The 72,089-nt window shown below is 46.1% G+C and overlaps 1 protein-coding gene across 1 annotated transcript; it reads right to left on the bottom strand.

The window, feature by feature from the left end:
- Positions 1-11,602: 11,602 nt before the first annotated feature.
- scarf2 (scavenger receptor class F, member 2) lies at positions 11,603-71,429 on the bottom strand. Its single transcript, XM_055655871.1, has 11 exons — positions 71,233-71,429; positions 70,411-70,469; positions 70,213-70,314; positions 65,642-66,158; positions 47,866-48,084; positions 46,090-46,218; positions 32,087-32,190; positions 28,230-28,347; positions 22,049-22,173; positions 15,352-15,504; positions 11,603-14,110 (listed from the first exon to the last, which is right to left on the bottom strand). Exons 1-11 carry the CDS (start codon positions 71,373-71,375, stop codon positions 12,861-12,863), a joined length of 2,919 nt encoding a protein of 972 aa, XP_055511846.1. The 5' UTR covers positions 71,376-71,429; the 3' UTR covers positions 11,603-12,860.
- Between the last annotated feature and the right edge of the window lie 660 nt (positions 71,430-72,089).

Raw genomic sequence — 72,089 nt, 5'->3', positions numbered from 1 at the left:
AAAGATAGATGGAAGCGTGGAGGGGCAGAACAGAGCATGGCCGGTAATAAGTGAACACAAGCAAGGGGTTTTTTTGAGAGGCAGATTCTTGGGCAAAAGCCAAATAGGAGCGTCTCCAAGAAGCCAATTACAGCTGTTTACGAACAGCTATTGCAATATCAAGCGCATCGTCCTTGATATTCAGAAGTTCATAACTTCATAAGTTACAGGAGCAGAATTAGGTCATTTGGCCCATCAAGTCTACTCCGCCATTCAATCATAGATAATCTATCTTTCTCTCTCAACTCCATTCTCCTGCCTACTCCCCATAAACCCTACACCCATGCTAATCAAGAATCTGTCAATCTCCAATTTAAAAATATCCATGGACTTGGCTTCCACAGCCTTCTGTGGCAACAAATTCCACAGATTCACCATCTTTTGACTAAAGAAGTACCTCCTCATCTCCTTTCTAAAGGTACTCATGCAAAGTTCAGAGAACCTGTGAAGAGAGACGGGGTAGGTTGGGAGGTGGAATTAGTAGTGGAGCAACGAGGGTTAGGAATGGTCCAGAATTGATCTGGTTTGCTATAGCATTATGACATTAACTTCCTGGATCCAGTGTGGAGGAAAATCACATCAGATGCTAGAAAACACTGAGCTATGTTTTCATTTTTAACACCCCTCTGCTTATCATACAGTAAAGGAGAGAGGTTGTCTGATATTGAACATTCGGGGTAATGAAGAGATGTCATGCTGTCTAGTTGATGAGGGGAGGGGGGTGCCCTGAGGATTGATGTGATTGGAGAGGCAGGTGGTCTAGTGATGAGCATCCATAACTGGTCCAATTGGCATTGGCTGTTCCACCAGGTGCATTTGCAATCCGAATAACCATGAGCTATTATTTTTCACAAATCTCGACTTTCATTACCTCTCCTTCTGCACCTGGGATCAATTCTCTAAATTAAAATGCTCCAATCTCCCATGGCAACATCCTTGGCAATGAAACACAGATTTTGTGTATAAAACTGATAAATAGTGTTCCTTGGACTAGGACGTACAGTGGCACAGCGGTAAAGTTGCTGCCTTCCAGCGTTGGAAACCTGGGTTTGCTCCTGACCACGGGTGCTGTCTGAGCGGGGTTTTGTACCTTCTGTCTGTGGCCGTGTGGGTTTCCTCCAGGTGCTCTGGTTTCCTCCCACACTCCAAAGACATTCAAGTTTGTAGATCAATTGGCTTCTGTAAATTGTCTCTAGTTAGTAGGATGTGAAAGTGGCATAGCATAGAAAAGGTGTACAGGTGATCATTGGTTGATATGGACTTGTGGTCTTAAGGTCCTGTTTCCATAATGTATCTATGAAACTAAATAACCAGGCATTTTTGTCTTGTCGTTTGGTTCAGACCTCACTTGTACTGGCTCAACTGAAAAGGGTTAAAATAAAACCCACAGTATTAGACCTAACTGCAGCTGACTTGACAAGTGCTACTTTAAGAAAAGTAAAACGAAAATCTTCATTGATTTCATCAATGAATCCAACGGCTTTCAAAGTGCTTCCAAGAGGCCTGTTGGTTGCGTTGGGGACTTTGCGACACCTTCCCCAATGAATCACTTAAACAACGCAAGAGCGATAAACAGAATCCTGGAGGAACTCAGCAGGTCAGGTAGTATCTGTAGTCGGAAATGGACCAGCAATGTTTCAGGTCAGGTCACTTCTTCAGACCAATAACATAGTTGAGTCTGTGTCTCTGTGTTGCTTCTATTGTGCATGTATCACCATCAATCACAGGAGGACTAGCAGGAGGACTGGGGACAAGTACAATGCTTGCAGTATAAGACTTTAATGTGTCAGGAATTCAAAGTCAAATATTTTGACAAAAGGATGTTGGGGAGGAGTGAAGTCTGAACTATAACGGAGATGAAACAAGATTTGTATCACATAAATCTATTCCGTGTACAGCACTTGGAGATTCAGTAAACATTACAGAGTCAAATGTTTAATGAAGTTTAGAAACAAAAGGCTCAAAGCTGGCTCCCACTGTCATGATAATTGTTATGTTATCAAAATATTTCATTTCCAATGCTGGCATTGTGTCTTTGTCTCAGCTTGCAATGTGCTGGCATATCCCACACTCTTTCTGTGCAGTTGCCAAAAGCAGGGATGGGTTTCAAAAGACACCGCCAGAGCTTGTAACTGTTGGGAACCCTGCCACAGTTCAGCCCTGCAGTGGACATCCGCTGAGCGTCAGTCAGCCTCTGTGTGTGGAGCCAGGTTAAGAGTTGATGAGTTGCTGGCTAGCCATGACCTGGAAGTCATTTTCATTCTGATTCACCACCCATAAGGCCAATTAATTTGATAATTGTCAATTTTACATCCTGCCCTGATATGATATCTGTATGTCAACATCCAGCGATCACAGAACAGGCTCAGCTGTGATTTCCCCTTGGTGTAAAGTCTACATATCTACAGTAGCTATTTCGACAAAACACCACGCTGTGCCCACCATCTGTGGAATGGTTTCTCCACGCGAGTCCCCCAACTCGGGCGAGGAAGTGGAAGATCTTTTGTTACAAACATTCCATGCTATATTGTGCACTCTGTATCTTCCCCTTTGCTCTACCTATTATGGAGTTGAGTTTGGCTTGATAGTGTTTATGTGTAGTATTATCTGCTTTAATAACATAAAACAAAGCTGTTCACTGTACCTCAGTACATTTGACAAGAATAAACCTAAACCTTCAGACTCAGATTTGACGGCACGACCCACAGATCCATCTCCTGACCGCTGTTAACTCCCTAGTGCTCTGTGGTCCTATGACTCCAACCCCATTCATCGCCCATATTCTTTGGCCATTCAGCAAAATTGGTCTTGGTTTATTATAGCCACGTGTGCAGAGGTACAGTGAGAAGCATTTGTTTTGTGTACTACCCAATTAAATCAGATAACACTACACATGAGCACACTCAAGCCATGCACAATTACAGCAGTGAAAAATACCACAGCGCAGTATAGTTACAGAGAGAGGTTCCTGTATCCGTATTGAGGTAGACTTCATATTTTGCTCGGGTAGCTTACAACCCAATGGTATGAACATTTAATTCTATAATTTTAAGTAATTCATCTTACACTTTCGTCCCCTCTCCCCTCCCTCCCTGCTGCTTGTCCCAGTTCCAGTTTTACCACATTGTTTCTCTTGAGATCACACCTTCCATAGTCAACAATGGACCTACCACGCACCGTCACCCATCAATTTTTGCTCCAGAGATGCTGCCTGAACCGTTGTGCCATTAGCAATTGGTGTCTATCTTTGGTCTGCACCCTAGCTTATGGGAGGACTGTTCAGTGGTCTGATAACAGTGGGGAAGAAGTTGCTCCTGAGTTGGGTGGTGCGCGCTTTAAATCTTCTGTACCTTCTGCCCAACAGGAGGGGGGAGAAGAGAGGATGTGGAGAAGAAGGGAGGATAATGTCAACCATGCAGGGGTGGGAGAAGATGGGAGCATAGTGTCGGCCGTGCAGGACCTGATGCTTGCAATTTAATATCCAGCTTTATTCTCTATCTTTAATTTCTCACTCAGTGCTCTCTACGCAACCTATCTTTGAAACTACATGTTAGGTTGGCTGTTCAATGGTGCGATGGTTCTTTATTGTCATGTTCGCACAACACAACCTGTATGTTTTTGGAGTGTGGGAGGAAACCGGAGCACCCGGAGTCAACAGGGAAAATGTATAAACTCCATACAGCACCGTTAGTCAGGATCGAACCCGGGTATCTAGCACCAACTCTACCGCTGCACCACAGTGCCTCCCCAAGGCAGTAGGACTGTTACAGGGAGGGGTACAGGCATCTCAGAGGGTGTTGCAGAGAAGCCTCTGAGTGTATCGGACAAAATCCCAAGGAAGAGAGGAATATCAGAGTGTTGCAGTGAGTGAGGTGGTACAGGGAGAGTGACAGAAGGATTATATTAAAAACAAGTTAGACAAAAGGGCGTCAGCAAGTTTCACAAGGAAGCTGGCAGACCACATTAAAGCGAGTGGCACTGCATGTATTCCAGTGTCATGGTGAGCACTTTAATCTTTATCCGGGAGTGCGGCAGGGAGGAGCGTATAGTTTATTAAACATTTGCTGAAAGGCATGTCCGGCCATCTGACGTTTCCAGGAAACGTTGTAAAGTTCAGCAGGGCCTGTAACGGCGTGGAGTGCTGCACCTTGAGTTGAGAGAGTCGGGGCTTGCTGGCTGTGGGCCCCACCGCCCTCTCCGTCAGTGCACTGTGGAGGGACAGTTCCACTTGAAGTGCTGTCTGCAACTTTCCCTGCACTATTCACCAACTTCCCCCTCCCTTACACGTTTCCTGTTTCTCAATAACTACCAGATGTGGCTGACTCGGGCTGTGCACGCTGAGAAGCTCATGATCCCGCGTTGCCATGGGTCCCACTTTGGCTCCGTGACAGGTTTGCCTGAGCAGAGTTTTTAGACCAGGTCTGGCACTGGGCTGGGAGCGAAGGCTTCTGAACTGTTTCTCTTGGCACGCCTGACTCAATGACTATTTCATCTTTTGTTTTGTTACTATTTGTACAAGAAGACTCAGTTGTCTGGATTTATTTTTAAATCTAACATTTTTTTAAAAAGGGCGTCAGAGGAAGTTCTGCTCCCTGTCTGAAAAAGAGTCCCGACCCGAAACGTCGTCTGTCCTTTCCCACCCCAGATGCTGCCTGAATCGCTGAGTTCCTCCAACACTTGTTTTTCTTAAAGTTCCAGTATCTAGTGGGAGCGTCTAGGACCAGAGGTCAGCCTCAGAATTAAAGGACGTTCCTTTAGGGGGGAGATGAGGAAGGATTTCATTAGTCAGAAGGTGGTGAATCTGCGGAACTCAATGCCACAGTCGGCCGTGGAGGCCAAGTCAATGGATATTTTTAAGGCAGAGATTGATGGATTCTTGATTAGTATGGGTGTCAGGGGTTATGGGGAGAAGGCAGGAGAATGGTGTTGAGAGGGAAAGATAGGTCAGCCATGATTGAATGGCGGTGTAGACTCGATGGGTTGAATGGCCTAATTCTGCTACTGTCACTTATTCCTGCTGCTCTCCTGTTCTGATCAATAGACTCACCATTGCAGCCTCACATATCTACCCTCAGCAATCACCTTCACCGTCATCTTGTACCACAGGGACTCCAATCAGTATGAAGAAAGTTCCCAACCCAAAACGTCATCTCCCTCCTCAGATGCTGCCTGACCTGCTGAGTTTCTCCAGCACTTTGTTTTTTTAAACTGTTAAATGTAGATGTACATCATCCGACTACACTATTCAACCAGGGGAAGAGTCTAGCTACTGTCAAATATTATAATCACCAAAAGAAAGACACAAAGTGCTGGAATAAGTCAGCTGGTCGGGCAGCATCTCTGGAGAACATGCCAATGAAACTAGCCACTCCCATCACCTGTATCCACCTATCACCAGCACCTCAAATTTTGCTTGGGCAGCTCACAACCCAGCAGTATGAATATTGACTTATCTAACTTCAAGTAACCCTTGTTTTCCCTCTCTCACCGCCACCCTAGTTTTCCAACTAGTTTCACTGTCCTGATTAATTTTACTGTTTGTATGTCCAGTTGTCACCTTCCTCTCAGCCAACAATGAACCGTTCTACATTTCCTTGATCATCGTCTGCTTTGATCTGTCGTCTTCACACTTTACCCTTCCATATCTCTAGTCTATCTGTCCTCTGACTCTCAGCCTGAAGAAGGGCCTTGACCTGAAACATCACCCATTTCTTCTCTCCAGAAACGCCCCCTGTCCCGCTGAGTTACTCCAGCATTTTGTGTCCATCACTTGCCAGGCTTTGTCCTACCCCCCATCTCTCCTTAGCTGTTCTCCCCCGTACCACAACCTGAAGTAGTTTCCCCTAGCTCAAAACACTGTCTGTCCATCTCCTTCCACAGATGCTGCCTGACCGGCCGGGTTCCTCCAGCACTTTGTGTTTTGCTCAAGATTCCAGCATCTGCAGTTCCTTATGTCCCAGACAAATCTCTCCCTGACTACAATCTCAGCCACAGTATACAAAAAAGAATAAAAGTACAAACTTATCCACCAATATGTAGCTAGTTTGTTAAAGAACCAGACATGACCAGGCTGTAATTGAAGGGTTCTTGGTCGGTTTCTACATAAAATAACAGAATTTCGAATGCAAGGCAGCGAGCTAATTGAGAAGTGGGGGTTTCAACGATAGAAGGAACTGGTTACTTGCCCGGTTTTTACATCTCCATCTTATCATTGTCACGAAAATAACCAAATTACTCACCTCCCACCAAATGGTTCATTTCAATGCTGGATTCATTATCTTCATGGCACTCAGTTTTCTTTCAAAATAATTGTGTTTTATAAATAAAACTTCTTGCAAAAGCTGTGCAGCTCTGCCAAGAAACACGCAGAGACGGCAAGCAACAAAATGTATGACATCACTGTGTTTGCCTGGCATAAACAAACTAAACTCGCCAGAGACAGTTCATTTTGGAATGATCATAAGACATAAGAGCAGATTTAGGTCATTCGGCCCATTGAATCTGCTCCACCATTGAATAATGGCTGATCTACCTTCCCCTCTCAACCCCATTCTCCTGCCTTCTCCCCGTAACCTTTGACACCCTTACTAATCAAGAACCTATTCATCTCAGCTTTTAAAATACTCAATGACATGGCCCCCACAGCCGTTTGTGGCAATGAATTCCACAGAGTCACCACCAGATTCTTTAGTCAGAGGGTGGTAAATCTGTGGAATTCACTGCCACACACGGCTGCGGAGGCCAGGTCAATGGTTATTTTTAAGGCGGAGATTGACAGATTCTTGATTGGTACGGATAACAGGGGTTATGGGGTGAAGGCAGGAGAATGGGGTTGAGAGGGAAAGATAGATCAGCCATGATTGAATGGCGGGGTAAACTTGATTGGCTGAATGGCCTAATTCTGCTGCTATAACTTATGAACACCCTCTGGCTGAAGAAATTCCTCCTCATCACCATTATAAAGGTAGGTCCTTTCATTCAGAGGCTGTACTCTCTGATCCTAGACTCTCGCACTACTGGAAACATCCTCTCCACATCTACTCTATCTGGCTCAGCATGATGTTTCTCTAACGATGAGTCTATCCAACTGAAAATTAGTTTTTGGTATGACATTGTTTTTTAATTGAGTTCATGGTTCTCAGAAATGTAAAAAATATTTTTTAAGTTATATATATATATATATGTTTTTTTAAATCCCCTTTGTTTCTCTCTCTTAAATCCAATCTTCACATTATTAGTTTTTTCTTCATCTACCTAACATAGCATTATTCACCCTCTCCAACTAATTATGGGGACAGCACAGTGGTGCCTTGCAGCGCCAGAGACCCGGGTTCAACCCGGGCTCTGGTGAGACCACATCTGGAGTATTGTGTACAGTTTTGGTCTCCTAATTTGAGGAAGGGCATCCTTGTGATTGAGGCAGTGCAGCGTAGGTTCATGAGATTGATCCCTGGGAAGGCGGGACTGTCATATGAGGAAAGATTGAAAAGACTAGGCTTGTATTCACTGGAGTTTAGAAGGATGAGGGGTGATCTTATAGAAACATATAACATTATAAAAGGACTGGACAAGCTAGATATAGGAAAAAAATTCCCAATGTTGGGCGAGTCCAGAACCAGGGGCCACAGTCTTAAATAAAGGGGAGGTCATTTAAGACTGAGGTGAGAAAAAACATTTTCACCCAGAGAGTTGTGAATTTATGGAATTCCCTGCCACAGAGGGCAGTGGAGGCCAAGACACTGGATGGATTTAAAAGAGAGTTAGATAGAGCTCTAGGGGCTAGTGGAGTCAAGGGATATGGGGAGAAGGCAGGCACGGGTTATTGATAGGGGATGATCAGCCATGATCACAATGAATGGCGGTGCTGGCTCGAAGGGCCGAATGGCCTCCTCCTGCACCTATTTTCTGTGTTTCTATGTTTCAATCCTGACTACGGGTGCTGTCTGTACTGAGTTTGTACGTTCTCCCTGTGACTGCGTGGGTTTTCTCCGAGGGCTCTGGTTTCCTCCCACACCCTAAAGACATGGGTTAATTGGCTTCAGTAAAAAAAATGTAAATTGTCACTAGTGTATAGGATAGTACTAGTGTCCAGGTGGTTGGCGCAGACTCGGTGGGCCGAAGGGCCTGTTTCTGCACAGTATCTCTAAAGTCAAAATCTAATCTCTACTATAAGAAAATGCTGAAAATCTGAGGAAAATGCTCATTTACATTTGGAAACACTCAGCAGGTCAGGCAGCATCTGTGAAAAAAGCTGAGTTGGCATTTCAGGTCAAAGACTGGGAAAGGGAGAGAAATAGTGTTATGCTGTAGAGAGGGTGAGGGGGAGATGGAAAGACCAAAGGGAATATGTGAATAGGATTGCTCTGGTGATCATGCTAGCCACGTCTGATCCTGATGCCCTGTGCTTGATTTTCACCTCAGGAGTCAACCTCAGAAAGCTGTCAGCCAAATGCAGGCAGCTCTGTCGTTGGTCTGACTCCAATGACTTCTACAAACTTCCACAGATGCACACTGTCAGGTTGCATCACAGCATGGTTTGGGAAGAGCTCTGCCCGAGTTGGGAGGCACAGTGACACAGCAGTAGAGTTGCTGCCCCGCAGCGCCAGAGGCTCAAGTTTGATCCTGACTGCGGATGCTGTCTGTATGGAGTTTGTGCGATCTCTCCGTGACCGCATGGATTTCCTCCGGATGCTCCGGTTACCTCTCACACTCCAAAGACGTGCAGGTTTGTAGGTTAATTGGCTTCTGTAAATTGTAAATTGTCCCTGGTGCGTTGGACAGCACCATTGTACGGGGTGAACACTGGTCTCTATTCATTGGTCCAAAGGGCCTGTTTCCATGCGGAATCTCCAAAATAAAGTCTATAGTGTAAAGCCCGCAAGAAATTGCAGAGTTGTAGATGCAGCCCAGTCCATCACACAGACCAGACTTCCCACCGCTGACTCCATCTACACTTCATGCTGCCACTTGAAAGCAGCCAACATTATCAACGGCTTGTCCCACCCCAGTCATTCCTTCTTCTCCTGTGGGTGTTCGGGGAGAAGAGGGAATAACTGGGGTCATTCTTGAGAGTGAGCACCACTAGACTCAGGAACAGCTTCTTTCCCTCTGTGATCAGGCTTCCGAACGGTCCTTCCATAAGCAAGAATACTGTCCGGTTCACCTCTACCCCATTGAGGACACGAGACTATGTCTCTGCAACTGATGCACTCCAATGCTGAGAACTATATTCTGCACTCTGTATCTTCCCCTTTGCTCTACCCATCGTACTTGAGATCGGCTTGATTGCAGAAATATAGGGTACATCCGATCTGTTCAGAAAGCATGCAAAACAAAGCTTTTCACTGCAGCTCAGTGCACGTTCCAATAATAAGGCTAAAGCTAATTGTTCGGTGCAGGCTCGAAGGGCCAAATGGCCTCCTCCTGCACCTATTTTCTATGAGTATCACATCGTGTTATTGTCTAGAGCTGCCCTGGTAAGCTGCAATTACCAGCTGGTGACTCTCACATAATCTGGACACTTTCCTAATTGCCGGCAGTTTAGAATGATCACTTTAACTTGCTAATACTGAGAGGGAGAGAGAGAGAAAACGAACAGCAGCCGTGAAAGCTGTCGAGACCCCTGTGTGTTTTTATACGTTCCAGAACAGTGCTGGGCATGTCACACAGGCCTTTATCCAAACACTGACTCTAACCCAGCAGAGAAATTGGAGTTTGAGATGCAGTGCTGCTGTCAGATGCAGACAAGAGGCTCATTCAAGGCCCAACAGTCAGGGCTCTGTGAGAGGGGCCTCAGGAAAATACATCAACCAAAAGAGGGGAAGCTGAGAATGGGGATCATGTGGTTTATAATTGATTCCATACGTGTTGAAAACAGTCCTGCTCTGCCCAGCTACTGCCGAGAGGCAGCACCAAAAACCCAATGCTGCTGCAACTGGGGCTGATCGATTGTCTTGGGAGGTGGGTACGCAGACTGACTCGCTCCCTGCCTCGCTCACACACACAGACGCACAATCACCAGACATATGCACAAGCATGTTCACAGACATATATACATACATACAGATAGATACACACACATGCACATTCATACACACACACACATGCATGTTCACACACACTAAGTCACTCACCAGGCATACATACATGCACTTTCACACAACGCACACACTAATTCACTCACCAGACATATATGCACATTCACGGGCATTCACGCACACAGATATACACGCATACACATACTATCTCCGTCACCAAACATATGCACATGCTTCATCGCAGACATACACACACAAACATACAAACACACACACAGATATACACACACATGAACACATCCACACTTTAGCAGCACACGCAAATGTTAAGAATTAGTTCCTCAGGTTAAGCATTATTCAATCCCAGGTCAAGGTCAAGTCCTGCAGTCCAACTCATCCCAACTCGTCCATGCCAACCAAGGTGCTCCATCTAAGCTAGTTTGATTTATCAGCATTTTATCCACATCCCTCTGAACTGTTCTCACTGTCCACAGACCTGTCCAAATGTGTTTTAACATGATTGTTCCTACTAAACATTCCCTCCCCCCACCACTTCCAAATCTCTTCAATGCTAAATGTATAAAAAATAAAATGAAATGGAATCAAAAGATGCTGGAAATAATTTGTTGGGGGAGCAAACAGGGTTAGTGCCTCAGGTCGGTGAAGTTTAATCATTGTGTTTAGCTCAGGTTTCCAACAGCCCTGGAATCGTATATTTCCCAGGTAAGAAGCTTTATCCTCCTGTAGCTGGGGGGACAGGGATGAAGCAGGCGATGTGCTTTCTGGAGGAGGTACATCTCAGTCGCCTCTCCGCCACATCTACCCTACCCCTGGCTCCAACCCATTCCTGGAGTCCAGCCCTTGATAATTCCACACTGAACAGGAAAGATCTGAGAGACCAAGCTGCAAGAGATTACAGATGCTGGAACCGTCAGCAGAACACACAGTGCTGGAGGAACTCCACGAGTCAGTCAGCAACTGTGGAGGGAAATTGATAGATCTATTGGGTAGGCCCAATCTAGATTCTTAGATTCTTAGGTTCTTAAGACAATGGAGCAGAATGAGGCCATTTGGCCCATCAAGTCTACTCCGCCATTCAATCATGGCTGACCTATCTTTCCCTCTCAATCCCATTCTCATGTCTTCTCCCCATAACCCCAGATACCCAAACTAATTAACAATCTGTCATTTAGAAAATACCCAATGACTTAGCCTCCACAGCGGACAGTGACAATGAATTGCACAGATTCACCACCCACTGACTAAAGAAATTCTTCCTCATTTCATTTCTAAAGGTAAGTCTTTTTATCCTGAGGCTGTGCCCTCTGTTCTTAGACTCTCCCACCAGTGGAAACATCTTCTCCACATCTACTCTATCCAGGTCTTACGCAGTTCGATAAGCTTCATCCTTCTATACTCCAGCGAGTGCAGGCCCAGTGCCGACAAAAGTCGATGTTATGTTGACCCAATCATTCCTGGGATTTCGAGAGGAAGTCAGGGTGTGAGGGGTGAAACACAACCAGGAGTTAGCGGAAGAAAACATTTTTATTCTTTTTGCTTGGCATTTTTAATAAAACTTGAAATAAAAAAAATATCTTACACAGAGAAATGATTGTATGCAGAGAGAAACTGGGACACAGTGTGTCAAGAGTGGAGAGTGAGAGTCCTGGCAGCAGCACAGTTCGCTGTAGCCAGTTCAAACCCTTCCCTCGCCATTACTGAACGGTGGCGAGTGTTACTGAATTTCACACGCACACAGTGTGCAAAATTGTACATTAGTTCAAAAGGTATTTTGACAGGCTATGTTTGCAAGTTGCTCCTGAAAGCTTATCCGGCAGCTGCTGAGAACCTCACTGCTGACTCCATCCTCTGCACTCCAGTGTTCTGCAATGAAATGCACTGTATAATGTGAACTGATCCCTCCTGTAACAGCCAGCACTGCTCCCAGGGCTCTCTGTTTCCCAGGATCATTTTCTCCCCATTCCAGAATGGTTTGAGGCATCACTTCCTGCCAACAGTGAGGCTGCCCTGCCAAGGTTAGGTTGTAGTCAGGCTCCTCGGCTTCTCCTCTTCTCCCTGCCACGTCGCACAGGCAAGGTGGCACACCAAGCAAGTCGCCAAGGCACAAAGGCAGCCTTGTAGACACAGGGAACTGCAGATGCTGGGAATCTTGAGTATAACACAAAGTGCTGGAGGGTCACCTGTCCCGTCCTCCAGAGATGCTGCCTGACCTGCCCAGTTACTCCAGCACTCTAGGTCCTAATGAGAAGCAGGTTTTTTTATCTCCCAGGCTTGGACCCTTAAACCATTAATTTTGTTTTGGTCACTGGAGAGCTGTAAAAGAGTAAAATACAAAAGCCGACACAGAATAAAATAACACAAGGAGTTGACATGCTCCTTTGGGGGACAAAGCTTCACTAATGCAAAATTGACAGACGATTATAATGTCACAAAAAGTCGTCCAGACGAAAGAAGATTCGCTCTAAAGAAAAAAGCATCTCACTGTATCATTGCTGATCAACAGTCTCCAATAAGGTCATGGGAAAGATTCTTTGGTCAGTGTCATTTCATTCACTTTGGCACCTTTGGTTAACGTTCGACCTTCAGGGTGTGGGGAAAACTAAGGGGAAGACACATTCAGGTACATATATTAGAAGTTAAGTCATTTAGCTTTCACTCCCGTTTGGACCGCCGCTGTTTCCTGCCACAGCCGCGCAGCTCCTTGGGTTAACGCTGAGAGGTGTAAGCCCTGCTTTTACACTTTGGCGAGACACGGTCGGTCAGTTATGTCTCCCTCACGGCCAGTTCTGGGGGGGACGGGGCGGGAGACTTTACGTGGGACTCCAACGTGGAGTCTTTGCCGCGTTTCCTGGGAGGTTTTTGAATGGGCGTCCGTTTGGGCGTCTGCTGCTCTCCCGCTTTCTCCTGCTTGGCTTGGGGGGAGCAGTTGACGCTGTGCCGCTCGGGCAAGCTGCAGCGATCCAGGGCAGACAGGCTGGCACTGCCACCCGCTGCCTGCTGCCGCTCCGGAGACGGGCTGATCATCTTCTGGAGGTTGGTGGTGGTGGGGATGACCGGCCGCGGGCTGTTGGCACCGAAGGAGCGCTTGGCTTTCTGCGGGGGTGTGGGTTTCTCCCGCTGCTGGTGCTGGTGCTGGTGAGCCGGGCTCAGCCCGTTCTGCCTGGCGCTGCCCTCCGTCTTGTTCAGGCTCTGGGTCTTCTCCTTGAGCTGAGCCGCCAACATGGTGACCGCCTCTGGGGAGAGGTGTGGGTGAACCACCTCCGGCCGTCCCTTGGCCCTTGGCGGGCTCCTCTGAGACTCTCTCCCCTCGCAGGGCTTCTTGTCGCCGGGGAGAGGAGGAGGAGGAGGTCCACCTCTCTTGGGCGGGCTCTGCACGCCACCGTTGAGATTGGGAAGCTGCTCTGGGCTGGTCCTGCTCCTCTGAGCCCTGCTGCTGGGCTCCTGTTCCCGGGGCCGCTCTTGCCCTCTGTCCTTCCGTCTCAGCTTGACCTCCGCCGACTCTCTCCTCTTATCCTCTGGCCGGCCGCAGACAACGGCCGAGGACTCGCTCAGGTTCCTCCTCCTGCCTTCAGGAGGGCCGTGGTGGACCTCGGCGTGAGGGACTGCCTTCTCCAGAGTCGGAGACCTCGGGTTGGGTTGGCCGGCGCTGAACTTGCCGTGGATCCAGGATAACTTGGGCTTGGTGGAAGGGTCGGGAGGGGGAGGCTTGGTCCGCTCGGGGGACGGCTGTTTGCCGCACGTGTTGGTGTTGTCCCGGCTGCTGCTGGTGTTGGTGCTGATGTCGCTGTCCTTGGACTGTTTGGACAACCGTGCCACCCTGGCGTAAACCGCCCCGCCGCTGGTGGATCCAGAGCCGTTGCTGGAGGCTTCGCTGTCGGACAGTTTCAGCAGCAGCATGTCGCCGGGATCGCCCTTCAAACACGTGTACTCTCCGGCATCCTCCTCGCTGATCGGGGCGGCCGCTCTCTCCATGGCGGTCACCTTCTCACGCACGCCGATCTCCACCATGCTCTCTGTAAAACGGGGACAAAGCTTCACGTCAGAGTGGCCACACCGACAACGGCACATGTTTTCATAAGATCATTAGTCACAGGAGCAGAATTAGGCCATTGGGCCCATCGAATGTGTAGGAAAGAACTGCAGATGCTGGTTTAAATCAAAGGTAGACACAACATGCTGGAGTAACTCAGCGGGACAGGAAGCATCTCCGGATAGAAGGGATGGGTTTGCCTGATCTGCTGAGTTACTCCAGCATTTTGTGTCTACCTTCGGCCCATCGAATGACCACTCCGCCATTCAACCATGACTGATGTATCTCTCCCTCTCAACCCCAGTCTCCCACCTACTCCCCATAGTCTCTGCACGGTGGCGCAGTGGTGGAGTTGCTGCCTTACAGCACCCCAGTTCGATCCTGACTATGGGTGCTGTCTGTACGGAGTTTGGAGTTCTCTCCGTGACCGTTTGGGTTTTCTCCGGGTGCTCTGTTTCCTCCCATACTCCAAAGTGTGGCTTCAATTTAAAAAAAACACATTGTCCAGATGCCTTTTAAATGCTGATATGTTACCTGTCTCAACTACTTCCTCCAGCATCTCGTTCCATATAAAGAAACAAAGTGCTGGAGGAACAGTGCTTCAAGGCAGCATCAGTGGAGGGAATGGACAGGCGATGTTTCAGGTCGGGACCCATCTTCAGTGATGGACTGGGGGGGGGGGGGGGGGGGGGGGGGGAGCTGGAAGGAGCCATGGGGTTGGGGCAAAGTCTGTCGAGTGATAGATGGATACAGGTGAGTGGGGGGTGAACGGCAGATAGGCGGAGTTTGTGACAAAGGCTGGAGGTGATAAGGAGACAAAAGGGTGTCAGAGTAAGAAGGGTAGTGAAATGTAAAGCCAGTGGAATGGGGAAAGAGGAGGTAAATCCCTGTTCTATGTGCTTAATAATAAAGATGCCCCTTCATTGAGCAGTTGACCACAAGAGCATAAATGGTTCGTCCAGAAGAGAAAGGCAACTTTAATCGGGTTTTGTAATCACACACAGCCACTTACTTTCACACACACTCACACGTACATACATATACACACACAAATGCACATGCACACACACTCACATATACAATCGGACATTCATTCACACCAGCACACACACATACGCACACTTGCACATACATTCGCACACTCATGCATACACACACACTACCATTTACACTCACACACACACAGACACATTCACGCACTTACACGCACATCGCTGTACTCACCCTCGTGAGGTACACAGTACACGGGGCCATCGTCTGCTGTGTCGAATGAAGAGAAGGAGCCGTGGGAAGACCAAGAGGGGGAAGGCTGATCCATCATGGAAGGCGGCTCAATGTAGCTACAGTTTAGGGTGTTTTCCATGTCGTGATGGGCCACTGTAAAGACATCACAAGACCAGCAATGAGAATGGTGAACCAACAAAGCGCATGGAGCCCACATCACCTGCTCAGCCGTCAATGACGTGACTCTGCCAGGACTGTTTTGGGCACAGAAGCACTCCAGTCCCTCATCCCCTTGCTTCCCCCACACCTGTCTCCATCAAATGCTATTTTGACTTGCAGCAGCATAACAGGCTCGTAAATGCAATACACCTTCTATCCCAATAGTGAAATGAGAGTGTGGCCTGGGTGGTGTGGGTCTCTGATGGTAATGGCTGGCATTTTAAGGCTGCAGTTGGTATAGATCCCTTCAATTGTGGGGAGGTCAGTACCTGTGTTGGACTGGGCAGTATGTACCACAGTCTTAGACTTCAGAGATACAGCATGCAAATAGGCCCTTCAGTCCACCGAGTCTGCACACACCAGCGATCACCCCCTTACACTAATACTATCCTACACACTACGGACAATTTACAATTTTACTGACGGCACTTAACCTATAGACCTGAATGTATTTGCAGCATGGGGGGAAACCAGAGCACCCGGAGAAAACCCATGCAGTCATTGGGAGAATGTATAAACTCCGTACAGGCAGCACCCGTAGTCAGGATTGAACCCGGGTCTCTGGCACTGTAAGGCAGCAATTCTACCGCAGCACCACCGTGCAGCCCCCTCCTTTGTTCCTGGGCACTCGTGTTGCAGAACCAGGCTATGATGAACCCAGACACAAACTGCCTTCGACACCGTGTTTACTGAGCTCTCCTGTTTCACGTAAAACAGCCGAAAACGCTCTATGTCTCTGTGGCACAGCTTCCTGCTTAGAATAAATCCCCCTTCGCCCCAACCTTGTCCCTACATTGCCCCATGCAGTCTATGCCATCGTCATGCTGAGAAACTGAAAGGCATTTTGCATTGTGAGGTCGGGGGATGCTAACTGAGCTGTTTACTAACATGGATGTGACACCATGGCGATGCCTCAGGAACATGTGAAGAATTCCTAACCTTTGGAGTTTGTGTGGCGCCCAGCTTTGATGTGGGCTCTTTCATTAGCTGCTGCGCCAGCTGCCGGTGATTATGGTGGATCTGCTAATCATTGCTTCCACATCTACCTCCCTATTATGTGCCAAGGGACGCAGGAAAAAAAATAATGTTTCAGGCAAGCTGCCAGGCAGCCGAGACAAAATCCAACCTTGTTTCTCTGTGAGCAGAGAGACTAACAGGAGCATTGGAGCTGCTAACAGGACATTGAACATAGAAAATTACATACATAAAGTTCTGGAGTAACTCAGCGGGTCAGACTGCATCTCTGGACGTGGGTAGGAGATGTTTTTGGTCGAGAGCCTTCAAGTCCCAACCCAAAATACCACATATCCCCGTTCTCCAAAGATGCTGTCTGACCCACTGAGTTACTCCAGCACTTTGTGTTTCTTTTTAAACCAGCATCTGCAGTTCCTTGTTTCTTCATAGAAATTAATAGCACACTAACAGCCCATAATGTCAGACTAAAACTAAAAGATGAATTTTAAAGTTCAGTGTTGAATGCAACCCACAAATATCAGTAAAGATTGGACATAGAATAGTACAGCACAGGGACAGGCCCACAATGTCCATGTTAATGTGAAGATAAACTAATCTCATCTGTCTGTAGGTGATCTAAGTATTCCTCCATTCCCTGCATATCCATGTGCCTATCTAAAAGCCTCTTAAATGCCTCCACCACCACCTCTGGCAGCGCGTTCCAGGCACTCACCCCCCTCTGTATAAAATAATCTTGCCTTAAGACTATGTCCTCTAGTCTTTGACATTTCCACCCTGGGAAAAATGTTTAGTTCAGTTTACTTTAGAGATACTGCATGGAAACTGCTCCTTCGGCCCACCGAGTCCACAATTGAAATTTATACCAAGTCAATTAACCTACACACCTGTACGTCTTTGGAGTGTGAGATGAAACCGAAGATCTCGGAGAAAATCCACGCAGGTCACGGGGAGAATGTACAAACTCCGTGCAGACCGCACCCGTAGTCAGGATTGAACCCGTGTCTCTGGCGCTGTAAGGCAGTAGCTCTACCCCTACGCCACCATGCCTCCCCTATGTTCTGAATGTCTACCCTATCTATGCCTGTCATAATTTGACATAGTTCTATCAGGTAACCAGCCCCTCAACCTCCAGCATTCTAGAGAAAGCAATCAATGATTGTCCAAACTCCCCGTGTAGCTAATTCACTAGAATCCAGAAAAAACAGTGGACCAGACACAGCAATAAAGTCATCACTGAGTTTAAGTGAGCCCAATGATTTGTATCTTGTTTGCTGATGACCAGTTACTGGGTTAATCATGTTTACTTTAGTGTATATAGTTTAGTTCATTATTGTCACGTGTTCCGAGGGGCAGTGAAAACTCACACCCACACAGGTGTGCGATCTCCAGTCAGCAAAAAGACCCCACATGATTACAATCAAGCCATCCACAATGTACAGATACAGGATGAAGGGAATAATGTTTAGTGCAAGATAAAGTCTGATTAAAGATAGTTCAAAGGTTTCCAATGAAGTAGATGGGAGGCAAGAACCACAGTCTAGCTACAGAGTTGTTTGTTGTCAGGAATCCACTGCCACGAGGGATGATAGAAACATAAATGTTCATGGTTTTTCGAAAGGGAATTGGATAAATAGTCAAGAAAGATTATTTGACATAATTATGGGGAGAAAGCAAGGGAATGGGACGGATGGAACTGCCCAACTAAAAACCGATACTAGCTTAATGGGCCGAATGGCCTTGAATTGGGCTATAACATTTCAATGTTCCAATATCTGTATACATCCCTAGAAGATTGAGGAGTTTGGGTATGTCAAAGAATACTCTATCGAGGTTCTAAAGGTATGCAGTGGTGAGATACTGACTGGTAGTATCAGTGCCTGGTTCAGCACACGAATGCCCAGGAATTAAGTAGATTACAGAGAATGGTGGACACTGCCCGGTCCATCATAGGTACTGACCTTCCCTCCATTGAAGGGATCTATAAGAGGCGCTGCCTCAATAATCCAGCCAACATCATCAGAGACCCACACCACGACCCACACCACCATGGCCTCGCTGCTGCCATCAGAAAGTAGGTACCGGGGCCTGAAAACCATGACCATTTGGGAACAGCTTCTTCCCAACCACCATCTTCAGTTTTATTTTTTATCAGTTTTTGAATACTGCACAGAAACAGGCCCTTTGGCCCACCGAGTCCACACTGACCAGCGATCCCCGCACATTAACACTATCCGACACACACTAGGGACAATTTTTTACACATACACCAAGCCAATTAACCTACATACCTGAACGTGTTGGAGGAAACCAAAGACCGCAGAGAAAACCCACGCAGGTCACAGGGAGAACGTACAAACTCCGTACAGACAGCACCTGTAGTCGGGATCGAACCCGGGTCTCCAGCGCTGTAAGGCAGCAACTCTACCGCTGCACCACAGTGGCCGCCCTAAACTCTTGAACACTGCACAACATTAACCACTACCTCAGCAACTATGACCTTCGATGGACAGTGCTGCTGGTTGTACCACGGACTTCAGTTTTGTACGGTTACCGAATATTACTTACTAATTTATTGTATTATTGGTTGTTATATATTTATCTGTGTGCTATTTCATTCATGGGCCTGCAATTCTTCTGCAAGTAAGAATTTCATTGTTTCAGTGTGTCAGTACATATACCATTAACAACTCTTGACTCTTAAAAATAGACCAATTGAATTGTTGATCACCAGTAATTGTTGATGGAACAGTGACAAATAATACACTATTGTGTTTTGCTTTCTGTAAGTTTCATGGAATGCAGCCCAGTTTATTTTAACACACAATCCACACATCATTCTCCAGCTCCAGTTTCTTAGGGATACAATTGCAAACATATTGTGGTTCTGCTTTCTATCCACAGAAATAAATATTTCAATTGATACTGTTTCCAACCTCATTTATAAAATGTGGAAAAAAATCTGAGTGCTTCTTGTTCTCAGCTGTGCGTGGCCAATGTGCAACTTTCAGAGTAATAAGCTGTCACATAAAAGATTAATAGGAAAATAAAAGCATCTATTAAATGTTTCAAAAGTCCCAAAATATTAGGTCATACATCGGCAAGAATCTCCTCCTGATTGTCCCTGCCAACCCTCTCTCAGATGACGAATCAGTGTTTCTCCACATTTAATCACACTTGGAAGTAGCATTGAAAGTAGGAAGACCATCAATGTTGCCGAGAGACACAAGAGAGGCTAAAATCTGGAGCAAAAAACAAACTGCTAGAGGAGACGAAATGTGTAGGAAGTAAATGCAGATGCTGGTTTACACTGAAGATAGACACAAAAAGCTGGAGTAACTCAGCGTGTCAGGCAGAATCTCTGGAGAAAAGGAATAGGTGACGTTTCGGGTCTAGACCCTCCTTCAGACTGAGAGTCAGGTGAGAGGGAAACTAGAGGTATGAAAAGGTACAGAGCAAATCAGAGGTGACTCAGGAAATGTGGAGCCCACAATGGTCCATTGTTGGCTGTGGAAGAGGTGATAATGAAAGGAAACCAACAGTGAAACTAGCAGGACGATGAGAATGGGGGAGGGATGGAGAGAGAAAGGGAACTGCTGGAGGAACTAGTTGGGTGAAACAGCATCTGTTGGCGGGGGAAAGGAATTCTTGATGATTCGGATCAAGCCTGCACTAGGACAAAAGAGAGACACAAAGTGTTGCAGTAACTCAGCGGCTCAGGCAGTATCTCTGGAGAACATGGATAAGTGAAACTTCAGGTTGGGGCCCTTCGTCAGACTTTCAATATTGGGATGTCCTGTTGAAGGGTCTTGACTCAAAGTCTCAATCGTTCCTTTCTCCCTCCATGGATGCTTGATTACTACAGGTGACAGAGGTTGTGGGAATATGGCAGCAGGAGAATGCGGTTAGGACGGAGAGATAGATCAGCCATGATTGAATGGCGGAGTGGACTTGATGGGCTGAATGGCCAAATTCTACTACTATTATGAACGTATGCTGCTTGACCCGCTGAGTTGCCCCAGCATTGGAGACTTAGCTCACCAACTTCTGTTCGGCCTAAGTGTCCAGGGGGTCAGATTGTGTCAGGGAGGAAAAGCTAGCGATAAATTCACTGGCTCAGCTCTATAAATAACAATACCACTAAGCTGCTGTGCTCTCTTCAATGCCCTGTTCCCCAGCCATAACCCAAGTGGACTTGACAGTGCATGTCTATCGGGCTGGCCACGGAAAGGTTCAAACATCACCTCGCTTGGGCTAGTTTGGAACAGCCACAGTCAGGAGGTTTCTAGATGGGAGCTTTAAACTTTATACCATGACTTGACATCTACCTCAAAGTTTTCCAAGGGTGAGTTTGATTTCCATAACGTGCAGCTTTGTATATTTAAACAAAACTGCAAGAATGTTTACTTTTCCATTTGGTTCCTTGGAGAGTTTAGATTAAAAAATATTTAACGCAGCAGTTTCCAATAAAATAACCCAGGGCTATGGAACTAAAAAAAGGCTGCTTTAAAATTGGAACCAATGGAAAGTGAACATGAAGTACATCTGATTTCTGGCATGTTCATTAATTGGCCCATTCCTAATCTCAATTCAGTGCCGTACATTAGCAAGATATTCACGTTGGAGTAAATTTTAACACAAAAACAATTTGTACTTATTCTGTCCTCCAAAACTGGTAGAATGTTCAAATTACTTCACCGGGTACGATCAAAAAATAGATATATGAGGGCAAATACAGTAGTCATACAGGACGGAAACAGGCCCTTCGGCCCCACTCATCCATACCATCCAAGATTGCCCCATCTAAGCTGGTCCCATTTGCCCGCATGTGGCCCGTGTCTCTCGAAACCTTAGTAGACTCAAAATGCTGGACTAACTCGGCGGGGCAGGGAGCATCTCTAGAGAAAATGGATAGATGATGTTTCAAGTCTGAAGAAGGGTCTTGACCCGAAAACGCACCTATATATTTTCTCCAGGCAGCACAGTGGCGCAGTGGTAGAGTTGCTTCCTCACAGCACCAGAGACCCGGGTTTGATCTTGCCTACAGGTGCTGTATGAACGGAGTTTGTACATTCTCTCTGTGACAACGTGAGCTTTCTCCGGGTGCTCCGGTTTCCTCCCACACTCCAAAGGCGTACAAATTTGTAGGTTAATTGGTTTCGATAGTAATATAAATTGTTGCTAGTGTGTAAGATAGTGCTGGCTTGATAGTCCAGGGTCATCCCTGGTCACTGATAACTCGGTGGGCCAAAGGGCCTGTTTCCTTGCTATATCTCTAAAGTCACGTCTAAAGTAAACTCCAGACATGTGTGACCAGCTGAGTTACTCCAGCATTTTCTGTCTCTCCTTCTCAACCTTTCTTGCCCATGTACTTATTGAAATGTCTTTTAAAAATTGTTATTGTGCTCACTTCAAGCAGCTCATTCCACAGATCCGCCAACGTTCTTGAATGAAATATACATTTGTGCAAACTAAATGTCATTGTGTTTGCAAACAAACTGCTCACCTACAACCTTGGGGAATTTCTGCCGTTTAATGGGAATTCTTGGCAGCTTGGTGCTGATCTGACTGATGGTGCCACGTAGACGCCGCCGTGCCTGCTTGCCTCTGACAGTGATGACCTGGTTCGAACTGGAATGGGGATAAAGCATAGTGTTAGTTAATGACAACCACTCTGCAAATCTCTTCCTGCGGGGGGGGAAGGGGTTGCATCTCAGGTGTTCCAGTTCACTGTGCACTGTCCAGCCACATGCACTGCTCATAGAGTCATAGAGTGTGGAAACAGGCCCTTCTGCCCAACATGCCCATGCCGACCACACAAAAACGAATCTTCTCAGCAGCACTTCTAAAAGTCAATGATATAGTCATAGAGTCATACAGCATGTAATAGACCATTTGGCCCAACATTCCCACTCCGACCAACATGCCCCATCTACACTTATCCCACCTGCCTGCGTTTGGCCCATATCCCAATCATCCGATCCTATCCATGTATCTGTGTAAATGTTTCTGGACCATAGTGATAGTGACATTAATATCATCCATAGGTCTGTGCCCAGAAATGTATTCCCTGTTGGTACTGCAAACGTCACTGAGGAATAGTTTTACATTTTTAGGTTTACTTTTTAATTTTAGATTTAGGCCTTTTTTCCTGCTGCATCTAAACCCAAATTTCACCCTGATCAGGACATGTGACACCAAAACACTCTTTGACTCTCTCGAACCTAGACAGATACAGCATGGAAACAGGCCTCACCACGCACCAAGTCCACGCCGACCATCGATCATCCCTTCACACTAGTTATCCCACTTTCCCATCCACTCCCTGCACACTGCGGGCAATTTACCAAGAGCCAATTAACCTACAAATCCGCATGTGTTTGGGATGTGGGTGGAAAACAGAGCGCCTAGAGGAAACCCATGCAGTCACAGGGTGTGCGTGCAAACGCCCCACAGAAAGCAGCCGAGGTCAGGATCGAACCTTGGTCTCTGGTGCTGTGAGGTAGCGGCTCTACCTGTTGCACCGCTGTGACTCAACACGCTACACCATCCATCTGAAGTTCAGCTTCATTAGCTTCAGCAGAACAGATTTCAAAGGCTCTGCCAGTTCCATCCAGACCCATTAGTCAACATTGCCCAGCCTTTCATTCTCCGTTATATTGCAAATGTTGGGGGAGAAAATTGTCTTTGGTCTTTTCTTTTTGCTGTCAAAATGGACGGATGACTCTCCCACATTATTCTAGTCCACACATCCAATTTATCTTAATTTCTTTCCAGCTTCCTTGTGCCCTCTTCATAGTTTAGTAAGAACAGCAAATTTAGCAACCAAACCATTTATAACTTAATCTTGGAAAACTTGCAAAGAGTTTTGGCCTCAGCACCATCCATGTGGTATGCAACCCTGTGGTGTGTGGTCTTGCTAACCACATGAATCCTATTTATGCTTACAGTTTGCTAACCAGCCAACCTTCTATACATGTCAGACACAAGTCTGAAGAAGAGTTCGGCTATCCATTTTCTCCAGAGATGCTGCCTGACCCGCTGAGTTACTCCTGCACTTTGTGTAATTTTTTCTGTGACTGCCACTTTCTAAAGGTTTACACTATGAGCTTTTACTTTCAACAATAATCCCTGATCTGGCACCTTATCTTACGGCTTCCAGAGATCACAGGAGCGTACAGCTACCCATTCCCCTTCATTACACAAAGTGTTGGATGAACTCAGCGGGTCAGGCAGCCTTTGTGGAGGGAATTGCAGTTTATCATTCGATATTCAATGCTCCCCAAATAGACACATCCAAAGGCTTGGATAGAGTGGATGTGGGGAGGATGTTTCCACCCAGTGGGAGAGTCTAGGACTAGATGTCATAGCCTCAGAATTAAAGGACTTCCTTGAGGAAGGTGATGAGGAGGAATTTCTTTAGTCATAGGGTGGTAAATCTGTGGAATTCTTAGCCGCAGAAGACTATGAAGCCAAGTCAATGGATATTTTTAAGGCAGAGATAGATAGATTCATGATTGGTGTCAGAAGTTAAAGGGAGAAGTCAGGACAATGGGTTAGGAGGGAGAGATAGATCAGCTATGATCGAATGGCGGAGCAGACTTGACGGGTCGAATGGCCTAATTCCGCTCCTAGCTCTTATGACTTTATGATATATCTAAAATATAGAAACATAGAAACATAGAAAATAGGTGCAGGAGTAGGCCATTCGGCCCATCGAGCCAACACCGTCATTCAATATGATCAGGGTATTTCATGCAGAATCAGTACCCCATTCCTACTTTCCCCTCATATGCCTTGATTCCATTAGCCCTAAGAGCTATATCCAACTCTCTCTTGAATATATCCAGTGAATTGGTCTCCACTGCCTTCTATGGCAGAGAATTCCACAGATTCACAACTCTCTCGGTGAAAATGTTTTTCCTCATCTCAGTCCTAAATGGCCTACCCCTCATTCTTAAACTGTGAGCCCTGGTTCTAGACTTCCCCTACATCGGGAACATTTTTCCTGCATCTAGCCTGTCCAATCCTTTAATAATTTTATATATTTCTATAAGATTACCTCTCATCCTTTAAAATTCCAGTGAATATAAGCCCAGTCAATCCATTCTTTCATCACATGTCAGCCCCGCCATCCCAGGAATAAACCTGGTGAACCTCAATAGCAAGAATATCCTTCCTCAAACTAGGAGACCACAACTGCACTCAATACTCCAGATGCAGCCTTATCAGGGCCCTGTACAACTGCAGTATGACCTCCTTGCTCCTATACTCAAATCCTCTTGCTATGTAGGCCAACTGCCATTTGCTTTCTTAACTGTCTGCTGTACATGCACGCTTACTAACCAATAACCTTTGGTTTAGTTTACGGGATAAATGGTTTAGAGGAGATCTGAGGTATATTTTATCTGAAGAAGGATCTCGACCCGAAACGTTACCCAGTCCTTCTCTCCAGAGATGCTGCCTGACCCGCTGAGTTACTTCAGCTATTTGTGTCTATCCTCCCCAGATGTTGCCTGGCCCACTGAGTTCCTCCAGCACATTGTGTTTGATCTAGATTGCAACATTTGCGGTTTTGTGTGTCACCAGTTCCCCTTTACTCACGGCATGTGTTTTCTCTTCAAAGAACATTTATAAATTGATTTTCCTTTCATGAAACCATGTTGAATTTACAAGAATATTTTGAATTTTTCTCAGTTCCTCATTTAGTATTTTCTTCAAACATTTTTCTATAAAAGATGTTCAGCTAACTGGCCAACAGTTTTCTGTTTTCTGTTTCCCTGCCCTTTTAAGTGAATAAGTTACATCTGCTATTTTCAAATCCAATAGAAACTTCCCCGAATCTAAACCTGGGAATTTTGTTGATTTTTTTTTTCCAGCGATGCAGCATGGAAACTGGCTCTTCGACCAACTGAGTCCACACCGACCCCCAGCCATAGTTCTTCTATGTTATCCCACTTTCTCATGACCGCATTAACTATCTCAATTGGCCGCTTCTCTTGAGACTCTGGGACGTAGACCATCAGGACTCTGGGATTTGTCAGCCTGAAGGTTCATACATTGTACAGGACTACAATCCTGGCCGTAGAGTCATACAACACAGAAACAGGCCCTTCAGCCCAGTTAGTCCATGCTGACAAAGATTTCCCATCTACACTAGTCCTACCTGCCCAGGTTTGGTCCATATCCGTTTAAACCATTCCTATCCAAGTGCTTGTCGAAATGTCTTTTAAACATTGTTCTTGTACCTGAAAGTATTTTTTCCAAATTCCTCCCTTTTTCCGAATTCTCCATTGTTAATTCCCCACTCTCTTTAGTAACAGTAAGCCCTTTTTTTTAAAATATTTTCTATATGAAATATATATACGTGTGTATACACACACTCACACACACACACACACATATATACATATATATATTTATATATCAGTTCGTGCATTTCTAGCTCGTTGTAAATAAAACAAATTCTTCTTCCTTTATTAATCTATGAGGCAACATTTGTTGTTCTTATTGTTCAATTGAACCTTCTGATCTGACATGCATCTTTCTGCAATTATGTTTGTCAGTAAGTTTGATACTCTCATTGACCACATTTGGTGGAATTCCCCATGGTATTTCTCTCCTTCATTGGATATATCTTTTCTCTGTATTCTGAAAGATTCCCTTTAAATCTATTGCTACATCTCAACTCATTGATCTTGTAACCTAATTTTCCAGTTCACGTTAACAGTTTCTACTTTCATGCTTTCACGATTTCCCTGATTTAAGTTTCAGCTACAAGCCTTGTATTTATGCTCCTCTCCTTCAAAAGGAATGTAAACTTTAACCATATTTTGATTGCTAATACTTAAGGAAGCCTTCATTCATTCAGTGGTCATTAATTATAATTCTGTCTCCTTGTACCACACCAGGTCTAGTGTTGCATGCTTTTTCATTGACAAAGATGTGCAGTTATAACAAACTATCCTTTAAACATTCTTTTAACTCTTCATCTAGAACTCTTTATCTCGGCTACTTCTGCTATTTCCCCCAGACATTGTGGCTACAACACTCCGGCCAGACATGGTCCTGTGGTCCAAAGCAGCCGAGTTAGCATACGTCATGGAATTGACAGTGCCATGGGAAGATGGTGTTGAAGAAGCTTATGAGAGGAAAAAGACCAAGTACTCTAAACTGGCAACTGAAGCTGCCCAGAATGGCTGGAAAACCAAGATTTCCCCTGTAGAAGTGGGATGCAGAGGATTCGTTGCTGAATTTATGACCAGTCTATTGAAGAAAATGGGGGTGAAGGGTCCCTCCAACAAGCAATCAACTCACAGTCAAATTCTGCAGGAAAAAGCTGCAATTGGATTTGGATTAAAAGGAAAGACAACAATTGGACTGCAAGATGAAGACAGGAGGGAATGGGGGGGGGGGGGGGGGGGGGGTGTACCTGGAATGCCAGGTATCACCGTTGAGCTGTCTGGAGACGTTGTGGACTTATCAATGAAATGTCAGAGAAGGAGGGTGCCCACCTAAAGACCCTGATGATGTACCTACCCTACCTTTCACCACTCCAATCCCACTGCTAATATCAAGAGTGCCAAATTACTACAGGGATTGAAACATCAAGTCCTATTAGCTCTACTGCTCATCTGATTTTTCTTGCCGATATGGAGATTAAAAACCTCCAACATTATAGTTACCCCTTTATCACAAGCTCCCATTATTTTCTCCACTATACCCTGTCCTACCATCTGTTTATCATTCTGGGCTTTATATACCGATCACAAAGTGACTTCTTGCCTTTATTATCTCTTATCTTCCACAAATTGCCTCTTATTTCCTGGCTTCTGAAAATGTTATGATCCCTGTCTATTGAACACAGACCATCCTTAATTAACAGAGCCACTCGTTATCTTTTCCTACCTTCCTGCACTTCCAAAGTATAAAGTCCTTTCAACACCTTTAAGTCCCAATCAACATCATCCTGCTGTTATTTTGGACCAGAGTATGAATTGAGAAATATCAATGAGCTTCAGGAAGGTCATTTTTGGGGCAGCCAGTGGCGCAGCAGTAGAGTTGCTGCCTTACAGCACTCCAGACCCTGGTTTGATCCTGACTGTGGGTGCTGTCTGTACGGAGCTTGTACGTTCTCCCTGTGACCACGTGGGTTTTCTCCGGGTGCTCCGGCTTCCTCCCACACTCAAAAGACATACAGGTTTGTAGCTTAATTGGCTTCAGTGAAATGATAATCCTTCCATAGTGTGTAGGATAATGCTAGCGTACGGGGTGATCGTTGGTCGGCATGGACTCAGTGGGCCGAAGGGCCTGTTTCCGTGCTGTATCTCTAAAGTATAAAGTAAAGTCTAAAGTTGTGACCTGTTACAACAGATGGAGCAGACAAGCATCTCATCAGTTGACACCAAACTCAAGCAATGGTGATAGTCTGACCTTTTCAAGAGAGAGTTAGATTTAGCTCTAAGGACTAATGGAATCAAGGGATAGGGGGAAAAAGACGAAACAGGGTACTGATTTTGGATGATCAGCCATGATCATATTGAATGGCGGTGCTGGCTCGAAGGGCTGAATGGGCTACCCCTGCAACAATTTTCTGTGTTTCTATGTTTCCATATTAAAAGAGCTGAGAGATTGGGAGCGTGATTGTCTGAGAATTGACCCCTCTACCCGCGTGGTGGAGTACTCACTCATTTCCTTGATTCTTCTTGTGACAGAGACAGTAGCAGCACGAGAACAGCAGGAGCAGGAGTAACAGGAACAGTATCAGACAGCCGGCTGCGATCACTCCAACTCGCCCATTGGAACCTGCGTCGAGAGGAAGAGAGGTGAGCAGCCCAAGAAACAGACAAACCTGCATCCTCTCCATGAGACATAGGAGCACAATTAGGCCATTCGGCCCATCGAGTCTGCTCTGCCATTCTATTTTCCCTCTCAGCCCCATTCTCCTGCCTGCTCTCCATCGCCTTTGATGCCTTTCCTAATCAAGAATCTACTTTATTAAGCACAACAGGGTGGCAGATTGGCGCAGTGGTAGAGTTTTTCCCCTTACAGTGCCAGAGACCCGGGTTCGTTCCTCACTATCTCAGCTGTCTTAATGGAGTTTGCACCATTCTCCTGTGGGTTTTCTCCGGGTGCTCCGGTTTCCTCCCACACTCCAAAGATGTACAGGTCTGTAGGTCACGAGCTCTGTAAATAGTCCCTGGTGTGAAGGATGGAACTAGTGTACGGATGATTGCAGGTCGGCACGGACTCGGTGGGCAGAAGGGCTGTTTCCAAATTGGATTCCAGGATGGATCAACAAGTTACAATGAAGATAGACACAAAAAGCTGGAGTAACGCAGCGGGACAGGCAGCAGCTCTGGAGAGAAGGAATGGGTGAGACCCTTCTTCAGACTCGAAACGTCACCCATTCTTTCTCTCCAGAGATGCTGCCTGTCCCGCTGAGTTACTCCAGCTTTTTGTGTCTATCTTCAGTTTAAACCATTATCTGCAGTTCCTTCCTACAAGTTACGTTGAAGGACGTGGATATTTGAAACTGATTTTTATATTGAATTTTTCTATTATGAAATACACAGTATATTAGTGTTGAACTGAAAAATACAAAGTTGATGGAATGTTACAGAGACATGAGCAAACTTTACATCACAGTTTTACAAAGAAATGAGGAATATCAGCACATGCTACTTAAAAATGGGAATTACATTCATTTATCATCGGCTGGGAACGAGGAATGTACCAGATTGATGGACTGAGAGGTTCATACTTGATTAGAGTGTAACGTGCAGTTCTGGTCGTCCCATTACAGGAAAGATATGGAGGCTTTGGAGAGGTTGCAGAAGAAGTTTGCTGCCTGAATTAGGTGGTATTAGCTACAAGGAGTGGTTGGACAAACCTCAATGCCGGAGGTTGAGGGGAGACCTGATAGAAGTACGTACAATTATGAGGGGCAGAGATACAGCAGGTAGGACTTTTTCTTCTCCCTAGAATAGAAATGTCAAAGACTAAAGTGCATAGCTTTAAGGTAAGAGGGGCAAAGCTTAAAGGAGACGTGCCACCCTAATGTTGTACACAGTGGGTGGTGGGTGTCTGGAATGTGCTGTCAGGGGTGATGTTCTATTTATTTATTTATTTATTTATTTATTTATTTATTTATTTCCTACTTGTGTTTTAATGTTGCTTTTTTTTACCTGCACTTTTTTTTTAAACTCTTCGTACTGTTTTTACAGGAACTGGATTGTTTTTATTTATGCGTGAAATGTTTAAGTTTTTATGTGCGATGTATTCCCTGAGAAACGTCTTCTCATTTTGCACGGTACAATTGTTGCTTTGCATGATGACAATAAAAGGACGATAATGATAATGAGAATGATAAATACTGTAGTTTGAGATCTTCCCTCAAACTCTCGCGTCCCAGAGATAACAATCCTGATTTGTCCAAACTCTCCGTGCAACTAATATCACCTAACCCCTGGGGTCAAGGAAGGAGCCTTCAGGTCGCAGCCCTGTTTCCACCAATCATTCCACCACCACACACAAGAAGCGACAAGACAGACACCATTGTACGCAGATGCCGAGACGTGTGGTCGACTCTGGCTGAACAACTTCAAATCTTGTGTGTGGACTCGATAAGAAGAAAACCTAAACCCTGTGTACAAACCTTACCCCACACATCTCCATTAAACTTATCCCATACATCTCTATGCCCTTTGACATTTCCACCCAGGAAAAAAGATTTTGACTGCCGATAAACTCATATCCCTCTCATCATTGTATCTTCTTCTCTGGCCTTCCCTCAGCCTCCGATGCTCCAGAGAAAACAAGCCAGGTTTTGGCCATGACCTTAATGAGTGGCAAAACAAGCTTTCAAACTTACTCCTGCTCTTATTTCACATGTTTTTAAGAGATAAAGTGATACGATCTTGCTAAGACGCCTCAGCAATAATTGTGTCAGGAACGCGCAACACTTATCCAGAGATTTGCTTCCATTGAAGGGGCACACAGCCATGTCATGTGGGCATTATTGTACTTGGTCATCTGCTCAGACAAATATAGAGTCTGGCAGGGCTCCCATGTGATTGCTCGTTCATACACAGGCGCCAGAGTATCCAAACTGAGGGAAAACCCGGACAAAAGCTCCATTCACAAAGTGTCCTTAATCTGTCATCTAGCTGCATGATCCCGGGGGCAACATCCTCAGCCCAAGCTGCAACCTTCAGCCGCTTCATCAATGAACATCTTTCTTTCAGAGGATCGGTTCAAAAATAACCCTGCAGAGTTTTGCTCCATTCACAATTCCGCTACTATTAAGCCGCGTAGCCTGTCCAGTTCTCAGCTGAGCTTCAGCTTTGAGAGAAGATAGACACTGGAGTAACAGGGGGCCAGGCAGCATCTCTGGGAGGATTGGATGAAGTGTCGGGTCGAGACCCTTCTTCAGACTGACTCCCAGTTCAGCTTTGAGAGAGTGAATGTGGAGGTGTGAAGATTATGCATCTATCTTTCTTTGTTTTCCTCTGGATTTTCAGCTTGAAGAATACCTCGTACCGTGACAGACAGGGTTGCACTAACAACCATCCCACTGTTATCTGGCCAAGAAGCTCGGAGCTTTATCCAAAACCCCCAGGCACATTAGATGCCTTCACTGCCAAAGCTCCCCCTTTTTCCTCTCTGTTTGATGGCAAATTAAAATGGGTGGAAGATCCTCCATCAAAGTGCAACTCACACACCGAGCAACCATGCCATCTCCCACCTGAGTGAATGATCCCAGCCTCCAGGAGCAACCATAGAACATACAGTACAGGAACAGGCCCTTCAGTCCACAATGTCTGTGCTGAACCTGATGCCGACCAACTCTGACCTGCCTGCATATAATCTGTATCCATCCACTCCCTACACATCTATGTGCCTATCCAGTAGTCTCTTAAATGTAAATGCAAATATGGTGCCAAGATCAAGGGTGGCACGGTGGCACAGCGTTAGAGTTGCTGCCTTACAGTGCTAGAGACCCAGGTTCAATCCTGACTATGGGTGCTTGTCTGTATGAGTTTGTAGGTTCTCCCTGTGATCTGCATGGGCTTTCTCCGAGATGTACGGTCTCCTCCCACACTCCAAAAACATACAGGTTTGTAGGCCTATTGGCTTGGTATGAATGTAAATTGTCCCTAGTGTGTGGGACAGTGTTAATCTGTGGGTGATTGCTGGTCTGTGCGGTCTCGGTAGGACGAAGGAGCTGTTACCATGCTGTATCTCTAAACTGAACTAAACTAAGACGTGGTGTTTTTGATTTTAACAGCGGATCCGGCTACTCCGGAATGAACAATATCTAACTCCATTCATTTGTTACAAGAATGATGAGCTTCAATAAATGGCCCTTAGTTTGGAGTTCATCCAAGCCCAGGGGTCATTATAAAATAAGCATTTCACTGCTTTATTCAATCTGACCAATGGTTTGCTTCACTGACACTGGAATTCCTTCCCCGTCCAGTGGGGAAATAATTGCCAAAGCTTTAAAATAACCATTCTTTCCCCAAAACCTTTTGACTCTTACCGAGAATGCAGGTGCCGTAGACTGGGTCACAGTTGGCCTCGATGCAGGGGCATGGGTATACACAGTTGGCTCCGTAGAGTCCCGAGGGACAAGTCATGTTGCAGCTGGTGAAGGAAAGGGAGAGGTCAACATTGGAGAAACGGCTTTTAGTTTAGTTTTAGTGATAGAGCGTGGAAACAGGCCCTTCGGCCCACCGGGTCTGCGCCAACGAGAGACCCCCCTGCACTAGTTCTATCCTCCAGATTAGGGACAATTTACTGAAGCCAATTTAGTCAAGTCAAGTCAATTTTATTTGTATAGCACATTTAAAAACAACTCTCGTTGACCAAAGTGCTTTACATTAGTGCAGGTACTAACTTGCTACAAACAGTGGTACATAGATCAACAATACATACATAAATACATACAGCGCTCCCTCAGAAGATCTCAATAAAGGCTTGAGAGTAGAAATAACCTGCAAACCTTAGTTAGGCACAAAATGCGAGATTAACACAAATTGGTCAGGCAGCATCTCTGCAGAGGAGGAAGAGGAGATATTTCAGAAATCCCACATATTCCTGTTCTCCAGGGATGCATCTGACCCTCGGAGTTAATCCAGTAGTTAGTATCTATCTTCATTATAAACCAGCATCTGCAGATCCAACCTACAAACCTGCATGTCTTTGGAATGTGGGAGGAAACTGGAGCACCCACATGTTCACTGGGAAAACCGTACAGATTCCATACAGACAGCACCCGTAGTCAGGATCGAACCCAGATCTCGGGCGCTGTAGCCCTCCAGCCTGCGCAACCTATCCCTATAGCTCAGGCCCTCAAGTTCTGGCAACATCCTCGTAAATCTCCAGCTTAATGGCATATTCCCTGCAGCAGGCTGACCAAAACTGAACAAAAGCCAACTGTAATTCCAAGTACTGGGGACTATCAGACTCCATGGAGGGAACATTGAGTGAAACAGAATTGGACTGCTGGCTCACCATCACTACATTACATAACGTCTGCATTCTCTTCACCTTTAAGAGAAAGAGAAACAGAGGTAATGGTTCAGAAAGACTCCCGGACTGATGCTACCTGGCCCACTGAGCATTTCCAACAATTTCTGTTTTATTTCAGATTGTCGTCACCAATTTATTTTTTTCATTTACATTCCCAGAGTTAAGAATGTTTAATTGGCATGTGTGCCTGCCACGGAACAATGAAATTCTTACTTGCTGCAGCTTTACATGCCTACAAAAAGCAATAACATGCAGATATATATGGAGTAATATGTAAAATAGGCAATATGTAGGGAATACATAGGGAAAAGACAAGGTGGATGAACAGGGTCTTTCACCCAGGGTAGAAGGAATCAAGGACCAGAGGACATAGGTTTACGATAAGAGGGGAAAGATTTAATAGGAACCTGAGGGACAATTTTTTCACTCAGAGGGTGGTGGATATATGGAATGAGCTGCCAGAGGAGGTATTTGAGGAAGGTACTTAAACAGCATTTAAAGGACACTTGGACGTACATGCATAGGAAAGGTTTAGAGGGATATGAGTTTAGAAGAATGCGGGGGGACCTCATTGAAACATACAAAGAGAATGTTTTCACTGGTGGGAGAGTCTAGGCCTAGAGGCCATAGACTTAGAATTAAAGGACGTTCTTTTAGGAAGCTGAGGAGAAAATTATTTTGTCCGAGGGTGGTGAATATGTAGAATTCTTTGCCACAGAAGGCTGTAGAGGCCAAGACAGTGGATATTTTTTAAGGCAGAGATAGATGTTTGATTAGTACAGGTGATAGAGGTTATGGGGAGAAGGCAGGAGAATGGGCTTAGAAGGAAGAAATAGATCAGCCATGATTGAATGGCGGAGTAGACTTGATGGGCTGAATGGCCCAATTCTACTCCTATCACTAATGACCTTATGAGACAGGTGTGGGGAAATGGGACGAATGTAGGTGGGTCATCTTGGTCAGAAGATAGATACAAAGTGCTGGAGTAACTCAGCGGGTCAGGCAGCATCGCTGGAGAAAAAGAATAGGTGATGTTTTGAGATGGAACCCTGCAGACTCTTTTGCAGGCTTAATCTTGGTCGGTTTGGGCGAGTTGGGCTGAAGGGCCTATTTCCATGCTGTATGACTAATCAATTGCACAATCAATTAATAACCATGAAATGAAGTAACCATAATTGTGCAAAACCAGAGTCTGTCATGCACCCGGAGATAGTCAATAGAAGGTCAAGGTTGCTGAGGCAGTGTTGCACAATTTTTAAGAGCTTGGAGGTTGTTGTTCTCATCACTAACATCAGCAGGTTTGGATAGACCCAAAAAGCTGGAGTAACTCAGCGGGACAGGCAGCTTCTCTAGAGAGAAGGAATGGGTGATGTTTCAGGTCGAGACCCTTCTTCAGATTGGTCGGGGTTTAGGGAAACGAGAGATATAGACGATGATGTAGAGAAATAAAGAACAATGAATGAAATATATGCAATAAGGGTAACAATAATAAAGGAAGCAGGCCATTGGTAGCTGTTTGTTGGGTGAAAACGAGGAGCTAGTGCAACTTGGGTGGGGGAGGGACAGAGAGAGAGGGAATGCCGAGGCTACCTGTTGTTAGAGAAATCGATATTCATATCACTAGGCTATAAGCTGCCCAAGCAAAATATGAGATGGCGTTCCTCCAAATTGCATTGAGCCTCACTCTGACAATGAAGGAGACTGAAGACGGAAAGGATAGAGTGGGAATGGGAAGGAGAATTAAAGTGTTTAGCAACCGGGACAATCAGGTAGGTTCAGGTGGACTGAGCGCAGATGTACAGCAAAATGATCGACCAGCCTACGTTTGGTCTCGCTGATGTATAAAAGTTCACATCTTGAACAATGGATACAATGGATGAGGTTGGAGGAGGTGCAAGTGAACCTCTGCTTCACCTGGAAGGACTGTCGGAGTCTACTCATAACTCCTGGTATGTGTAGGAAGGAACTGCAGGTACTGGTTTACACCGAGGATAGACGCAAAATGCTGGAGTAGCTCAGCGGGACAGGCAGCATCTCTGTAGGGAAGGAATGGGTGACGTTTCAGGTTGAGACCCTTCTTCAGACTCTGACTGATATATGAATATGGAGGGTTTAGAGGGATATAGGCCAAACACTGGTAAAAAGGGGTTAGCCTAGTGTGCTAACTCGGTTGGCGTTGTTAATGTGGCTCTATGACTCCATGAAAGCAGCCTTGTTCTCCTTCAGTTCGCCTACTGCCACAACAGGTCCGCAGCTGATGTCATCTCCTAATGCCCCTGTCCCACTTAGGAAACCTGAACGGAAACGTCTGGAGACTTTGCGCCCCACCCAAGGTTTCCGTGCAGTTCCCGGAGGTTTTTGTCAGTCTCCCTACCTACTTCCACTACCTGCAACCTCCGGCAACCACCTGCAACCTCCGGGAACCGCACGGAAACCTTGGGTGGGGCGCAGAGTCTCCAGAGGTTTCCGTTCAGGTTTCCTAAGTGGGACAGGGGCATTACACTCATCCCTGGAACACCTGGATAAGAATATCATCTATGAAAGATTCCTATTCATCAACAGCAGCTCTGCTTCCAATTCCATCATCCCAACCAAGCTCACCTAGGTCGGCATGGACAAGTTGGGCTGATGGGCCTGTTTCTGTGTCTAGGGAAGAACTGCAGATGCTGGTTTACACTGAAGATCAGACACAAAATGCTGCAGTAGCTCAGCGGGCAGGCAGCATCTCTGGGGAATTTAGGGGGACGTTTCAGGTCGAGACCATTCTTTAGACTGGAGACTGAAGAAGGGCCTGTTTCTCTGCCGCAGAGCTCCATGACCCTAAAAGGCCACTCCCCGAACACCCTTAATCAGAGCTACTGAACGGAGTGTGGGCTTTTGCTGCACTCTCTGGCAAGGCTAAAAAGAATTCAAGCTGTTCTCTCCAAGCTTCAGCAAGTTGACTCCAACAGCAGCCATCCTCCGCTGAAACCTCACAGCCACTTTTGCAGCCAATTGTTCTGTGAAAGGTTACGATGGAATCATTCAGTTTGCCCAGCTGGAAGCAACATTTCGGCCGATGCCAAGGAATGCTGGAGAGGAGAGGGAGACAGGGAGGGGTCGAGGCAAGTAGCATTCTAAAACACCAGATCCATTTATGTTAATGTCAAAACAAATTCCTGTCAGGCGGAACTTTTATTTTTCCACTGGAGTTTCGATGATCTTTCCACTTTCTGCATTTTGCAAATCCCAGCATGACTGAACGTTGACCACAAGGGTAAAGGAATATGTATTTTGGTCTGCGACTGTAAAATAAACAATCCTTCAGACGCAGCCCCCAGTGCTCCCCCTCCACATCCTTCCCTCTCATCTCCCATTTAAAAAAAATCCTCAGGACTCAAAGAGTGCAGAGCAGGTGAGGAAACGGCTACATTCAGGCAAGATTCCAGCTGGATTATTTCGTGCAACATCCGTTCAAAATCTCCTTGAAGACTCAGACAGCCCTTGCATGCCAAAGCTAAATTAGACATACATAAAACACAGTATTTACCCTGCCCCCCCTAACCCCCCCCCCCCCCCCCCCCCCCCCCCCCCCCCTCCATCCCCCCCATCTCTCATGCCCCATCTCTGGATGCTCAGAGTGAAACAATGTGATGGTACACTAACTCCACACTCCAGCACTTTCCAATCGACCTAACGCTCTGATACAGAGCCAGCTTTAACATCGCTGTTTCTGGCTCCTTCATTAAACAAAACCACATGAAAGGCTGCAGATCTGCAGAGTTGAGCTACATTTAACTCAGCGTTGAGGCAGTGGGTTAGGGGCGTTGGCTCAATGTTAGATTCAGAGCTACTCTTCTGACATTCAGGTCAAGTGTCAGCCTTCCTTTAGTGATAGCTCGCTCCCCTTGGAGTCAGAAGGTCACGGGTTCAATTTTACTCAAGGGTTTCAAACCGTTTCAAACTGAGTTGACACTTCAGTGTAATGAACAATGCAGCTAATTGCTGTGCTGCCAAACTTACAGGCAATGCTATCCATTGTGCAGGTAGTGAGAGGAACATCAACCAGAGGTTACCTATATGCAAACTTAAATTCTGACTATTGAGAGGGCAGTGGAGGCAGGTTCTCTAGATGCTTTCAAGAGAGAGCTAGATAGGGTTCTTAAAAATAGCGGAGTCAGGGGATATGGGGAGAGGGCAGGAAAGAGGTACTGATCGGGGATGATCAGCCACGATCACATTGAATGGCGGTGCTGGCTCGAAGGGCCAAATGGGCTACTCCTGCACCTATAGTCTATTGTCTATTATTGGATCTATAGAACGTGCTGCCTCAAAAAGACAGCCAACATCATCAAAGACCCACACCACCCTGGCCACGTTCTCGTTTCATTTCTACCCTCGCGAAGTCGTTACAGGAGCCTGAAAACCGTCACCTCCAGGTTCGAGAACTGTTCTTCCCTCTTGTACACTGCACAACGCTAACTAAACTATGAGCTTCTATGGAAGATAGACACAAAATGCTGGAGTAACTCCGTGGAACAGGCAGCATTTCTGCATAGAAGGAAGGGGTGGCATTTCGGGAGGAGACCCTTCTTCAGACTGAAAAAGGGTCTCGACGCAAAACGTCACCCATTCCTTCTATCCAGAGATGCTGCCTGTCCTGTTGAGTTACTCCAATATTTTGTTTCTATCTTTGGTGAACAGGTCCCCCCAGTGCCCTGAACAAACCTTCATCCCTTCCAGAAAGACCTGGACCTACCAACTACCCGTTCAAAATCAATTCAATGTCTCATTCACTTTCCACTGACTGGTCAGCATGCAAGAAAGACTTCTCGCTGTACCTCAGTACACGTAACAACAGACCAAACGGAACTGTGTGATGATGCACAAGATAAAGTATTGCAATACATAGCAAGTCAGTCAGCATCTAAAGAGAGGACTCAGAGTGGAGGGAAACGCATACAGATTACAGTGGCAGAGCGGCAATGCAAGATACCAACAGCCTTGTAGGACCAGGTCGACCCCTACATCGCTGACCAAGTGCTGCCACCAGGACAACGGCCCTTTAAGCCCAAGATAACACTCGATATTTTTTTAAACTTTGATTCTTAAAATCTACAAGATGGCTCTGGAAATGTGGAAACAATTTGCCTCAGAAGAAACCTATTATTTTTAACACGACAATCATTGCACTCTTATACTTAAGTAGGATTAGTTTAGTTTAGTTTATTGTCACGTGTACCGAGGTACAGTGAAAAGCTTTTGTTGCCTGCTAACCAGTCAGCAGAAAGACAATATATGATTACAATCCAGTCATTTACAGTGTATAGATATATGATAAGGGAATAACGTTTAGTGCAAGGTGACGCCAACAAGGTCCAATCAAGAATAGTCCGAGCCGAGGGTCACCAATGAGGTAGATAGCAGTTCAGCACTGCGCTCTGGTTGTGGTAGGATGATTCAGTTGTCTGATTACAGCTGGGAAGAAACTGTCCCTGAATCTGGAGGTGGAGGAGATTATATTATGCGCCTATGTCTGGTATTATTTTACTGGATTGTATGCAAAACAAAGCATTTCACTGTATCTAGGTACACATGCCAATGAAGTAACTATTGGATCTGCCAAAATTACTCTGTGTATTCACCCTATCTATTCCCCTCTGCAAGCAGATTAAGTTTTGGTTCAGATTTCGAACGTTGCCAAAAGATTTTTTGTTATTTTTCTGTTCCTATTTCCACTGTGCAGGAAGCACTTTGGGAATATGCGAAATGTGCTGAAAAGCATGCGGTCTCGAACGCTCTCGTTTGCTTTATTCTTGCCAGCGAGAGTTAACTCCGAGCTGCCTATCCAACAACATGTGAGTAATGAGTAACATCTGATAACACCAATACGATGTTCTGAGGGATCGCCGGAGCGGAGGGATAGGGAGAGATGATGGGAAAGTGAGTAGACATAGAATCATAGACTCAGAGCCATCGAGTGATACAGGGTGGCAACAGGCCCTTCGGCCCAACTTGCCCACACCGGCCAACATGTCCCAGCTACACTCGACGCCTGCGTTTGGTCCATATCCCTCCAAACCTGTCCTATCCATGTACCTGTTTAACTGCTTTTTAAATGTTGGGATAGTCCCTGCCTCAACTACCTCCTCTGGCAGCTTGTTCAATACATCCACCACCCTTTGTGTGAAAAAGTTACCCCTCAGATTCCTATTAAATCTTTTCCCCCTTCACCGTGAATCTATGTACTCTGGTCCTCGATTCCCCTACTCTGGGCAAGAGATTCTGTGGATCTACCCGATTTATTCCCCTCATGTTTTAATTAATTGCACTGGAGATGGGAGGAGGGGTTGAGTTGGAGATTTTCTCTTACTGCAGGACAGGAGGCAGATTTATGGTTAAATTGGGACGTGATTACAACAGTTTGGAAGCTCAACAAAGAGCCATTGAGATGGAGTCTGCAGCCAGCAAAAGAATGTCAATGATTTCAGGACAGGATGGGCTAGGGTAAGGATGGGAAGCATGAAATGTAGAGGCTAAACATCCTTGTGGATTAACTTATGGAAGAGGTTCCCTTCCTCCCACTGCCTCTACATTTCACTCCTCCTCTTCTCTCCTTATCTGACTCCCTTTTGACTCCTTGTCACCTCCAGCCTCCACCACCTCTCTGCTATAAAAAACATTCACAGAATGGCCTCCTCCTGTATCTGAAAGACTGCTCTGGAAGCTTTCAAAAAATATTTTGTTTGTGGTGGGAAGGAAGTTTGATTTTGGTTTAGAGGTGCAGCATGAAAACAGGCTTTGGGACATGGGAGAAAACCGAATCACCCGGAGGAAACTCATGAGCCACAGGGAGAACATGCAAACTCCTCACATACAGTACCCGAGGATTGAACCCAGGTGTCTAGTACTGTGGGGCTACAACTCTACCACCGTGCCGCCATTTTATCTGACTCTCTTTTCTCTTATTTACACCTCTAGCCTTCACTGCCTCTCCAACATTAAAACATTAACAGAACGACTTCCTCCTGTATGTGAATGAAATCTCTGGAGGCCTTCAAAGGTACGTTAATGATGGCGGTGGATGGGGGATCCCTTTGTATCCAGAGCAATCTTTAAATTGACCTCTGTAAATTGGAAACTTCTCAGATCTTCCATGTCCAACTCTTGTCGGTAACTGACACCGCGCTTTCACGTTTGGGCCAGAGCAGTTACTTTGCCCGAATTAGATTCTTTAGCCAGAGAGTGGTAAATCTGTGAAACTCAAGAAGGGGGCTGAGAATGCATCCTTGCAGAGCACCTGTGTTGAGGATTATCGTAGAGAATGATTTGGCCCCTATGCTCACTGATTTTGGTCTGCTGGTCAGGAAGTCAAGGATCCAGTTGCAGAGATGAGTGCTGACTCCAAGTCCCGCAAATTTGTATGATGAGCTTGGATGGTATAATGGAGTTGTAGTCTATGAATAGAAGTCTGACATCTCGCTTATCCAGGTGCTACAGATATGAGTGTAGGGCCAGGGCAATGGCATCGTCTGTGGACCTGTTGTGGTGGTAGGTGAACTGCAGTGGGTCAAGGCCGTCTGATAGACTGGATTTAATGCTTTCCATAACTAGCTTTTCAAAGTATTTCATGATGGCAATTGTCAAGGCCACTGAACAGTAATCGTTTAGGCATGATGTTTTGCTCTTCTTTGGCACCTGGATGATGGTGGGCTTCTTGAAGCAGTTGTGCACCTCAGAATAGAGAATAAAAATGTCTGTGAATATTCCCACTGGCGGGTCCGTGCAGCTACTAAGGGCACAACCAAGAACTCCGTCTGGGCCAGTTGCTTTCCATGGGTTCGCCTTCAGGAAGACCAATCTCACCTCAGTTACAGTGACCCAGGGAAGGGGCACACTGGAGTCTGAAGGGCCAAGTGTTGCCGCCCTGTTGGCTCGATGCGAGCACAGAAAGAATTCAGTTCATCAGGTAGGTCTGCACTATCACCAACGATGCTGCGTGACCTTGCTTTGCAGCCAGTTGTAGTAATCAAACCGTGCCACATTTTGTATGTGTCCGAGTGATTATATTGGGACTCTCGCCGGAAAGCTGGAACTTCGGCATCGGGTGAAAAGTCCTCAGCGGCTTGGAATATCTGGAGTAGGCTCGATGGGCCGAATGGCTTAATTCTACTCCTATAACTTGTGAACTTGTGAACATTATCTGTCAGAGGGGACACTTATTTTTGGTTTCAATGGCCCAGGCAGGAGATCAGTGCAAAAATCATTAGATGGGACTGGTTATGCAGGCACACACAGCTATGCTTCCTGCAAAGGAGAGATGAGAATGGCAGGGCTTTAAATATCAGCGCTCTCTTGACCCTGGGACCTGCTCACGGCAGTCCTGGAAGCCGAGGGTCAGGAAATATTCAGCAGCCAGTTTCTCGGGACCGACGGGCTGGAGGTCTCGTTGAATCCGACAGCGTTGTGGAACGCTGATTGGTATTCATTTCAGCCAGTCTGGCAGCCGCTGAATCAGATTGTCATTCACTGCAGGAAGAGCACAGGTCCACACAAAACCCCAGGAAAAACACGCTCGCTCCATTAATTTCACAGCCTCGTCCTTTGGGTCTGAAGGTTGAACGCTGGAGGCCGAGGAGAGACTTGTCAGAAGTTTATAACATTCTGACAGGCACAAAATGCTGGAGTAACTCAGCGGCTCAGGCAGCGTCACTGGAGATCATGGATAGGTGACGTTTCAAATCGGGACCCTTCAGCGTGGACAGAGACTTATCTCCAGCATGGAAGTGTCAAAGACTTGAGACCATAGCCTTAAGGTGGGAGGGGGCAAAGTTTAATGGAGATGTGCGGGCAAGTTATTTTTTTCAACAGAGAGCGGTGGGGGCCTGGGACGTGCTGCCAAAGGTGGTGCTGGAGGCAAATACGAGAGTGGCATTTAAGAGAATTTCAGATTGGCGCATTGATATGCAGGGAATGGAGGGAGATGGATCACGTGCAAGAAGAGATTAGTTTAACTTTTGTCGTTGTGGGCCGAAGGGCCTGTTTCTGAGTTGCACTGTTCTATGTTCAAAGCAAAATATATTTCAGAATGTTACAACCAGGTATCATTTAAAAAAAAAGTCACTCTGTCAGATTTCTTTGCTCTCAAATTAGAAAACAGACAGATATTCCAAAAGCAAGCGTGTGTGTAAAATTCCCAAATCTCCGGGAATTCAACAGCTTTGGCCCATTATCTTGACTTCAAAGCTATTCACTCTGCAGCCTTTAAACTTCTTAGGTTAGAAATTGGATCCATGTTTTCATATGCAGCGGTGGAGCTGCTGCTTCTCAGCGCCAGAGACCCGGGCTCGATCCTGACTATGGGCGCGGCTTGTATGGAGTTTGTACCTTCTCCCGGTGACCGCATTAGTTTTCTCCGGTTGACATAGACAATAGGTGCAGGAGTAGGCCATTCGGCCCTTCGAGCCAGCACCGCCATTCAATATGATCATCCCAATTCCTGCCTTCTCTCCATATCCCCTGACTCCGCTATCTTTAAGAGCCCTATCTAGCTCTCTCTTGAAAGTATCCAGAGAACCGGCCTCCACTTCCATCTGAGGCAGAGAATTCCACAGACTCACAACTCTCTGTGTGAAAAAGTGTTTCCTCATCTCCGTTCTAAATGGTTTACCCCTTATTCTTAAACTGTGGCCCCTGGGTCTGGACTTCCCCAACATCTGGAACATGTTTCCTGCCTCTAGCATGTCCAAACCCTTAATAATCTTATATGTTTCAATAAATCCCCTCTCAACCTCTTAAATTCCAGAGTATACAAGCCCAGCCACTCCATTCTCTCAGCATATGACAGTCCCGCCATCCCGGGAATTAACCTGGTAAAGCTACGCTGCACTCCCTCAATAGCAAGAAGTTCCTTCAAATTAGGGGACCAAAACTGCACACGATACTCCAAGTGCACCGATTTCCTCCCACATTCCAAAGACATACAGGTTTGTAGGTTAATTGGCAGCATAATAATTGTAAAATTGTCCCTGGTGTGTAATATGTGCTAATGTACTGGGTGATCAATGGTCAGCGTGGATTCGGTGGGCCGAAGGGCCTATTTCCACACTGTATCTCTAAAGTCTAAAGTCGAAACTCACAAGCTATTATAGACACCTGATAATTTCCCTGAACCTCCTCCCATCAAAGGACTAGTTGAAGTGGAACCTCTCTGTAAGATGTGCCCTAATCTACTGATTAGTGGACAGGGATCGCTGGCTGTTAATGCCACATTGGACTCTGAGAGAACAGGGATGTGGATGTCATGATATAGTGCGATGATTTAATGTACAGTACAGACATCTCATGGAGTCATAGACCAGAGTAAAAGCCCCTTCTGCCTAATGACTCCATGCAGACCACTTTATTAAAGTTATAGTCGTACAGCACGGAAAAACGCCCTTCGACCCAACTATCTATACTGACCAAGATGGCATATCTAGGTTAGTCCAATTTTCACATTATTCCCCTAAATCTTTCCTATCCATATTACTGTCTTTTAAACATTCTTATTGTACCTCCCTCAACTACTTTTTCTGGCAGCTCATTCCATATATCCAATATGTCAAAAATTGCTCCTTAGGATCATATTAAATGTTTCCCCTCTCAACTTAAACCTACGCCCTCTAGTTCTTGATTCCCCTCCCCGTGGGGAAAAGACTCGCTGGGCCGAAGGGCCTGATGCTCTGCTGTATTACTCTCTGTTCACACAGAGGAGACCCTCGCGGTCACAGGGAGCATTGGTGGAGTTCGCCTGAACTCCACACAGACAGCTCCAGAGGTCAGGATTGAACCCGGGTTTCAGGTGCTGTGAGGCAGCAGCTCTACCAGCTCTGCCACTGTGTTGCCCCTTGTTCTCCCCACTTCCCCATCAACTGTCTCCACATTCAACCACTATCCAATGCATCTGGGACCGCTTCGAGTGGCCCAACCCATCCGTCTCTGAAGGAAACCCATGCGGTCACAGGTACATGCAAACTCCACACAGACAGCCACCAGTTGTCAGATTTGAACCAGGATGCTGGAGTTCTGGATGCAGCAACTCAAACAGCTGAAGATAGACACAGCGGGTCAGGCAGCATCTGTGGAGAAAAGGAATAGGTAACATTTCAGCTCACGACCCCTCATCCCGGATATCAAATGTCATGAGATGAAGGGTCTCAACACGTCACCTATTCCCTATTCTCCAGAGATGCTGCCTGACCCGGTGAGTTACTCCAGCATATTGTTTTTTATTTCTGGTGTAAACCAGCATCCGCAATTCCTTCCCACACAACTCCACGAGCTGCACCACCATCCCATCATGTCGTGGGCACTTCATTGCAAATTACCTCAGCAGCCAGAGGAGCTCGAACAAGATCACCTTTGCAAAGTGGCTGCTGCAAAGTCACGACATCAAGAAAAGGCAAGGCTTAAGATGTAATTTGAGCCGGGTCTGAGATTATTCAGAAGGTTGTTGCTGTTGTTTTAACTGCTGGTCCTTGATGAAAGCTAAAGTAAATCTTTCATTTATGCAACAACAGGCCAACATCTGGTAATACTTTCCTCCCAGCCCAATCATCTGCAGCATGTGTACCTGGGCCCCACTGGGGCTAATATTATTCAGCGTGGACAAGTTTTGTCTGGCATTCTCAAATATCTGCAAATTTGACATCTATTCAGCAACCAAACTTAGAGTTCAATGTCACAACAAGGGATGTACCAGCAGTGATCTAATAGCATCAATCTCAAAACCCCTGGTGTTTTTGTTGTGACTGTGTACACTCACACATCTAAAAATGTTACATGCCACTATCTTGTTTTCCAACCAGGTTACACGCGTGTTTTATTAAGCATGTGTAATGGCACCTTTTTCTCTACAAAACAAATTTAGTCTTTTTCCTCCAAGAACAGGAATATTGATCATGCCTCAGAGAAGCAGAGAAGGTTATTGGCTGCAACCTTCCCTCCATTGATGAACTGTACACTGCAAGGGCCAGGGAAACGAGCGGGCAAGATCATTTCTGACCCCTCTCACCCTGGCCACAAACTCTTTGAATCACTTCCCTCTGGAAGGCGACTCCGGACTGTCAAAGCTGCCACAGCCAGACATAAAAACTGTTTTTATCCACGAATAGTTGCTCTACTCAACAGCCAAAAATCTGTAGCCACCCTTTGATCTGGTAATTTGTTGGTTCACATGCTTGATCAATGGTGTTTTATCATTAATGTTTTATTATTATTAGTGTTTAGTATTTTCTGAGTCATTTGTAACTGTCACTGTATGTCATGTTGTTACTTGTGGGCAGAGCACCAAGGCAAATTCCTTGTATGTGAATACTTGGCCAATAAACTTACTTACTTACTTACTCTTGTTATACATCAGGTATGTCCTGGAGAGCAGGGAACACATATGCAAATGCCCAGTTATTTAGCACTGCATTGGGCCTTTCCATCCTGGAATCTCACGGAAGACTGTCAAGGCATTGAACATTTGTAAATATCCATTGACCACATGCTAACACTTTGTCTGAAGTCATAGGATGGCAAGGTGGCATACCAGTAGAGTTGCTACGGCACCAGAGAGCAGGGTTCAATCCTGACTACGGGTGCTGTCTGTACGGAGTTTGTACCTTCTTCCTGTAACTGCGTGGGTTTTCCCCAGGTGAACCGGTTTCCTCCCACACGCCAAAAATGTACAGGTTTGCAGATTCATTGGCTTTGATAAAATTGTAAATTGTCCCTCACATGTAGGATAATGCTAATGTATGGTGATCGCGGGTTGGTGCGGACTCGCTGGGCAGAAGGGCCTGTTTTGCGCTGTATCGCCAGAGTACATAGAGTCACAGTGTCATATAACATGAAAACAGGCCCTTCGGCCCAGCTCACCCATGCTGACCAAGATGCCCCATCTATGCCCGTCCACTATTGCCACATTTGGCGTACTGTATATCCCCCTAAACCTGTCCTACCCACGTCAATACAGGGTGTTGCTCACTGTCGTGCAGTACTTACGAGAGGCCATGGAAACCTTTGTGGCAAATGCATTCTCCTGTTACAAAGTGGCAGGTCCCATTGAAGCAATCCATGCAGACTGAGTTGCAGTTCTCCCCGTAGGTACCATTCTGGCACTTCACCTCGCACCTGACAACAGAAAGAAATCATTCACGACCAAAGCAAAAATAAAACACAATGAATTTTAAATACTCTCCAGAGATGCTCTAGCAATCAATCAGCAGAATCATCCTCCAGTGATAAGCAATCATAAAAATTCAGATGACTCCTTTAATCACTTTCTGATTTGTGGTCTGATGGGCCCGTTCCCGTGCTGCACTGTTCTATGTTCTATGTCATTCTACTGTTCTACAGCATGGTTGAGTTGGGCCGAAGGGCCCCTTTTCCCTGCTGTATAATTCTATGACTATTGCGGCTGTGTGCACTAAGTTACATCTGTGAAGGTCGCACAGACCAGACTCCCCACCATTGACTCCATCTACACTTCACGCTGCCTCAGAAAAGCAGCCAACGTAATCAAAGACTTGTCCCACCTCATTCCCTCTTCTCCCTGCTCCCATCTGGCAGAAGGTACACAAGCTTGAAAGCACGCACCACCAGGCTCAGGAACAGCTTGTTCCCCTCTGTTATTTGGCTTCTGAATGGTGCTTCCATGAGCTAGGATACTGTCCTATTCATCTCTACCCCATTGTGGATATTGGACTTTGTCTCTGGAACTGATGCGCTACAATGCTGAGACCTATATTCTATATCTTGTACTCTTTGCTCTACCTATTGTACAAGTTCGACTTGATTATTTTTATGTATAGAATTATCTGAATATTATTAGTGTATTATACATTACATATTGTACTATATATGGACATTATAGTATGAGTCTGATGAAGGGTTCCGACCTGAAACGTCACCTATTACTTTTCTCCAGAGATGCAGCCTGACCCGTTGAGTTACTCCAGTATTATGTGTGGTGCTTGGATAACATGCAGAACAAAGCTGTTCACTGTAGCTCGGTGCACATGATAATAATAAACCTAATCCTAATGTACAGGCTTGAAGGGGGATGGAGGTCAATGAAATGGATGAGATAAACCATATACAAATCAAGCTTGCACTCCTGAAACCAACGTCCTAGTTTGCAGGGAGAAAGGATCACCAAGCCAGCCAGAGAAACTGTGAGGGGTCAATTGGTATTGGTTTATTATTGTCATCTACACTGAGATACAGTGAAAAGCTTCTGTTTGCGTGCTCTATCTCAGTGTACATGACAATAATACATGACATATACAGTGTATGTGTCGGAAGGAACTACAGATGCTTGTTTACACTGAAGATACAGACAAAATGCTGGAGTAACAGCGGGACAGGCAGCATCTCAGGAGAGAAGGAATGGGCGATGTTTCGGGTCGAGACCCTTCTTCAGATATATACTGTATCCCAGTATACATAACAATCGTAAACCAATACCAATTAATTCCTTGCAGTCAAATAAAATCATACTATATGCGAGTACAATCAAGCCATACACATGTACAACAGGTCGTGCAAAGAGAAAATTACCAGAGCACAGAATATGATGTTGCCACGTTACAATTACAGAGAAAACATCCAAGGTGTGTAATGTGGTCGGTCCACCTGCCCAACCGATCAAGATGCTGCTGCAATTTTTGACAACGATCTTCACTATCTACAACACCACCCACTTTGGCGTCATCCGCAAACTTGCTAACCGTGCCAAGCATGGTCTTCATGCACCCTGACCCCCGGCTTAACACTTACTGTGCTCCGATCCAGCCCGGGTTACAATGCTGGCACCTCCCATTGATGTGGTTACAGGAGTGCCCATCCTTGCAACGGGGGCACTGCTGCCCGCACCCGTCCCCGTAGAAACCGGCCGAACATATCTTATCACATCTGGTTCCGTTCCATCCTGGCTGGCAGGCCTGGCAGCGGCCATCGGCGATAGTACACGGGTGGTGATCCTTGCACTGGCCGCACCTGAAGGACGTAACGCAAAAGAAAATTCAGCAGATGTGTCAGTCAAACCGCGGCTTTTATAATCCACAGAGCCAAGTGGAGGCTGTTCATGTCATTAATCAGCCTGGTTGGCTTTGCTTAGTCTGCTAATTCAACATGGACGCTTGCCAATTAATTTTCAATGGACTGGCTTAAGTCATCGTTTCTGAGCTTCTATTTTCAGCCCTCTTTCCTGCCCCGTCGGAAACCGGTCACCGTTTCCTGCTAACGCCAATCAGCTGGGCAAAGATCCGAGCCGCTCCTGAAGCCAGGACTTTCAGTTTCCCATCCTCAACCATGTTACCACCTGGTCTCCAGTGTTTTAACGCATGCACCTGCAATGGGTCAGGTGAATACATCACTGTACCATAAGCCTGATGCTCTGGAGCAAGTACAGGAATGCCCCAAAGGCAAAGTGTTGCGGATAATGGGAATATGATATAAAAATAAGCAATGTTAGAACATTGGGCGGCATGGTGGTACAGTGGTAGAGCTGCTGCCTTACAGCACCAGAGACCCAGGTTCGATCCTGACCACAGGTGCTGTCTGTGTGGAGTTTGTACGTTTTCCCTGTGACCATGTGTATTTTCTCTGGGTGCTCCAGTTTCCTCCCATACTCCAAAGACCTGCTGGTTTGTAGGTTAATTGGCTTTGGTAAAATTGTAAATTGTCCCGAGTGCGTTGGATAGTGTTAGTGTCAGAATAGTGTTGCTGGTTGGCGCGCACTCGATGGGCTGAAGGGCCTGTTTCTACACTATATCTGTGACACTGTTCTGAAATATTAGTTCCATTTCTTTCTCCACAGATGCTGCCCAGTTTGTGATATATGCCAAGTAGTGTAATACCTCAGATAGAATTGATTCTTAAATATGCCTAGACAACTAATGTACCCACTATGCAAGGGTGTAAATAAACTCTGACACCAGAAACCCTTATATTGTGAATATATATTTTAGTTCAGTTTAGTTTAGTTTAGTTTAGTTTAGTTTAGTTTAGTTTAGTTTAGTTTAGATCAGAGATACAGCATGGAAACAGGCCCTTCGGTCCGACCTCTCCCCCTCCATAACATTCCCCCCAAACCATCAGGATCAACAACACATACAGCTGTATCAACGCTTCAGAAACACCAACCTCTTCAAGAACACCAGCACAGGCACACTAACATATGTAGGAATGCCAATTGCTTACAGGAACGCCAAGGTTTCTCATAATGCTGCCCCAAAGAAATGACTCCACAAACACCCACATCTGCAGGAATAGCATCACCTTCAAGAATTAAGCAGCTCTCAGGAATACTTTCACCCAGAGAAACACTATTGCTTCCAGCAATGTTGGAGACTGAGGAAATTCCTCATGCCTCCAGTGACCCTTACAAACATCTACACATACACCAGAGAAAGCATACTGTCAGGTTGCGACACAGCTTGGTTTAGAAACAGCCCTGTCCAAAGCTTGAATGCACACATCATCAGAGTCAGGAACAGCTTCTTCCCCGCTGTTCTCTGGCTACTGAACATGCCTTCCATAAGCTAGGGCACTGTCCAATTCACCTCTACTCCATTGCGGACATTGGACTTTGTCTATCGTACTGATGTGCTACAATGCTGGGAACTATATACTGCACTCCGTATCTTCCCGTTTGTTCTATCTAATGTACATAAGTTTAACGATTGTATTTATGTATGTTATATCTGATATGTTTGGATATCATGCAAAACAAAGCTTTCACTGTACCTCAGTGCACTTGACAATAATAAACCTAAATCTAAATATACAAGGAGTATAGACAGGAATATTAACCATCATTCACAGTGTCATCACCAGCACTCTTGCGGTTTTAGTTTAGTTTTAGAGATGCATCGCGGAAACAGGCTTGTCGGCCCACCGAGTCTGCACCGACCAGCGATCCCCGCACATTAAATCCGTGCGTCCGGCGGCGCTGGATTTGGAATGCTGCGGAGCCTGGGATCGAGTTCGCCGGGGTCGGAGCTCCAACCGGCGCGGCCTGAGGACTTCGAGTGCCCCAGTCTCCGGGGTGCAGGCAGCCGCTCCAGACTTTCCGAGCCGCTGAGGAATGTTTCACCCGACCCCTGAAAATTATCGGACTGGCTGCAAGGCCACAAATGGGCCCCGACCTCGGGTGTTTCACAGAGGAAGAGGACTTAACTTTCTGGTGCCTTTCCCCACAGTGGAAATGTTTGATTCTGCTGTGGGGGGACGTTTGTGTTGAACTCTATAATGTGTTGTGTCCATTTTTTTTTTTTTTTTTAACCTTTTTCTATGGTTTGTATGGAAACTTATTATTTATTTTATGTAAAGCACTTTGGTGTCAATGCGAGTTGACTTAAAATGTGCTATATAAATAAAACTTACTTACTTACTTACTTAATACTAACCTACACACACTAGGGACAATTTTACATTTATTTCAAGCCAATTAACCTACAAACCTGTATGTCATTGGAGTGTGGGAGGAAACCGAAGATCTCGGAGAAAACCCACGCAGGTCACGGGGATAACGTACAGACTCTGTACAGACAAGCACCTGTAGTCAGGATCGAACCCAGGTCTCCAGCGCTGTAAGGCAGTAGCTCTACCACTGGGCCACCATGCCACACTTAAAGGAGAGCACCAACAACATCACCACGACATTCAGCGGTGCAACATTCATAGAAACATAGAAAATAGGTGCAGGAGTCGGCCATTCAGCCCTTTGAGCCAGCAGCACCGCCATTCAATATGAGATGGCTGATCATCCAAAATCAGTGCCCCGTTCCTGCTTTCTCCCCATATCCCTTGATTCCGTGATCCCTAAGAGCTATATCTAACTCCAAGAGAGAGAATACATCCAGTGAATTGGCCTTCATTGCCTACAATTCCACAGATTCACAACTCTCTTTCCCCCGGCAACCTCAGTAAAACCAACATTAATGCAACTTAAAAGCCCACACTAGTTCCAGGTTGGGCAATAAACTCACACAAACCTTTGAATGCAGCTGGGAGAACTGCTAAACTATTTGTTTTAAAAAGGACATAGTGACTTTATAAATGGAGACAGAGAATACGAAACAAGCAAGCCATGGTATGTTATTATTAATGTGAGGCTCAGCCTCAGGGACATAGGAAAAGGAAATGATCATTAAGGCTTTAAGCTTTTGATACCATTCACAAAAAATACAGGCGATCGGTGGACAAACCCCAGGTTAAAGTGTTTAGTCCAATCCTGTACACCACATTTTATAAACAACCTCAAGGGTATACAGAAATAGATCGGGTAGACGCACAATGTCCCTTGGCCAGAATTGGGGAATCAAGAACTTGAGGGCATAAGTTTAAGGTGAGTGGGGAAAGATTTAATAGGAACCTGAGGGGTAACTTTTTTTACACAAAGGGTGGTGGGTGTATGGAACAAGCTGCTGGAGGAGGTGGTTGAAGCAGGGACTATCGCAACGTTTAAGAACCATTTGGACAGGTACGTGGATAGAACAGGTTTAGAGGGATATGGGCCAAAGACAGGCAGCGGTGTGGGCAAGTTGGGCCGAATGGCCTGTTTCCACACTGTATGGCTCTGTGACTATGGGAGTGCAGAGGTGATTTAGAGATAAGTACTAGCAGTAGGGGAGCTCAGTTCTCTGCGGGAGTCTGCAGCAGGTGGAACTGCGTAGTTTAGGGAGGGAAGGTCCAGGAAGATCTGATAGTCTAATTTATTTCAGAATGGCGGTGTGGTATAGATACGCCTACCAAGTCCACGCTGACCATGAATCACCCGTTCACACAAGTTCTATGCTATCCTTCTTTCTCATCCACTCGCTACATTAGGGGGCAATTTACAGAGGCAAATTAAGCTACAAACCCCGCACATCTTTGTGATGTGGATGGAAGCGTGGGTTTCCTCCGCGTGCTCCAGTTTCCTCCTGCTTTCCCAAGACGTGTGGGTTTGAATATTAAATGGCTTCTGTAAATCGTCCCCTGTGTGTAGGATAGTGCTAGAGTACAGGTGATCGTTGGTCGGCACTGACTCGGTGGGCCGAAGGGCCTGTTTCCACGCTGCACCTCCAACGTTAAAAAACGAAATAATCCCAGCAACAACAAGGCTCCACGAATGGCAAGCGCAGTCCTCTCATCAGCGGGAGTGGAAAGACAAAACTTGCAGCCAAAACCACTGGTAACATTTGAATTATTGAGATGATAAATACTTTGCTTTCATAGCCCTTTGGGATGGTGCCATTTTTCCCTACGTGTACTTCAGAAGGCCATGGTAGGCTTCCTACTTGAATCCCAGTTGTCCACACAAAGAGGCCACTGTCACAATAAAGTCCAGCGTGGAATGCCAAGGTGACACAGATTACAGTAGGATATATGAGAACGAGTGTGGACAGATGTTGGATGGGCAGTGTGGATTCTGTGGCCCACAGAGCCTATATCCTTGCTGTGTCTCTAATCTAAACTAAACTAAACTAAACTAAACTTGATCACAACCAACACCATTCCCACTTATGACAGTAAATTTTGTTTTTTACAAGGGCAGCACGGTAGCACAGCGGAGGAGTTGCTGCCTTGTGGCACCAGAGACCCAGATTCGATCCTGACCACGGGTGCTGGCTGTATGGAGTTTATACGTTCTCCCTGTGACGGCATGGGTTTTCACCAGGTGCTCTGGTTTCCTCCCACATTCCAAAGGCGTACAGTTTTGTAGGTTAATTGGCCTCTCAGAGTTGTCCCTAGTGTGTGTAGGATAGTTCAAGTGTATGAGGATCGCTGGTTGGTGTGGACCAAAGGGCCTATTCCTGTGCTGTATCTCTAAATTTAAAAAAGCAGCAACATTCCTACCAACAATAATGCCTGCTCCTACACCTTTATTCATAGGTGAATGTGTGGAATTCATTGCCGCAGAAGGATATTTTTAAGGCAGACATTCTTGATCAGTACAGGTGTCAGGGGTTATGTGCAGAAGGCAGGAGCATGGAGTTGAGAGGTAAAGATAGATCAGCCATGATTGAGTGGCAGTGTGGACTTGATGGGCCGAATGGCCAAATTCTGCTCCTATAACTTATGAACATGAACCTCCACCTGTAACAATGTTCTGCCTACAGTAACATGGTCTAGACCAGTATCTCCCCTACAGGGACACCCATGGCGATGTATTCCAGCATCAGGAAGGTGGGTGACAATGAAAGGCAACCACCAACAAGACATCCACTCAGGGTTCTCCCTGCCCAAGATCCATGGAGAGCCCACTGTGTCCCACACAGCTACCTCATTATCACATCCATTCAACGATGTGTAGGAAGGAATTGCAGATGCTGGTTTAAACCGAAGATAGACACAAAAAGCTGGAGTAACTCAACGTGTCAGAGAGCATTTCTGGGGGAAAGGAATAGGTGACGTTTCGGGACAAGACCCTTCTTCTGTCTGAAGAAGGGTCTCGACCCGAAACGTCACCTATTCCTTTTCTCCGCAGATGCTGTCTGACCCGCTGAGTTACTCCAGCTTTTTGTGTCCATCCAACAATCCCTGGCCATCTCTCACACTTGGAGAAGCTAGTTGGCTCAGCAAGAACTGCTTTCAGCTGTGATTCAGTTCCACATTCAACACTGCGGCTTGAGAGAGCAAAGAAAATAGCTTTATCCTTTGGTTTCTTAAGCCGCGTGAAATTAAACGTACGTCATCGAGATCGAGGCCGAGTTCAAAACATGTCCTCACTTAAACCTACATCTGCATTCCTCGCACAATATTAAGTCCTCACAGAGCTCCATTTAATACAGTAAACAGCTTCATCCCCTGAGCCCTTCCTCATAACTTCAGAGCCCAAGTTAAGAACTGTGGTTCATTTATGTCTTTTGACTTCTGCTCAGCATGCACAGCGGAAAGTATTCAAGAAAAATGATCCTGTGCAACAAATGCCTGCTCTGAGCGTTGGTGAGGCCGCATTTGGAGTATGTGCTCAGGTTTGGTCACCCTGCTATAGGAAGGATGTCGTTAAGCTGGAAAGAGTGAAGAGAAGATTTACGAGGATGTTGCCAGGACTCGAGGGCATAAGCTACAGGGAGAGGTTGGACGGACTAGAACTTTACCCCTTGGAATTCATGACTTCTCATTGCAATTGGCAATCTGAATGCACAGACCCTAGATCTCTCAGAAACGCTATGAGGAACAGCTTTCATTATGTATCATGGGGTGGTGGAACAATTGCAGGAAAGACTGCAGAGAAGGTTTATGAGGATGTTGCCATGAATCGAGGGACGGAGCTATATAGGGAGAGGTTAAGCAGGCTAGGACATTCTTCCTTGGAGCACAGGAGGATGAGGAATGATCTTATAGAGGGGTATAAAATCATGAGGGGAATAGATAGGGAGCACAGAGTAATTTACCCTGAGTAGGGGAAGCAAAAACCAGAGGACATAGGTTTATGGTGAGAGGGGAAAGATTTAATATGAACCCGAGGGGCAACATTTTCACTCAGAGGGTGTTGGGTGTATGAACAAACAGCCAGAGGAAGTAGTTGAAGCAGGTACTACTGTATAAGAACATTTAGAAGGCATTTGGACAGGTAAATGGATAGGAAATATTTAGAGGGTTGTGGGCAAAACGGGGGCAGTTGGGACTAGTGCAGATGGGGCATCTTGGTTAGCATGGGGACATTGGGCAGAAGGGCCTGTTTCCGTGCTGTATAACTCTATGACTCTGGGATGCCAACCTGCCAGATATACTATTGGGAAGTGGAAATACCTTTATTTTGAACACTGCACAACACTGACCACTACCTCAGCAATGATGATCTTCAATACACTGCGTCTTTGATTGCTTTATGGACGTTGGTTAACCACTATTATGGTCACCCCCTTAATATTACCACTATTAATTTATTGTATTATTGATTATTATATGTTTAGTTTCAGTTTCAATTTTAGAAATACAGCATGGAAACATCTCTTCAGCCCACCTTCCACACCGACCATCGATCACCCGCTCGCACTAGTTCTATTTTATCCCACTTTCTCATCCACTCCCTACACAGTGGGGGACAATTTACAGAGGGCCGATTAACCTACAAACTCACACGTCTTTGGGATGTGGGAGGACCTGGTGGAAAACCCACGCAGTCAGAGGGAGAACGTGCAAACTCCACACAGACATTGCCCGAGGTCAGGATCGAATCCTGTGAGGGAGTGGTTCTACCAGCTTCCCCACTGTGCCGCCGTATGCGTTATTGCATTTACAGGCCTGTTAAGCTGCAGTAAAGAGTTTGTGGAGGAAGGAACTGCAGATGCAGGTTAAGACATAAAAAGCTGGAGTAACTCAGAGGGTCAGAAGGTATCTCTTGAGAAAAGGAATAGGTGACGTTTTGGGTTGAGACCCATCTATAGGCTGAGATGCAGTGGAAAGGGAAACGAGAGATATAGACGGTGATGTAGAGAGATATAGATCAAATGAATGAAAGATATGCAAAAAAGTAACCATGATAAAGGGAAGAGGCCATTGTTAGCTGTGAGCTATAATAAGAAGAATTTAATTGCTCCGTTGCCTGTACACATGACAATTAAACTCTCTTGATTCGAGATACCTGACGTTTTTGCGTGGGGATAGTAATGAGTTGTCAAACAAACAAACATTGTGGCAAAAACTGCCCCCCCCCCCCCCCCCCCCCCCCCCCCCCCCCATGCCTGGCAGTGCCCACTGTGGTAGGGTAGGAGAGTGGAGGGCACTTCACGCACCCATCAAACAGCTGGCCTCATTGAATTAACCCCCTCCCATCAGGCAAGAAGTACAGAAGTCTGAAAACGCACACCTCCAGATTCAGGGACAGTTTCTTCCAAAGATATACACAAAATGCTGGAGTAACTCAACAGGGCAGGCAGCAACTTTGGAGAGAAGGAATGGGTGACGTTTCGGGCCGAGACCGTTCTACAGACTCACCTGAAACGTCACCCATTCCTTCTCTCCAGAGTTATTGCCTGTCCTGCTGGGTTACTCCAGCATTTTGTGTCTATCTTCAGTGCAAACCAGCATCTGCAGTTCCTTCCTACACAGTTTCTTCCCAGCTGTTATCAGCCAACTGAACCATCCTGTCACTGGACTCGCTCGGACTGTCTTGAATGGGGACTTTACTGGACTTTATCTTGCACTAAAGTTATTCCCTTTATCCTGTATATGTACACTTTGGGCAGCTTGATTGTAATCATGTATAGTCTTCCCGCTGACTAGATAGCACGCAACAAAAAAGCTTTTCACTGTACCCCGGTTCACGTGACAATAATAAACTAAACTAAACTAAACTAATAATCCGATCGGCTGCCCACAAACTGCAGCTCACTGCCTGTTTTGATCTAATCTTCCTGTTGTCTAGACTGCTCTGCAGATTGTTTTACATCTTTCTTTGCCTTATTTTCGGGATCTTATTTGAAAGGTTCCATATGTTTTCGCTTTAAAGTGTTCCCAGCTGTGTCACGTGCCTGCTCCCAGCTTGCTCCCAAACTCTCAGCTCAGGAACACTGTCAGACAGTCATGCAATCTGTGTAGGATCATTTCAGCCTCTCATTTCCAATCAGTGCCCACAATCCGACATCTCTAACTTCAAGTAACCCTTGCTTTCCCTTTCTCACCATCCCTCCCTCCCCCTTACCCAGTTCACCGACCAGTCTGACTGTCCTCGATTACATTTTATTTCTTTTTGCTTTGTTGTCACCTTGTCCTAGCTAACAATGATCTATTCGATCTTTTCCTTGAGCCTCATCCCCTTGTTCTCACTTGTTCTCGCACAATATACTTCCTTACCTCTGTGTCTCCCTCTCCCCTGATTTTCAATCTGAAGAAGGGGCTCGACCCAAAACGTCACCCATTCCTTCTACCAAAGATGCGGCCTGTCCAGCTGAGTTACTCCAGCATTTTGTGTCTGACTTGGGTGTAAACCAGCATCTACAGTTCCTCCCTGCCACAATCTGCAAGTCCACTGGTCCAGTTTCACATGAGGTTCTGTACTTTAACCCAGATATAGTTTTTAGAGCCACAGCGTGGAAACAGGCCCTTCGGCCCACCGAGTCCATGCCAAACATCGATCACCCATACACTAATTCTACCCTACACACTAGAGAGTTGACAGAAGCCAATAAAATCTACAAACCTGTACCTTTGGAGAATGTGCAAACTCCACACAGACAACACCCGAGGTCAGGATCGAACTCGGATCTCTGGCGCTGTTAAGGTGGCAACTCCACCGCTGCCCCACTGTTTCACTCAGTTAAAGAGTATGGCCTTGGTTTACAATTTCCTCCGCTCCACCCCTGAAACGGGAATAACTCTTCCTGATGTGACATATTCCAAAGTGCCAACAGCCACGTAGCTCTGCGTTTCTGGTTGGGGCCGTTCAATTGCAGAGGGCATGATGATTGAACCAAATCAATCATCATAACATCCACATTCAGGCACTTTCCAAACGGAGTCAGTGATAGTCATTACAAGCTGGATTCCTGACATATTGCTCACCATCACTGATCCCAACTTTAGTTTAGGGACACATCATGGAAACAGGACCATTCAGCTCACCTAGCCCATCAACACCCAGAGGAAATCCATGCAGTCACAGGGAAAATGTGCAAACTCCACACAGGCAGCACCCGAGGTCAGGATCGAACCCGGGTCTCCGGCGCTGTGAGGAAGCAGGCGGCGGAGGCCAAGTGATTGGGTATTTTTAAAGAGGATATAGATAATTTCTCAATTGGTAAGAATGTCAATGGTTACAGGGCGAAGGCAGGAGAATGCGGTTGAGAGGGGAAAATAGATCAGCCACAATTGAATAGCAGAGTAGACTCTATGGGCCAAATGGCCTAATTCTACACCTACTCATATATCTTATGGTCTCATGGGTTTAAATGGGGCCAGCTTCGATGGGGCATCTTGGTTGGCAGAGACAGGTTGGGCTGAAGGGCTTGTAGTCATCCTGTATATCTCAATGACTATGACTCATACCCTAAATTTATCTTCCTTTCACCTCCTGAGGCTGTGAGCTTACAGACTGTCCCGGCACCAGCAGAGATCAGCTACTGTTGGAATGTTCCATGACCCTGTTCAGCACCTCTTTGGGCATCTTGAACAATTGACTCACCTCGGCTTAGTGACATTTTAACTGGGTGTTCAGAGTTGCTGCCTGACCCGCTGGGTTTCTCCAGGGCTCAGTGCTTTGTTCTGAGTAAATAATTCACCCCTGGAACAAACTCTCTGTTCAGAGTCTTGGAGCGATGGATATGTTTTTAATACAATAACATTCTTTTGAGTAGACATTCCATGTGCTAAAACTATTTGCAGTTTCAACATAAGAAATATAAGCAGAAATAGGCCACTTGGTCTCGAGTTCTTCCGCTGCTATTCTGCCAGTTTAGACTGGTCTTTTATCTCAGTGCTACTTTCCTGCACCAACCACACATTGCATAGGGCAGCACGGTGGTACAATGATAGAGCTGCTGCATTACAGCTCCAGAGATCGGATTCGATCCTGACTACGGGTGCTGTCTGTACGAAGACTGTACAATCTCCTTGTGACCACGTGGGCTTTCTCCAAGGACTCCAGTTTCCTCCCACACACCAGAGAGTGTATAGATTAATTGGCTTCTGTAAATTGTCGCTAGTGGGAATGATAGTGCTGGTGTTCGAGGTGATCGTTGGTTAGCATGGACTTAGTGGGCTGAAGGGCCAGTTTCCACACTGTATCTCCGAAAGTACTAAAAAACTACTGCTTAATTAATTCAATATCCAAATATCTAAATACCTCTAACATGGATTTTGATACGAGAAATAATTGACAAACCTGCGGAGCAAGGGGAGCGTGAAAACTCCTCACAGACAGTGCAGAGGTGGGGATTGAACCTGGCTCATGGGAGCTGTGAGGCTGCAGCTCCACCAGTTACACCACTGTGATATCAATACCAAGAGTAATTTCTGCAAAACTAAATAAGTAGAAACAAGGAACAGCAGATGCTGGTGTACTGAGGAAAGGCACAACATGCTGGAGTAACTCAGCAGTTCAGCACAGTAGTGCAGTGCAGCAGTGGTGTTGCTGTCTTACAGTGCCAGGGGCCTGGGTTCTATCCTGACTACAGGTGCTGTCTGTGCTGTGTTTGTACATTGTTCATGTGACCACGTGGGTGCTCCGGCTCCCTCCCACACTCCGAAGATGTACAGGTGTGTAAGTTCAATGGCTTTGATAAAAATTATAAATTGTCCCTAGTGTGTGTAGGATCCTGCTAGTCTACTGGGATCACTGGTCAGCGCGGACTTGGTGGGCCGAAGGGCCTGCTTCCACGCAGTATATCCAAACTAAACTAAACCAATCTAAACTAAGGTCAGGCAGCATCCCTAGAGAACATGAACAGGTGACATTTTGATTTGGGATAGTCCTGACCCAGAACATCACCTATCCATGTTCTCCAGGGATGCTGCCTGACCCGCTGAGTTACACCAGCTCTTTCAGACTAGCTTTAATCGGACTTTACTGGACTTTGTCTTGCACTAAACGTTTTTCCCTTTAACATGTATCTGTACACTCTGGACAGCTTGATTTCAATCATGTATAGTCTTTCCACTGACTGGATAGCACACAACAAAAAAAACTTTTCACCAAACCACAGTACATGCGACAATAAACTAAACGAATTAACTAACTATGTACTCTCACACAAACACACCCGATCAAAGATAGTCCGATTTTCTCCAATGAGGTGGATAGTAGTTCAGGTCCGCTCTCTAGTTGTGGTTGGATGTTTCATGCTCCTCCCAAGAATTAATTTTAGTGTTAATGCTGGCTCATTTGTTGCTGCTGCTGCCACTAGATCAGTTGAGCAAAGCTTCCAGTGACTGGCAAGAACACAAGAACAGGAGCAGGAGAAGACCACCTGGCCCCTCAAACCTGCTCACCATTATGTCATAGCTGATCTCTCCCAAGCTTCAATTCCTCTTCTCTGCCTCGGCAAGGCCGCCAGCATAATCAACGATGAGTCTCACCCCGGTCACTCCCTCTTCTCCCCTCTCCCATTAGGCAAGAGGTGCAGAAGTGTGAAAACGCACAGCTCCAGATTCAATGCCAGCTGTTCATGCTAACCAGTCAGCGGACAGTTCAGTTGCCAGGATCAGGCAACGGAACTGTCCTCTCACCAGTTAGAGAGCAGTCCTGTTCTTCCATCTACGTCATTGGAGACCCTAGGACTATCTTTAATCTGACTTTACTGTACTGACCCGCTGAGTTACTCCAGCTCCAGGTTATTCCCTTTATCCTGTATCTGTACACTGTTAGTGGTTTGATTGGAATCGTGTACAGTTGTTTCGCTGACTGGACAGCACGCAAACAAAAGCTTTTCACTGTACCTCGGCACACGTGGCTACAATAAACTAAACTATACTATCAGAACTCTACTACTGCGCCACAAAGCCCTCAATCCCCCAATCCAAGAAAAGGTTTGGTCTACATCCACTTTAAAAACTTCTAATGAGTTAGCCCCCAAGCTATGCAAGTGATCCATCCTTATTCCTATGGGAATGCTACACCAATGAAGGTATTGCCTCAGCCAAGCCATGGGGGGTGGAAGATTGCAACCTTCACGTGGCCCGCCCTGTTTCAACTAATGCAATCAACTCGACATGCACTAACGGAAGATCAAATAGAACAAGTTGTCCAACAACTTTAGGCTGTGCACGCCACACGAAAGAAGAAGAAGATGCCAAGCCATTAAACTGAAGCCCATCATGTCCACCTTAGTCCACCCATCTGCCGATCAAAATCCACCTCACCTCTATCCATCTATCACTTGCCAAGCTTTATCCCAGCCCCACCTCTCTTTTCCAGCTTTCTTCCGCTCTTAAGATTATAAGTGAGAAGAGTAGATTTAGGTCATTTTGGCCATCATCTACTCCGCCATTCAGTCATGGCTGATCTATCTCTCCATCCTAACCCCATTCTCCTGCCTTCTCCCCATAACTTCTGACACCCGTACTAATCAAGAATCTACCTATCTCTGCCTAAAATATATCCACAGACTTTGCCTCCACAGCCTTCTGTGGCAAAGAATTCCACAGATTCTCCATCCTCTGACAAAATAAGTTCCTCCTCAACTTCCTAAAAGAACATCCTTTAATTCTGAGGCTAGGACCTCTATTCCTAGACTCTCCCACTAGTGGAAACATCCCCTCCACTCTATCCAAGCCTTTCACTATTCTGTATGATTCAATGAGGTCCCCCGTCATTCTTTTAAACTCCAGCGAATATAGGCCCAGTGCCGTCAAATGCTTATTATATGTTACACCAATGAAGGTGTTGTCCCTCAGCCAAGCCACTCAACTGAAACCCCATTCTACAATCCGTCGAAGAAGGGTGAAAACCAGAAACATCACCTATCCAAGTCCTCCAGAGGTGCTGCCTGACCCGCTGAGTTACTCCAGCACTTTGCGTTTTGTTTTTGTAAACCAGCGCTTGCAGTTCTTTGCGCCTCCATTAAACCGAATTCTGAATATCCCCCCTTCTGGGATGGTGGGAGACTCCCCAGCATCATTTCCAAGAAGCGCAGGGAGATTCAACAGAGTGTTCTGGCCTTTATTGATCCCTGAACCTCTATCACTAAAAATTGGATTATCTAGTCAATGTTATTGCCATTATTGCAGCTCCTTGCTGTTTGTTTACTAAAGTAACTAGATTTACACTGGATTTGCTCTGTTTACAGATCCAGCGTGGAAACAGGCCCTTCAGCCCTCCGAGTCCGCCCCGACCAATGATCACCGCGTACACACGTTCTATCCTACACACTAGTGACAATGTACAGAAGCCAATTAACCTACAAACCTTTGGTGTGTGGGAGGAAACGTCTTTGGAATGTGGGAGGAAACCAGATCACCCAGAGAAAACCCACGCGGTCATAGGGAGAACGTGCAAAGTCCTTACAGACAGCACCCGTGGTCAGGATCGAACCGAGATCTCTGGTGCTGTAAGGCAGTGACTCTACCACTGAGCCACTGTGCCACCCATTGGACTGTCTTCGGTTGCACTACATACTTGGAGGGGGTGGGGGGGGGGGGGGGTTTCCACGAATTTTGTGGTTATGCACAGTGACTTTTTGATTGTTATATGTCATCTCTGTGTGGAGTTTGCACGTCCTCCCTGTGACCATGTGGGTTTTCCCTGAGTGCTCGGATTCCTCCTACATCTCAAAGACGTGTGGGTTTGTAGGTTATAATTAGGTGGCCCTCTGTAAATTGCTCTTAGTGCGTAGGGAGTGGATGTGAAAGTTGTCCGTTACCATGTCCAAAGAAACAAACTGATGTCATTCAATCAACATCAGGCCAACAGGCTTAGATGCACTTCCTCTAATTCTACTTATAACACACTGAATGCTTGCAAGGATACACTAATGCTAATTAACCCCTTTATCTTCCAAGAGGGAAGTGCATGGAAGTAGGGTGTCATTAGTTTGAATTGGCAGCAAAACAATGCACCTCATTATTGGAGATTAGAACCAACTTGATCTTTTGTGTAGGAACTGCAGAGCCTTTTGAAGCCTTGACTGAAGCATCTTCAACCCGAAACCCATTCCTTCTATCCAGAGATGCTGCCTATCCCGCTTTGCTCTATCATTTTGTGACTATCTTCGTTATAAACCAGCATCTGCAGTTCCTTCCTCCACACTTGCCAATCTTACCACTTTAACCATTTCAGTAATTAATACAATCACAGAGGAAGTGAAACAGAACACTACTGTATCTGTGGCATCTTTTCCCAATGAAAACCATATACACATTGATATAATGGTGTGCCATTTCCTATGATGTCTATGTGGTATTATCAAGTGATAATCTCATTATTGGCAAAATTTCTTCCTCCTAATATCCATACTCTTTCAAGGTACTATCTAAATGGCGTCAAGTTGGGAAAAGGGGAAGTACAACGGGATCTGGGGTCCTTGTACATCAGTTTATGAAAGTAAGCATGCAGGTACAGCAGGCAGTGAAGAAAGCGAATGGCATGTTGACCTTTATAACAAGAGCAGTCGAATATAGGAGCAAAGAGGTCCTTCTGCAGTTGTATTGAGCCCTAGTGAGACCACACCTGGAGTATTGTGTGCAGCTTTGGTCTCCTAAATTGAGGAAGGACATTTGTGCTATTGAGGGAGTGCAGCATAGGTTTACAAGTTTCATTCCCGGGATGGCAGGACTGTCATATGCTGAGAGAATAGAGCAGCTGGGCTTGTACACTCTGGAGTTTAGAAGAATGAGAGGGGATCTCATTGAAACATATAAGATTGTTCAGGGCTTGGACACACCAGAGGCAGGAAACATGTTCCCGATGTTGGGGGAGTCCAGAACCAGGGGCCACAGTTTAAGAATAAGGAGTAAGCCATTTAGAACGGAGACGAGGAAACACTTTTTCTCACAGAGAGTGGTGAATCTGTGGAATTCTCTGCCTCAGAGGGCGGTGGAGGCAGATTCTCTGGATGCTTTCAAGAGAGAGCTAAATAGGGCTCTTAAAAATGGCGGAGTCAGGAGATATGGGGAGAAGGCAGGAAGGGGGTACTGATAGGGGATGATCAGCCATGAACTCATTGAATGGCGGTGCTGGCTCAAAGGGCCAAATGGCCTACTCCTGTACCTAATGTCTATTGTCTATTGTCTATTGTCTATTGTTTTGCCAAAGGCGATTGGTGTTAGCTTTGTTTGTATTTACAATCAATTATCACCAATGGCAGGAACGTTCATTGTTCGAAATAACAGGTCAGCTATTTTACACAGCGATTAGTGTAGGAAGGAATGGCAGATGCTGATTTACACCAAAGATAGGATCAAAAAGCTGGAATAAATCAGTGAAACAGGCAGCCACTCTGGAGAGAAGGAATGGGTGACGTGCTGGACCCTCCTTCAGACTCCATTTGTTTCAGATTTTGTGTCAGATTTATGAACCCATGACCAAGATTGCAACATTCAACAGTGTTAGCTTCAGTGAACCCCCTTCCATCAAAATCATGGGGGTCACCATAAACTAAATTGAACTAAATTGAAATTGAACCAACTACAGGTCCCGTGGATGCACAGAGTCTTTGGCCCAGAATAGGGGAATCGAGAACCAAAGGACTTAGATTTAAGTTGCAGTGTGAAAGATTTAATAGGAAGTTGAGGGATAACGGGTGTTAGGTCTATGGAGTGAGCTGCCGGAAGAGGTAGTTGAGACAGGTGCTATCACAACGTTTAAGAAACATTTAGACAGGTACATGGAGAGGACAAGTTTAGAGGAATGCAGGGCAAATGCAGACAGGTGGGGCTGGTGTAAATGGGACATTTGGCAGGTATGGGCAAGTAGGACCGAAGGGCCTCTTTCCACACTGTAAGTACTCTATGACTCTAACTGCAGATGCTAGTTTACAAAAGGAAACAGAGTGCTGGAGTAACTCAGCGGGTCAGGCAGCATCTCTGGAGAACATGGACCGGGGACATTTCAGATCAGGACCCTACTTCAGTCTGAAGCATGGAACATTTTCTGTAGCAATTGCAGCATGGATACAGGCCCTTCAGCCCACCGAGTCTACGCTGGCCATTGATCACCCATTCACCATACTTCTATGTTACCCACTTTCACATGCACTCCTTACACATCAGGTGCAATTTACAGAGACCAATCATCCTACAAATCGGCAAGTCTTTGGGATGTGGAAGGAAACCGGAGCACCCGGAGGAAACACACACGGTCACAGGGAGAACATGCAAACTCTGCACAGACAACACCCTTAGTCAGGATCGAACCCGGGTCTCTGGCGTTGTGAGGTTGCAGCTCAACAGGCTGTGCACCACCATGTTATCCAATTTGGTTAGTCCCATTTGCCTGCATCTGGTCCAAAGCTCTAAACCATACCTATCTATATATATATGCCCACATATCTTCAAAATTAATAATTGATCCGTTTCTATAGCTTGTGTTAGGATTGAACCCGGGTCTCAGGCGTTTTGTGGCTGCAGCTCTACCAGCTTTAGTTTTAGGTTTAGTTTAGAGATACAGTACAGAAACAGGCCCTTCTGCCCATCGAGCCCATGATGATCATCAATCCCCATACACCAGCATTATCCGACACATTTAGGGAGAATTTACAATTTTTACCAAAGCCAATTAACGTACAAACCTGTACATCTTTGGAGTGTGGTAGGAAACTGGAGCACCCGGAGAAAACCCATGCGGTCACGGGGAGAACGTATAAACTACATACAGACAGCACCCGTGGCCAGGATCGAACCTGGGTCTCTGGCTGTGTAGACAGCAACTTTACCGCTGCACCACTGTGTGCCGTCTGCTCTTAAATGGAATGATCCTTTCACTTTGTAGCAAGCACCAGAATCAACAAAATCAATGGATATTATTAAGGTAGAGATGATAGATTCTTGATTGGTACGGGAGTCAGGGGTTATGGGGAGAAAGCAGGAAAGTGGGGTTAGGAGGGAGAGATAGATCAGCCAAGATGGGCCAAATGGCATAATTCAGCTCGTATCACTTATGACCTTATGAACACTTTGTAGCACCTACCTCCTTCTGCATCCATGGCCATAGGATCCGGCGGGGCAGGGTTCCGAGCAGTACTTGCCCCTGTAGCCTGGATAGCAGCCGCAGGATCCATTGATGGGGTTGCACTTCCCGTGGATGCACTGGCACCGCTCGCACCTTGGTCCCCAGAACTTCTCCTTGCACTGGCACCTCCCCTGCATCTGGTCGCACGGCGAGTTGTTGCAGGGGCACTGGCTGTGGCACGACCGACCCCACCAACCCGGCTGGCAGATGCACTTGCCCGTCTTCGGGTCGCACTGGGAGTTGGTGCTGCAGTAGCAGATGTTGGAGCAGGTGGTTCCCCAACGGTGGGGGTCACACTTGCACTTGCCCGTGTCCTGGTCACATTTCCCGTTGTGGCAAAGGCACAATTTGTTGCAGGTGGGTCCCCAGCGGTTGGGGTTGCAGGTGCATTTTCCCGTCGCGTCTGCACAGCGGCCATTTGGGTGACACAGGCACATCTCCTTGCAGTCTGGTCCCCAAAATCGTTCAGGACACTCTGGAAAGAGGGGAGGGGGGGGGGGAAATAATTCACTTAATGGGTGCTTTGTGAAGGACGCCATTGACCTGTGTTCAGCAGATGTCTTGTGAGGATTGTAATGCCTGCAGTCTGGTAGCCAATGTATAAACATGGACTGTACCCCTAGGCTAGTCAACCATCTGATTCACCTCCATAAATCAGGTTCCTCTCCGATTCACCTCTGTAAACTAGGACTCTGTCCAATTGACCTTCACAAACAGGTATTGTCCAATTCAGCTTTATAAACTAGGGTACTGTCCAATTCACCTCCGTAGGACAGGGTATCATCCAATTCACTCCATAGGCTTGGGTACAGTCCAATTCACCTTTACCCTATTTTGGACATTAGATGTTGTCTCTGGAACTGCTGTGCTGCAATGCAGAGAGCTATACTCTGCACTCTGTATATTCCACTTTCTTCTGCCTGTTCTACTTCAGTTCGATTTGATTGTGTTTACGTCTAGTATTATCGGATTTGATTAGAAAGCATGCAAGACAAAGATTTTCACTCTACCTTGGTACACGTGACAATAATAAACCTAAACCCATACGCTAGACAGAGACCTGACGAAGCCCATTCATGTCTTTGAATCTCAGCTCTTGCAAAGTAGTTCACCTGTGGCAATGTTCCACCACGCATTGAGCACTGCAGACGTTCTTATCTCCATTATCTCCATTACTTAACTCCCCACCCTAGTCGTCCCACTCTTTCCACTGTTCGCATCCTTGTATCCATTCATTATTACCTCTTCCCCGGCCAATAATGGGCCTTAATAGGCGCCACCCTTCCTTGGTCATCTGTTTATTCCTGATTTATTCTGGCCTTTTCCTACCTCCAGTTCTCCCCCCCCCCCCCCCCCCCCTCCCTCCCACCCCCACTTTTAGTTTGAAGAAGGGTCCCAACCCAAAACATCACCTGTTCCTTTCCCCAGAGATGCTGCCTGACCCGCTGTTGCTCCAGCACTTTGTGTCTATCTTCGATGTACATCAGCATCTGCAGTTCCTTCCTGCACAAAACCTATCAATCAGGTTTTATTTGTGTCTCCACATTCATTTGCGAGAGAGCTGTCATGAAAAAAAAACCTTTTTGGCATAAAAAAATGCTTTATGATATTTCTCCTGAAATCCTAGCTTGAATTTTAAGATTATAGCCCTCATCCTGAAGCTGTGTAACTAGACATGCTTGGAACAACGTGTACAATATCCTTACTGTCAAGAACCAACTGTCGATCATTCCTCATCTATCACATCTGGTTAATTCATAGCAACAACCATGTTATTCATGTTCAGGTTATTTTTTCTATCCCCCTGCGTGTTTCTAAATCCACATGTAGATAATCAATAAAAGCGGCTCTGGTGTGAAATGTTGAGAAATAACTCATCACATCTTCCTTGCCTGACAAACTCCTGTTTATTCACACTCTGTTCCAGCACTTCAGCTCAACACTTTCATTATTGCATCCCCATTCTGATGCTAGACACTAAATGCCGGAGTAACTCGCTGGGACAGGCAGCATCTCTGGAGAGAAGAAATGGTTGATGTTTCAGGTCGAGACCCTTCTTCAGATAGGCTCCTTCTTTGGCGTAAACCAGCATCTGCAGTTCCTTCCTATCCATCCTGATGATGCTGACTCTATATTGAGGCAGCATCATCACAGTGCCGGCCTTTGTATAATCACCTACCTTTCAAAAGTCCTCCCTCACATGTATCCACCTATCACTCACCAGGTTTTGTCCTGCCCCACCTCTCTTCCAGCTTCCCCTCCCCCCCCCCCCCCCCCCACTACAATGTCTTAAGAAAAGTCCCCGCCCAAAAATGTCACCTACTCCTTTTCACCAGAGATGTTGTGCTGCAATTGTCCCTAGTGTGTAGAATAGAACTAGTGTAAGGGGTGATCGCTCATTGGCGCGGACTCGGTGGGCTGAAGGGCTTGTTTCTATGCTGCATCTCTAAAGTCTGCTGCCTGACCCACTGAGTTTAGTTTAGAGATACAGTGCGGAAACAGGCCCTTCGGCCCAACGGGTCCGCGCTGACCAGGGATCCCCATATATCAACACTATCCTACACTTACTAGGGACAGTTTTTACATTTACCAAGCCAATTAACCCACATATCTGTACGGCCTTGGAATGTGGGAGGAAACCATAGATCTTGGAGAAAACCCACGCAGGTCACGGGGAGAACGTACAAACTCCGTACAGACAGCACCCGTAGTCCAGATCAAACCCGAGTCTCCGGCGCTGCATTCACTGTAAGGCGGCAACTCTACCGCTGCCCCACCGTTACACCAGCATTTTGTGTTTATCTCTGGTATAAACCAGCATCTGCAGTTCCTTCCAACACGCAACCTCCTGTCCTCCATGTTAACTCAACTATGTATAATTTCCTTCCACCGCACAGTAATTGGCACTTACTGGCACTAACTTTCATTTATGACTTGGTGCCAACCCCTGAGTGGGGTATCATTCCTCCTGGAAAATAAATATGCTGTATCTGCCCTGTTGTACTCTTACTGATCAGGTGCCAATGGTGCTAAGTCACCAGCGCTCATCACCATTTGGATAGGAAAGGTATAGAGGGCTATGGGCCAAATGCAGGCAAATGAGACTAGCCCAGTATGCCAACTTGGTTAGCTTGGATAAGGTGGGCAGAAGGGCCTGTTTCTGGGCCTACAGCTCTAGAACAAAGTCATTTCCATATCTTTGATGGGGAAATGTCTTGGGGGTCCCTGAATTATAACTTTGTGGCCCCTAATATATAACCCTGACCATTCTTAAGGTACCCTTCAGCTGATGTGACATCACAATATTTTATCTCCTATATACCAAATTTGCATCAATCACAAGCTTAAAGTTGTTCTAATGGATTCTGCTAATTATTTAACACAATGTATTTAATTTATTTACACAACTAGATTATGCAATATTTATTATGTTGTCTGGGCATATCCAATGATTTCCTCCGTGATAGCACACCAACATCAAGAACATAGAAAAGTACAGGCCCTTCGGCCCACATTGTCCATGGCAAACACAATGCCAAGTTAAACTAACTGTTTCCTGCACGTGATCCATATCCCTCCACTCGTTCCATATCCATGTGTTTATCTCAAGTTTTTTTTTAAATGCCACTATCTTATCTGCCTGCACCACCAACCCTGGCAGTATGCTCCAGACATCCATCACCCACAGTGTAAAAAAACATGCCACGCACATCTCCTTGAAACCACCTTCAAGCTATGCCCTCTAGTCTTTGACATTTCCACCCTTGGGGAGAAAAACCTCTGACGTTATCTACGCCTTTCACAACTTTATAGACTTCCATCAGGGATCCTCGCAACCTCCGGCGTTCCAGAGAAAACAATCCAAGTTTGCCCAACCTCTCCTTGTAGCTCATACTCTCCAATCCAAGCAGCATTCTGGTAAACCCTTAGTTTCTGCAACCAGTCCACCAGCTTGCAAATTGTCACATTAATGTTGCTAAATCATGAGATGGCAACGCTAAAGATGGTGAGATTGGCTTTAGATAATAGGATGGAAGCAAGATGGCATAATTACATTTACATCATCCGAGAAGGTTATTTGTATCTAGCAGGGTGCAGAATCATTGCATCAAACTCTACCACATAAACCAAAGTTAGGATAGATCGATTGGTAAGGGGAGGGAGTGTGTACTCCCTTCCTGCTTCCACTACCTGCAACCTCCGGCAACCACCTGCAACCTCCGGAAACCTTGGGTGGGGCGCAAAGTCTCCAGAGGTTTCCGTTCAGTTTCCCTAAGTGGGACAGGGGGTAGGGATCCTTCATTATACAACTGTATGGATTTAATGGAGATACACTGAACCGCAGATGTTGGTTTACCAAGAAAGACACAAAGTGCTGGGCTAAGTGAAGACTGATCTTCGCAGTCTTACAGAGTCGCCTATCCTTGATCTCCAGAGATGCTGCCTGACCCCACTGAGTTACTCTAGCACAGACTTGGGAGGTGGATTTTTATTGCCCGGTTCACACCAACGGCTCGGGTTTGACTCACTGGTGTCGCAGTTGGCTCCAAAATATCCATGTCTACAGCGGCACTGGTTGGGTCTGACACAGATTTCTTTCGCTTTGCAGGTGAAGTTGCCCTGACAGAGAGCTGGAGGGAGAGGGAGAGAGAGAGAACAGACAATCAAGGCACTGGGCACAGGTTAACAACCGGAGGGAAGCGAAGAAGTGTCGGAAAATTACTGACCTATAGGGCATTCTTGATGCTGTTGCTTCCACCCAGGGCAACACACAGGGGCAGAAGATCTTTGAGGGGGTGGGGGGGGGAGAACGAAGAACAGAAATGTATTGTCATTATTCACAAAGCTTTATTAGCACCAACAGTTTCATATTCCCATTGTAAACTGTGACCCATCCATCCACCGCCGCTATGAAACAACTCCACGGCCATGAAACTTCTGCCCCCTCCGTTACTTGATTTCCAAGACATTTCAGACCACACCCCGGGTCCCGTGGTTTGCAGCCATTTCATTAATAACCCGACTCTCGGGTCAAACGTTGAGGGCCAGACTCCTTTCATCCCAGTACCGGAGTTTGAAAGGGGGGGGGGGGGGGGGGGGGGGGTCACACCTCGACTTCCCCCCGCCCATTAATCACACCCCCTCCCAGTATTATTTTTTTTTTAACACTTGCGCATCCCGGCCCCCTTATAGCAGGGAAACTAAAATATTAAAACAAACACTAGGAAGAGGAGGAGAACTCATCTCCAGATGTGGTCGAGATGGTTTTCAGATGGGAAGAGTTTTACGTGCAAGCAAAAGTTACATTGGAATAACGGATTGGCTGAACCAACATCTGTCTGAAAGGTTGGGACAGTCCAGATGTTATCGGGGGGGGGGGGGGGGGGAGGGCAACGCTGTACCAGAGTGTTTGCCCCTACTCAGAGTATTTCCAGCGGAGGATACCAGGGTCGAGAAATATCTATCCCGCCCCCCCCTCTCACCTCACACCCCACCCCAGCCCAGCCCAGCCCATCACACCCCGTTCCCCAATAACCCCAACATCTTACCCTTGTGTCCTGCATACATTCCTACCGCTAGGACTGAGTTCCTGGCCACGGATCAGGGCCGATATAGACAGGAGGGCAGCCCAAACGCAGCCGCCCGTTCCCTTCTGCATTGTCCGGAGAGTTGGTCTCAGTATCCCTCGCATGGCCGGAGAAGCGGAGGGGGTGGCTAGGGGTGGGGGAGTAGAGAAAGAGGGGGGATGGGGTGGATAGAGAGAGAGAGAGAGAGGGGGAGAGAGAGAGAGATGAGGGAGCCTCAGCCGTCAGCCATCCGCCACCCCCTCTCACTGTAGAAACACACTGCCCGTTGTCATCCTGCCGTGGGGAGCTGGCAATCCCTCGATCCAGCCACTCTCACTCTGCAGGCATCATTCCGGGTGTGTAATCCCAGAGAAAACCCTCTTCCAAACCACTCCACGGCGAGCGAATAAGCAGTAGACAGACTTGTGGCTTCCAGCCTACCAAGTCCTCTCCATTCTTGCAATCCTTGTTCAACAACAACAACACAATCCCAGCTCCCAACGTGTCCGGTCTTTTTTTGTTTTCTTGCTGGGAGAAAGTTTTGTTTAAATTATCCCGGTGGCGCCTGTTCTCCGCGATCGCTACTGCATCCTCCAGCCGGTGAATAATCTTCGCCGCACTCCCAGAAGTGTTCCAGTGTTGTCCACTACTTTTTTTTCCTCTTCCCTCTCTTTCCTCCCTCCCCTCCTCTCTTCGCGTGTGTGAAAGAGAGTGAAAAAAGAGAGTTTTGGCAGCGATTAACAGCAGTCGGGAGAGTTACTCCACCAGAGCGAGCACAAGGGGGTAAATTCCTGATTCGATACCGTATAATCCTCGCTCGGAACTTGAAGAGCGAGAGA

The sequence above is a fragment of the Leucoraja erinacea genome, chromosome 25, assembly GCF_028641065.1.
Source record: "Leucoraja erinacea ecotype New England chromosome 25, Leri_hhj_1, whole genome shotgun sequence".
Lineage (NCBI taxonomy): Eukaryota > Metazoa > Chordata > Chondrichthyes > Rajiformes > Rajidae > Leucoraja > Leucoraja erinaceus.
Note: the sequence above shows the minus strand (reverse complement) of the source record. Positions and strands in the feature narration are given on the sequence as shown.

What these genes read in the sequence shown, in the direction of transcription:
- scarf2 (XM_055655871.1), bottom strand. Translation starts at nt 71,375, where the DNA reads ATGCGAGGGATACTGAGACCAACTCTCCGGACAATGCAGAAGGGAACG. An exon ending in GCATCAAGAATGCCCTATAG is followed by an intron (nt 70,315 to 70,410) that starts GTCAGTAATTTT and finishes CTCTCCCTCCAG; the next exon opens with CTCTCTGTCAGGGCAACTTC. An exon ending in GTACTGTGTACCTCACGAGG is followed by an intron (nt 14,111 to 15,351) that starts GTGAGTACAGCG and finishes CCCGTTTTACAG; the next exon opens with AGAGCATGGTGGAGATCGGC.